Source organism: Chenopodium album, chromosome 11 (assembly GCF_948465745.1).
Source record: "Chenopodium album chromosome 11, dcCheAlbu1.1, whole genome shotgun sequence".
Lineage (NCBI taxonomy): Eukaryota > Viridiplantae > Streptophyta > Magnoliopsida > Caryophyllales > Amaranthaceae > Chenopodium > Chenopodium album.
In genome coordinates, this window is record NC_137844.1 from 26,102,908 (window position 1) to 26,163,855 (window position 60,948).

General features: G+C 37.6%; 1 long non-coding RNA gene and 2 other non-coding genes across 5 annotated transcripts; 2 read left to right on the forward strand and 1 right to left on the reverse strand.

Moving 5' to 3' along the window:
- Window positions 1–19,886: 19,886 nt before the first annotated feature.
- Window positions 19,887–19,991, forward strand: LOC145569669 (small nucleolar RNA R71). The gene has a single exon (XR_014096232.1). It is a non-coding gene; the product is annotated as a small nucleolar RNA R71 (small nucleolar RNA).
- Window positions 19,992–29,232: 9,241 nt separating this feature from the next.
- Window positions 29,233–32,168, reverse strand: LOC145568762 (uncharacterized). 3 transcript variants are annotated; one of them, XR_014095935.1, is made up of 4 exons: window positions 32,026–32,156; window positions 31,532–31,686; window positions 30,172–30,394; window positions 29,233–29,638 (listed from the first exon to the last, which is right to left on the reverse strand). It is a non-coding gene; the product is annotated as an uncharacterized LOC145568762 (long non-coding RNA). The 3 variants fall into 3 exon arrangements; XR_014095936.1 differs by lacking the exon at window positions 31,532–31,686 and having other exon boundaries at window positions 30,172–30,384; window positions 32,026–32,168; XR_014095934.1 differs by lacking the exon at window positions 31,532–31,686 and having other exon boundaries at window positions 32,026–32,157.
- A 17,161-nt stretch (window positions 32,169–49,329) lies between these two features.
- LOC145569714 (small nucleolar RNA R71) lies at window positions 49,330–49,435 on the forward strand. The gene has a single exon (XR_014096260.1). It is a non-coding gene; the product is annotated as a small nucleolar RNA R71 (small nucleolar RNA).
- Window positions 49,436–60,948: the final 11,513 nt, after the last annotated feature.

A 60,948-nucleotide genomic window follows, 5' to 3' on the forward strand; every position in this document is an offset into this window, starting at 1 on the left:
GTAGTGAAACTAAAATAATTAAAGGTTAGATCTTTAGTATTTAAGAGCCTCAAAACACAAAACACTTAAAGTAATTTATTTGCAATTATGTGAAAATTTGAGTCAACCATTGAGCACAAATTACTACAAAGTAATCATGCTCAACACTGGTCTAAAATTACAAAGGCATAAAGGAATAAACCAAACACATAATCTCAATTAATATGCCATGAAGATTCAAGGTTTTAAAGATTTAAAATTTTTCGTCAAAACGAAAAATCCCTCGAAAAAGGCATTTATGGGCAGAATTTGGCTTTTTCACATTCCTAAAAGGGTCATATTGTTTCTAGAACATCGATTTCGCCCAAAATTCACTAGTTTCAGGTGAAGATCTAGGTTCGGGAGCTAAAATTCTAATTAAAACGAGATAAAATTAATAAAATCGAGCTACTAATCTAATTAGCAACAACAACCAGAAATTAAATCCATTTTAAACACCTTGAAAATATTAGTTACAAATATAAATGAACCTGGCTCTTATACCACAACGTGGAACAAAAACCCGACCCCATGACCCGCTCACAATTAATATAACTAGAAAGCAAGACAATATTACCCTTGATGCACGCTTTACTCGCTCAATGAGCTCTTACTTGGAAAGCTTCGAGTCCCGCACGTGCGTAAACCTCCGACGGAAATCCACCCACAATATTAGAAAGCTAATTATTTAGTGAGGTCAAGTGATCGGAATGCCTAGGTGGAAGCCTCTTCCGATCAGTAATATTAATATATAATTAATATTACAGCTTAATCTTGACTGCACCCTTCGGGTCACACCCAAACAACTAACAAGCCGACGCGATGAATTAATTTAGAAAGAATTAATGAGTCACTCGAGTAATTAATATTTAGACGTCGGAAATTCGAGTTTGGAGCGTTGAATTCGAGCGTCGGAATTCGAGTCGAAATAATAAAGGACGACACGGTAAAATTACTAATAAATCAACAATTTACCGAAATACCCCTAGGATCGGATAGCCCCGAGTAAACCGATGCCTAGGGGCATTTGGTAAAAGCCGGGGTAGCTAGCCAATGAACCAAGCCGAGCCTAGGCTGGATGGTGCATGCTAGCACACAACAGCTAGCATGGTGCTAGCCACAGCAGCCAGCCAAGGGCAGCAGCCGCAACCAAGGACAGCAGCTAGCTGGGCCGAGGCTGCAGCCGCAAGTTGTGGCTTGGCCACTCCTGCTGGGCCGTGGCAGCAGCCCAAAACCGGCTGCCTTGGTGGTCTTCTTGGGTTGCCACGTGGCAACCGGGGATTGGTCATGTATAAGGATAGGTGGTCGGCCAAATGGAGCTCTTTGGGGATCAAGTTTTGTCCCCTCCCCTCCTTGTAGTCCTTACCTAACTCTTCTCCTAAATATGCCACTTGTTGATTTATTAGTGTAGGGAATATTTCAAGCATTACCCCAAACTTGAGCCCTACTGTGATCATACACTTAAGCATGGTGGCGTCCAAAGGGAAGGAAGCTAGAGCAAAAGAGTCGCCAATAAGTTTTAGGAACTTGTAAACCGTTCACAAGGTGAAGATTACACCCCTTAACGATCCAGGAGATCGTCAACTCCAAAAGGTCTTGAACCAAATAGGGTTCGGGGATGAAGGTAAAAATCCAACCTAAAAGAGATAGAACCTGCCCTAAATAGGCCTCTACTTCATTCTTCTCGTATTCATGTGCGCTTTCTGACTAACATGCAAACATTAGATTAACCCTAAACTTGTTTATCTATGTTGGTTGAATTTAATGCACAAATAAAACTATTATTGGCGATCACTTGAATTATAATCAAATTAGCCCTAAACAAGATTATTAATTATCTTATTAAGCATGATTACAAGTACAAATTCCCTTTAAACATGCATAAAAGGTGTGATCAAGCAATAACAATAAATAAGCATCAAGAAACATAATAATAATAATCATAATTAAAATAATCATGTTAAAAATAAAGCATAATAATAGCAAGATCCTAGGCATGATACTAACAAGTTTAATAACAAACCCTAGCATGTCACTAAGCAATAAGAATCAAAGCTTTAAACCTAACATGATACTAACATGATATTGATATGATATTAGAAAGCATAGGAAGCACCTCAAACATGATACTAGAAAAAAATAATAACATCCTAACATGACGCTAGGAATTAATAAATAACAAACATGCTTTCTACAAGAAGAGAGCAATACGACTACATACTTTGATGCCTCGTACCTCTTTCTAATAACAAAATACACGCGTTAATAACTTCAAGAAAAATATAAAATCAAACAATTAAATTAAACAATTGAAGTAGAGATTAGGGACCAAACCCTCAGAAATTATAACCCTCACGTCTAGGGCGAAGGCAACTTCGAACTTGGCTAGGTGTGTCTAGATCTCGTGTATGCGAAATTTTATTTGTGAAAAGCTAGAGAGATGAGAGCCTAGAGAAAAGATTGATTGTAGATGAGAATTGATGGTAATTGACTGTTGATGATTAAAAACGGAGGTTCAGGACCCTATTTATAAGAAAACAGTCTAAAAATAGGTAGAATTTGATAAGGAATAAAACTCCACGCTGTCGCCGCAAAACCGACTTGTCGCTTGGTGACAAGCTCTGTCGCCGCAAAACCGACTTGTCGCGTGGCGACAGGCCTGTTGTTTTGCAATAGCCTGGATTCCTACGCGCTTTCAAACACAGAGTCCACTTATCAATCAAAATTGACTTGTAAAGTCCGTATAAAAACTGAAATCGTATTTTTCATAAAATAATATTTTATTCCAAATAAAACTTATCAAAATATAATTATTAATTCTAATTTTATTAGGATTTAAGAGAACCTTCTAGAGAATTCTAGAAGACTATAATTAATTCTAATAACTTTAGGAATAATAATTAATATTGGGCCCTCCCCTAGATCATCGGGCCGCATGTAAAGATCAACCGGGCCCAGTTTAGTATTTTGGCCATAACTTCCTCATTATTCATCGGAATTGGGCTTATAATATATCGTTGGAAAGCTCTTTGCAAGCCCCATCCAACTAAACTATTATTGGACCCTTGTCATGAACCAAACTAAACTGGATTGGCTATTTTCATAAAATAGAGTTGTTTTTCGAAAACAGAAAGGAAGAATTTTTAATAAAAACTAACCGCAACACCTGACCTTTCACACTTTCACTTCGTTCGATTATCATTCGACGCAAAAGGTATTCATCACTGGGTTTGGTTTTGGGGAGGCACGAATGGGTGTCTATAGAAGCCCCCACTTTGACTGAGTTTGGAGAAACGCAAGTTTCGAAAACGAAAGTCAAAGTATCGATAGGGACGGAGAATGATTCAGAAAGTTTTACGATCCCAAATCATTCTTTTAACGCCGATACCTGCAAACTAGCGTTAGTTAAATAGATAAAAGAGTTAGTATCTTGCACCGTCGAGCACACAACTCTGGAGATTACCGATTTGTTGCATTTTTTTTTGACGACCTTCTACAAGCTAGGGAACGCCATCTTGCCGTTGTTGATGTTCACTCGTCTCTAAACAAAGAGCTTTTTTGATATGTCCATGCGTCATTGAGCAAAAGAGCTTTGAATAGGATGCCCACGCGTCTCTGAGCAAAAGAGCTTGAAAAGAAATGTCCACGCGTCTCTGAACAAAAGAGCTTGAAAGGAAATGTCCACGCGTCTCTGAACAAAAGAGCTTGAAAGAAATGTCCACGCGTCTCTGATCAAAAGAGCTTTGAATAGGATGCCCACGCGTCTCTGAGCAAAAGAGCTTTGATGATTTGTCCACGCGTCTCTGCACAAAATAGCTTGAAAAGAAATGTCCACGCGTCTCTGAACAAAAGAACTTGAAAGAAATGTCCACGCGTCTCTGAACAAAAGAGCTTTGATGATACTTGAATGTTTGTTTCGATAATATTTCGAAGAAAATTACCGAAGACCAACGCTTGTCGATCTTTTAAAGTTCGCTTGAACTTTGCTTCCGCTATGCCAGTACATCGGCACTTTTGCTGCTTGTGAACCATTATGTCGGTGCCTCTGTTGTTTTATGAACCAATATGTCGGTGTCTTGCGATGAACCAATGTTTAGGCGCTTTAAGCTAAGTGAGACGATCTTTCATCAGGTCGATCACTTATTGCGATTGTAATAAAGCCGACTACTTAATCATGTCAAATTGCTTATAGGGGCTAACTGGCGTACCAAGGAACCCGAAATTGCTGAAAGAGGTTGAAATAATTGCTCTGAGTGGTTGGGCGTTCTGTCGCCGCTGCAATGCCTCTGGCGCCGCGATTTGGCTCTGTCGCCAGGCACTAGGATCTAGCTCCAGGCACTGAAATCTGTTGCCAGACGCTAGATGTTGTCGTCTGGCGCTGGAGTAGGGTCTTCCCTATTCTGCTCTTGCTGCCGCTGGGATGCACCTATATTTATCTTTGACTATAGGACTTTGCTAATTTCTTTAATTATTTTAGGGTTGACCTAAGGTTTAATGTCGCTTGACTCATTGACTTGACACGACTCAAGGTATAAACTTGACTCGCTGTGATTGACTCGAGGTTGACTCGACTCGAAGTGAAATGACACGTGTGACTCATGACCCGTGTGTGCATTGTTTTGTGAAAAGCAAAAATTTTCCGTCATTTTGTGGAGGGTACCGACTTTCTCCCGAACAAGAAAGACGCGAAAAAGAATCGAAGTGATTTTTTGAAGGTGCGTGTTGAATGAGCTTAATCCGTTAATGTTGTCTCTCACAGTACAAGGATTGTAACATCTTAGACTATCCTCGTTGACTTGATAATGAAAGTATTTAGGTAGCTTAGGCGCGGAGGCTAAGTACTTCATACTTTGTGATGCAATGATGATTGATCTTGATTTTGACATGACAAGGCATGCTTCAGCGTTGTGTTAAGATTTCATGACAAAGGGTTCCTAAGGGAAGGACTATTTGGTTATGTATCTGTGATGTGTGTGATAGTGACACTAAAGTTAGGCCGCAAGGGCTAAGTGTGTGGAAAAATATATTGAAAAGAGTCAAATGGTGGTGACTCTAAGGCTAGGTAGGCTAATAATGTAAGGATCAACCCCCTAAGTCTAGCTCTAAAAGGAAAAGAATGAGCATTAGAAATTCCTTGATATGATCAATGGTGTGAGTGTGTGAATGTGAATATGAATGCATGTTTATTACGGCCGCACCTCAATGTGAGGTTGCCTACGTATCCGCTAGGAATCAGGCCAAACGTAGCTCTAACCGAACCTCGCACAAGTACGTGTATACCTCAAAGAGGTCTTTTTAAGGGTTGTAACGTGGTTAGGCTAAAGGTTGAAGAAGAAAGGGATAAAGGCTCAAGACCCTAGATAAGCCCCCAAGGTGTGCAACCTTTCTTTTGAATCTTTGTATTTGTATGCTTGAGGCTTTTCATTTTTGAGCTCTTTCTTTTTTTTTTATTTTTGCTCTCTTTTTTTGCTTTTGTAATTTTTTTTTTTTTTACTTTGAACCTTTTTTGATAAGTGTGGGCAATCTCGATCATGCTGTCTATCACTCACTTGGCATACATGTTTCTCAGGCACGGTACCGAGCACTTGATAAGAGACACAATCTGAGACGTGTTCATATAAAAGACGTTGGAACACTTGCCCTTTCGCCACTTGTATTGTTTTTGCTATTTTGCTATTTTAATTTTTAGATTCACTCAAGCTTTTGAATTTGCATAAGTTACACACCATCCATCCCAAGGTTAGGTAGATGTGGGTTGAAGAAAGAAAGGTCAATTGTTAGATGAGGCTCAAAGTGGTTTATCAAGAAAGGATTGCATATTTGAAGGGTAAAAGATTATATGATATGGCTACAAGAGGTGCCTCAAATCATTGATATACCTCATGCTCAGTTTGACATGGATTTTTTTTTTTTTAAATGCAATGCAATGCGATGATCATATGTAAGGAAATAAATGCTCATTTTATTAAAAGGGGAAGAAATAATGATCCTACAAAATAAATCTAAGGACAATAAAACGGTGCCTATGCTAGACTTATTGGGGAAAGGAATAAAAAAGAAATAGAAAAAGAGGTCACGAAATCTTGTCGTTGAAGCTCGCCTCTTATCTTGTGCCTTATCATCACTCGGTCTTCTTGCCGACTGGAGGTATAGGAAGCTTGTTATTGTCGATCAAATATTGGATTGCTTCCTTCAGCTTCTAACAGCTCTCGGTAGTATGACCCCTACCTTGATGGTACTTGCAGCGTACATTTGGGTTCCAACTAGGCAATCTCTTTTCAAGTGGGGGATCTTGAATGGCTCCAATAGGAGTAATGAGTTTCTTTGCATGGAGTCAATCGAAAGCATCATCGTAGCTAATTCCAATAGGGGTGAAATCCTTTCTTAGTTGCTTTCTAAATCCTCAATTATCCATGGCTAAGATTTCATTAAGGTCGAAAGTACCAACACTGTTGCTAGAGTAGGTGTTTTCGGAAGAACAAGGATAATCGTTCTTCTTTCCTTTACAGCCACTGTTGTTATCGTTACTAATCCGGGCCTTCTTGTCGCACGGAGGAACATGAAGGATACTTGAATCAATGAGGTCTTGAACACGATCTTTGAGAGCGAGACATACTTCGGTGGTGTGACCACGACCTCTATGGTATCGGCAATAAGACTTTAGGTCCCAATTGGGATACCGTTTTTCAGGCGGAGGGTCTTGACTGGGACCAATGGGGCGAATGAGACCTTAATCGTGGAGACAGTCAAAAGCTTCATTGTAAGTCATTCCTATTGGTGTGTATTCTTCAATGGTCCGTTTTGCCCGTGGCTTAGGAGCATTGAGTTCTTCATTAGATCCTTGGTGAGAATTTTTTTCAACAACCATCATCCGATTTGCTAATCCTTCTACCACATTCAAGAGCATGGCAATGACATCTTGCAGTTTTCGAACATCTTCTTTTAGACTTGACGAGTCTTTCCTGATGTTATCTAAGAAAATAATTTCATCCTCCTCAATCACGGCCACTTAATCAAGAGAGGTTATATAAGTTGTCTCAATCATGGGCTTACCTACAGGTGTGATAAGGAGTGAAGGATCGAAGGATGTTTGATCTTCTGCGATGGCTAGAATCTCGGAAGTTTTATTGTTATCGATCAGATCTTGAATAGCTTCTTTGAGTTTCCAACACTCCTTAGTGTCGTGACCCTTTCCTTGGTGATATTTGCAGTGCTTATTAGGATCCCACTTGGGTGGCCTGGCCTCTAGAACTGGATCTTTGATAGGCCCTATGGGCATGACTAGTCCTTTGTGGTGTAATTTTTCGAAAGCTGTTTCAGAACTCATACCAAGTGGAGTGAACACTCTTTTCGACCTTTGGATTCGTGGTTTGGAGGTGATCGTAGCATGTACTTAATTAATGGGAGAGGAAGAAGAAGGATGGTCGTTCTTCTTTCCTCTCGCACTATTATCTTTTAGAAGGTCATCTTCAATGTCAAAGCCTATATTATACACAGCCTTGAAAGTATTCAAGTTGTTTTGATATTTTAAGTGCTTTGCATATTTTTCTTGAAGATTCTGGATGAACATCCTCACATATTCTTTCTCGGTAGGAACCTTGACCATATTAGCAGAAGTTTCCCTCCATTTGTTGAAGAAAGGAGTGAACCCTTCGTTTTCTTTTTGTTTTAACATCTCAAGTTGTCTGTGGTCTGTTTCGTCTTGAATGTTGCACTTATATCTATCTATAAAAGTGTTTATAATTGACTCCCAACTAGAGGTTTTCTCTTGATCAAGAGAAAAGTACCATTGCTGACAAATATTTTCTAAAGATAGAGAAAACACAGAATGAAAAGCTTTCTTATCTGTTCCCTTAATATTCATTACAGCTTCAAAGGATCTTAAATGAAAATAAGGGTTATCCATTGCCTTGAATTTCGGGATGTCGTTAGCATTGAACTTCTGCGGAAGAAGATCCTTGTCCACCGAGACCCCTTGTGAGCTAATGCTCTAGAATCTATAGCCATTGGATAATCTGCTCAAACTTTCCTGGATGAGCTCCACTTGTTGTTGTCTCATAGGGTCATTGATTTGAAGAGTCAGATTCTTCAACATTTCAGCCATGTTAGCCACTTGTCCCTTGAGTTCGTTGACTTCTTCCTGACTTGCCATTATCTTCATAGCTTTCCTTTTTCGACCGATTGGCTTATCAAAAAGTTGAACTTGAATAAAGGTGTTGTCTTTGATTAATCGTCCTTCTCTCCTTGACCAAGTACTGTGGAAAGGGAAATTAAGGGATATTCGTTGTTAATTATTTGACTCAACTCTATTCAACATGCAATAGATGGAAGAAGGTAGGAAGAATGAAAATTGTGACATGGGGAAATCATGTAGAGAATGGAAAGATGATGTAGATGGAGAGATATGAAAAAAATTAGGAATAGAATGTACCCCCAACTCAAATGACGGAAAAAACCGACTCATGCATGAACCTAAGACATGGTCATGATGACTATATAAAGTGTGTGCTAACACTAGTGAGATGTGACATGTTAAGACTCGTGTCATGAGCATGTGGCTAGACTATGTGACTAGACTCAAGCAAAGACTAAGTTAAGACCTCACTTATGTGCACTAAACTGGACAGGCTGTAGTACTTTAGTCATAACTTTTGATCTGTGAATCTAAATTGGACGAAACTAATTCCAAATGAAAGATAAAACTCGGGGTTACATATCCATTAGTTGTACGACTCATAACTCTTCCTAGAACTCCAGCTATGACCAAAACAAGTTGACAATTGTGCAGTATACGGGAATAAAAAATCCGGGTTGACTCAAAGGAACTATGACTCAATTTTAGACATATTTATTTGCTCCAATTAATTAATCAATTAATTAAGCAAAGTCTTTTAGTCATTGGTTAGTTTATTTAATCACATTCATAATTACAAGTCAAACCAAACGGTTAGTTTAATCACATGTAAGTATGCACAAGCAAATAATGCACAAGTAGTCAAGTAGTCACAACATGATGCAATGAGTTTGCAACCTAACCATGGCTCTAGTTCTCTAAAGTTCAGGATATGGGTTAGTCAAAGAGGGTCCATGGTTATGAGTCCGGATGCACTGCACGGAAGCCTTACCTTTGGAAGGGTTGGCGCGAGTGGATGGGACCCCGCAAGTTAAAAACTTGCTTCCACGGTTTGGTGGATTCACAAACTCAGATGTACTCGTCGTTGCCAGCAGCGTTCGATTGGGTAGATGGAGCGTGAACCCCCAGAGGGTTATGTCCATATGTAAAACACATATGGGTTTCAGAAAAGAGAGAAAAACTCAATCAGGAAGTAGAATCGAGCCAATAGTGCTAGAAATGGTCAAAACAAGAAGGCAGAGTTCTAGCTCGGTATTGGAAAAACTTGGCTCCAAACTACGGGGACTGTCGCCGCAAAAGTACCCCTGTCGCCAGGCGACAGAAGCACTTTACAGGCGATAAGCCCTGTTTTCTAGACGCTAGTTCCTACATGCCTCAGCAGGTATCTACGTTCTTAGAATTTTCCAGATTTCGCAGTATTATTTCAATTCTACTTGCGAAAGATATTTCTCAAGTTTCCTACGTGTAAAAATCCTATATTTTTGACTCATTTCGGATGGTCTATCCAATGAGGACCTTTTTTATGCATATGACAATAATGCTAATCAAAATTACGCACATGAAATACTTAGAACTTTTCGAGTCTCATCTACTCATTCTAAATCATTGCCGAAATAAATTTCAGGAATTAAAATAGAAATCCTCCCCAGTGGTGTTGCCAAAAACTGTAGGGAATATTTCAATCATTACCCCAAACTTGAGCCCCACTGTGATCATACACTTAAGCATGGTGGCGTGCAAAGGGAAGGAAGCTAGAGCAAAAGAGTCGCCAATAAGTTTTAGGAACTTGTAAACCGTTCACAAGGTGAAGATTACACCCCTTAACGATCCAGGAGATCGTCAACTCCAAAAGGTCTTGAACCAAATAGGGTTCAAGGATGAAGGTACAAATCCAACCTAAAAGAGATTGAACCTGCCCTAAATAGACCTCTACTTCATTCTTCTCGTATTCATGTGCGCTTTCTAACTAAGATGCAAACATTAGATTAACCCTAAACCTGTTTATCTATGTTGGTTGAATTTAATGCACAAATAAAACTATTATTGGCGATCACTTGAATTATAATAAAATTATCCCTAAACAAGATTATTAATTATCTTATTAAGCGTGATTACAAGTACAAATTCCCTTTAAACATGCATAAAAGGTGTGATCAAGCAATAACAATAAATAAGCATCAAGCAACATAATAATAATCATCATAATTAAAATAATCATGTTAAAAATAAAGCATAATAAAAGCAAGATCCTAGGCATGATACTAACAAGATTAATAACAAACCCTAGCATGTCACTAAGCAATAAGAATCAAAGCTTTAAACCTAACGTGTTACTAACATGATATTGATATGATATTAGAAAGCATAGGAAGCACCCTAAACATGATACTAGAAAGCAATAATAACATCCTAACATGACGCTAGGAATTAATAAATAACAAACATGCTTTCTACAAGAATAGAGCAATAAGACTACATACTTTGATGCCTCGTACCTCTTTCTAATAACAAAATACACGCGTTAGTAACTTCAAGAAAACTATAAAATCAAACAATAAAATTAAATAATTGAAGTAGAGATTAGGGACCAAACCCTCAGAAATTATAACCTTTCACGTCTAGGGCGAAGGCAACTTCGAACTTGGCTAGGTGTGTCTAGATCTCGTGTATGCGGAACATTATTTGTGAAAATCTAGAGAGATGAGAGCCTAGAGAAAAGATTGATTGTAGATGAGAATTGATGGTAATTGATTGTTGATGATTAAAAACGGAGGTTAAGGATCCTATTTATAAGAAAACAGTCGAAAATAGGTAGAATTTGATAAGGAATAAAACTCCACGTTGTCGCCGCAAAACCGACTTGACGCTTGGCGACAAGTTTTGTCGCTTGGCAACAAACTCTGTCGCGTGGCGACAGCCTGGATTCCTACGCGCTTTCAAACACGGAGTCCACTTATCAATCAAAATTGACTTGTAAAGTCCGTATGAAAACTGAAATCGTATTTTTCATAAAATAATATTTTATTCCAAATAAAACTTATCAAAATATAATTATTAATTCTAATTTATTAGGATTTAAGAGAACCTTCTAGAGAATTCTAGAAGACTATAATTAATTCTAATAACTTTAGGAATAATAATTAACATTGGGCCCTCCCCTAGATCATCGGGCCGCATGTAAAGATCAACCGGGCCCAGTTTAGTATTTTTGCCATAACTTCCTCATTATTCATCGAAATTGGGATTATAATATATCGTTGGAAAGCTCTTTGCAAGCCCCATCCAACTACACTATTATTGGACCCTTGTTTTGAACCAAACTAAACTGGATTGGATATTTTCATAAAATAGAGTTGTTTTTCGAAAACACAAAGAAAGAATTTTTAATAAAAACTAACCGTAACACCTGACCTTTCACACTTTCACTTTGTTCGATTATCATTCGACGCAAAAGATATTCATCACTGGGTTTGTTTTTGGGGAGACACAAATGGGTGTCTACAATTATTTGCTTGATAATTAATTTTATTTTTAAAAATAAAAGGAATAATCAATTCTCCCACATTATTGGAAGAGCAAATCTCACTCATGCATTTATCTATAAAAAACAAGTTGGGGTATTGGGAAAATCACTTGCGTAAGGTGTTAAAAAAGGCATCATCATTAAGAAAACCTTTCAACACATATAATTACTCGGGTTTAGGTCGGGTATAGTTAACCTCTAAGCATTGGACCATTGTTGGGGTCGAGTTGCGAGTGGACTTCCGTTGGAGGTTTTCGTGCGAGCGAGACTTAGACCTTTTGAAGTAAGAGCTCTTGTTGAGAGCGAAGCACACGTCAAAGGTATTAATCTTTCCTTAATTCTTGTTGTTTAAGTTAATTATGCTTTGTGATTATTGTAGACACCCAAATGTGTAACCCCAAACCAAACCCGGTGATGAATACTTTTCACGTCGAATCATAATCGAATGAAGCGAAAGTGTGGAAAGTCTAGTGTTGCGGTTAGTTTTTATTTCTCTTCTTTCTCTCTGTTTTCGAAAACCTATTTTATGAAAATAGCCAATCCAGTTTAGTTTGGTCCAATAATAGCATAGTTGGGTTGGGCTCGAAGAGAGCTTTTCAATGATATATTATAAGCCCAATTCCGATGAATAATGAGGAAGTTATGGCCAAATTGCTAAACTAGGTCCGTTTTGACCTTTATATGCGGCCCAATGATCTAGAGGAGGGCTTATTATGATTTATCATTCCTAAAGCAATTAGGATTGATTATAGTCTTCTAGAATCTTCTAGAAGATTCTTTTGAATCCTAATGTGATTAGCATTGATAATGGAGTTTTATTTAGAATAAAAGAAGTGTTTTAATTGAAATTACAGTTTTACCCCTCGTATGCTTAATTTTATCAAAATATGAAAACGTGTGGAAAAAAAACTGCCTGCTGCGTCGCACCATAGGCTGTCACCTGGCGATAGGTCTGTCGCGCGGCGACAGAAGCTTGTGTGGCGACAGCGTCGTGTTGTATTATTCTTTAAACTTTGATTCTTTTTTATCATACTCCGGCTGATTTTCGTTATAAATAGCCTCCTTAAACCTCCGTTTTTAATTGCCAACTCTCATCAAGAATTTCTTGATACTCTCTCTCTCTCTAAACCAACCTTCCTTCTCACAAAATTCCGCATTCACAAGATCTAGACACACCTAGCCCAATTCGAAGTTGCCTTCGCCCTAGACGTGAAAGGTTTGATATTTCTAAGGGTTTGGTCCCAAATCCCTATTTCAATTATTTAGTTTAATTGTTTGATTTATTATTTTCCTTGAAGTTACTAACGCGTGTATTTTGTTATTAGAAAGAGATACGAGGCATCGAAGTAAGAACTTTAATTGCTTTGTTGATCTTTTGATATAGAAATCATGCTTAGATTGTTATTTTGATTCCTAGTATCATGTTAGGATGTTTTATTTCTTCCTAGTGTCATGTTTAGGGTAACAACTTTCTTATATCAATTATGATTTCTATGATGCTTCCTATTTTCTTTCATAATATCATGTTAGTATCATGTTAGGGTTAAAGCTTTGATCTTTAATGTTTAGTGACATGCTAGGATTTGTTATTAATCTTGTTAGTATCATGCCTAGGATCTTGCTATTATTATGCTTTAGCGTTATTATGATTATTATTATTATGATTATGATTATGGTGATTGGCATGATTATCGTTGTTATTATTGTTGCTTGATATTATATTTATTTGTTGTTATTGCTTGATCACGCCTTTTATGCATGATTAAAGGGAATTTGTACTTGTAATCACGCTTAATAATATAATTAATAATCTTGTTTAGGCCTATATGATTATAATTCAAGTGATCTCCAATAATAGGTTTTATTTGTGCATTAATATTCAACCAACATAGATTAAACAGGTTTAGGGTAAACCTAATGATTGCATGTTAGTCAGAAAGCGCACATGAATATGAGAAGAATAAAGTAGAGGCCTATTATTAGGGCAGGTTCAATCTCTTTTAGGTTGAATTTGTACCTTCATTCCCGAACACCAGTCATGGTTCCAGACCTATTGGAGTTGACAATCTCATGGATCGTTAAGGGGTGTAACCTTCACCCTGTGAACGGTTTACAAGTTCCTAGAATTTGATCTTGCCCGCTTCTTGTGACGGATTGGAGCCATCTCAATGTAGCCTTGAATTACTTGCAAATTGCCCAAAAAGAAGATTTAAGAAGAAATAGAACACCCAAAGATAAGTTCCAAACCTCAACACAAATCCTCAAAATTTCGAAAATTAACCCAGAATTTTCAAATTTGGGTCAAAAATCTGGAATTTTATTTGTAAAATTCGAATATGAGATGAGTTTAATGTAATTTGATGTTAGAATGAAAATAAAAGAGGTGAAATTGATATGCTTTTGCAAGAAAAATAATAGGGTTTGATGAGAGAATGGAGTAGGGAAAGTTGGTTAAAAATCGGGGAGAGAGAAAGGGGAAATAAGGTGATGCGCTTGGGGTTATAAGGGGGCTGGCGCGCGCCAGGCTGCTGCGGCTGGTGCGTGCGCGCAGGAGCCTGGTGCGTGCGCACCAGCGCAGGGGCTGCTCTTGCGTTGGCCGGCGACAAATGGTAAAAATCCCCTGCCTACCTGGTGCGTGCGCGCAGGCAGGGGGTGCGTGCGCACCAGGTAGGGCTAGTTTTGTTCAAAACTTTAGGGAAAACTCTGACCCCTGTGGTGGGGTGCGTACGCACCAAGGGGGTACAGGAATGGTTCAAAAACCGTCAATTTTTGCCAAAGTAATTGAAAATTTTCTGACCCCTTTGGTGCGCATGCACCAAGCAAGAATATTTCAGCCATGAATATACTCTCGTGTTTACATAAGGAGATATTTGAAAGCGCATTCGAAAAAGAGAAGAATATCAATAAAAATGCAAACATGAGAGCATAAAACCCCAACGATATTCCACCTAAACTTAACCAAACCTCGGGAAAGCTTGAAATAACACCAAAATTGTTGGAAATTTTCTCCGAACCAATATCATGGTACCTAAAATCAAGAAAACAAATAAAAAGAAAGAGAAATAAGAAAAATCTCAAGGATAAAAGAAATATAGAAAAATGTAAAATCAAAAGAAAAAGGTTAGAAAACCGGGTTGCCTCCCGGGTAGCGCTTGTTTAATGTCATAGCTCGACGTCCTCCACCAATTAAGGTGGTTGTCGGAAAAGCAATGAGTGAACAAGGCCAACAAAAGCACCGTCGAAATACTTCTTGAGGCGATGGCCATTGACCTTAAATGGAGAAGAAGAATCCATCATTGAGACCTCTACAACACCACTTGGAAAAACATTCTTGACCAAATAGAGACCGCTCCATCTTGACATGAGTTTTCCAAGAAGCAAATTCATTTTTTAATTGTAGAGAAGAACCTTATCGCCAACACAAAAATCTTTCTTCTCAATAAGCTTGTCATGTGTTTCCTTGGAACGAGCTTTATACACACTAGCACAATCATAAGCATCAAACCGAAGCTCCTCTAACTCATGAAGATCTAACCACCTTTTCTCCCCCGCACTTGCCAAGTCAAAGTTTATCTTCTTGATTTCCCACAAAGCACGGTGTTCAATTTTAACCGGGAGATGGCATGATTTGCCGTAGACTAGGCGGTATGGAGTGGTACCTATGGGGGTCTTAAAAGCCGTTCGATAGGCCCAAAGAGCATCATCCAACTTATCCGACCAATCCTTTCGATTTCTCGCAACCGTCTTTTCAAGAATAAGTTTGATTTGACGATTAGAGACTTCCACTTGACCGCTCGATTGAGGATGATATGGGAGGCCGAATCTTTGATGGACCCCATGCTTTCTCAACATCTTTTGAAAGGCATGGTGAATAAAATGAGAACCGTTGTCGCTTATCACCGCCTTGGGAACCCCAAATCTTGGAAAGATTATCTTCTTAAACAACTTCATAACCACCTTGTGGTCATTAGTTGGGGAGGCAATGGCCTCAACCCACTTAGACACGTAATCGACCGCCACAAGAATATATTGATTTCCGAAAGATGAGGGGAATGGTCCCATAAAATCAATACCCCACACATCAAACACTTCCAACTCAAGTATGGGTTGTTGAGGCATTTCATTTCTCTTGGAGATGTTTCCAACTCTTTGACATCGGTCACATGTCTTGACAAAGCCCCATGAATCCTTAAAGAGATGTGGCCACCATAATCCGCATTGAAGGACCTTAGTGGCGGTCTTAGAGACACCCATATGGCCCCCGCTTGGATCCAAATGGCACATTTTCAAGACACTAGGCACTTCTTCGTTTGGCACACAACGTCTAAGTAAACCATCGACCCCACGCTTGTATAAGATGGGATCATCCCACACATAATGCCTTGCCTCTCTCTTGAGCTTCTTTCTTTGATTCTTAAAAAAGGAAGGAGCAAACTCCCCACATGCGAGAAAGTTCACGAAATCGGCAAACCATGGGAGTTCCCTTGCTTCAATAGCATACAAGAAATCATCAAGCATTCTATCCTCAATTGGAGAACCATCATCTTGAATTTGAAAATCTTCCAAACGAGAAAGATGATCCGCCACAACATTTTCCGCTCCTCTTTTATCCCTAATCTCAATGTCAAAGGTTTGGAGCTCAAGAACCCACCGAATCAACCTTGGCTTGGACTCTTTCTTGGCAAAAAGATACTTGAGAGCCGCATGATCCGTGAAGACAATGGTTTTGGAACCCAATAGATAACAACGGAACTTCTCAAAAGCATGAACTATAACCAAAAATTCCTTCTCCGTTGTAGTGTAATTCCGTTGAGCTCCATTTAGAGTTTTGGACATATAATAGATCACATGAAGTTTCTTGTCCACTCTTTGACCCAAGACACCTCTTATTGTTGAATTACTTGCAACACACATCAAATTAAATGGTAAATCCCATCTTGGAGCTTGAACAATAGGAGTAGAGATTAGAGCTTTCTTCAACTTATTGAATGCCTCCAAACACTTATCATCAAACACAAAGTTGGCATCTTTTTGAAGAAGATCATTAAGAGGCTTTGTAATGAGCGAGAAATCCTTGATGAATCTTCTATAAAACCCGGCATACCCTAAGAAATATCTCACTCCCTTTACGTTCAAGACCTTGTGGCCAAGGACTATGCCTTCCTCCACCATGAAGTGACATTTTTCCCAATTCAAGACCAAGTTCACCTTCTCACATCTTGCAAGACATTTTTCAAGGTTTTCAAGGCATGCCTCAAATGAAACACCTCCTAGAAGTCGTCCATAAAAACCTTCATCTCCTCTTCCAACATATCTCCAAATATACTCATCATGCATCTTTGAAATGTCGCGGGAGCATTGCAAAGGCCGAATGGCATTCTCCTATAAGCAAATGTACCATATGGACAAGTAAAGGTTGTTTTCTCTTGGTCATCCGGGTGGATAGGGATTTGGAAAAATCCCGAATAACCATCAAGATAACAATAAAACTTGTGCCTTGTTAGTCTTTCAAGCATTTGATTAATAAAAGGAAGGGGAAAATGGTCTTTCTTTGTTGATGTGTTTAGACGTCTATAGTCTATACACATCCTCCATCCCGTGACCGTCCTCGTTGGAATGAGCTCACCTTTCTCATTCTCAACGACGGTCATACCTCCCTTCTTTGGGACAACGTGAACGGGAGAAACCCACCTAGAACTAGAAATAGGGAATATGATTCCCGCATCCAAAAGTTTGGTGATCTCCTTTTTCACTACCTCTCCCATTTGGGGGTGTAGCTTTCGTTGCCTCTCAATAGAAGGTAAAGCATCCTCCTCAAGAGTTATGTGATGTGTACATAAAGCAGGGCTTATACCTTTGAGGTCATCAATGGTATAACCCAAAGCACTTTGGTGCTTTTTTAAAACACCACACAACTTTTGAGCTTGATGCTCACTCAAAGAAGAACTAACAATCAAGGGAAAAGTGGAGTTGGATCCCAAAAATTCATACCTAAGGTGTGTTGGAATAGGTTTGAGCTCAACCATTGGGGTACCTTTACCTTCCTTCGATGTTGCCACTTGTAACGCTTCTTAGCTAGAAATGCTCAAACACATTTGCTCTTCAACATCCTCAAAGCTTCCATTGAGCAAATCTTCATACAAACCCATCTTCTTGTTTGGAGTACCTATCTTCTCCTTATTCAACAAAACATTCTCAAGAGCATCGTTAGAAGTGAGCAATTGCTCATGCATAGAAGACACAACATGATCGAGAGAATCAATTAACATACAATTTTCTAAAGAAGAACTTGGATACTTCATGCTATCATTCAAATCAAATTCTATCACTTCATCCCCTACTTTGAGTGAAATTTTAGCACTTTTCACATCTATCAAAGCACCCGAAGTAGCAAAGAATGGCCTCCCTAGAATGATGGGGATATTAGCATCTTCATCCATCTCAAGCACAACAAAATCCACCGGAATAACAAATTTTCCGACCCTTAAAGGAACATCTTTTACCTTACCCTTAGGGAACTTAATTGACCTATCGGCCAATTGCAAAGTGATGTTAGTAGGTAAGAGTTCTCCTATCTCAAGTCTTTGGTACACCGAGTATGGCATAAGGCTAACACTAGCTCCTAGGTCACACAAGGCATTCTCAATTTGCATTTTATAAATGGCACAAGGGATAGAAAAGTTTCCGGGGTCTTTTAGCTTAGGTGGCATCTTGTTCATTATGATAGCACTACAATTCTCGGTCAAGTTCCCCGTCTCTACACCATCACATGTTCTCCTACCACTCAAAATGTCTTTGAGGAATTTTGCGTAGTTGGGCATTTGGGTGACAACTTCGGTAAATGGTAGAGAAAGGTGAAGTTGCTTAAGCATGTCAATGAATCTTCCAAATTGTTTATCTAACTTGTGTCTCATGAATTTTTGTGGATAAGGAAGCTTGGGTTTCACAATCTCTTTCTCCACTCTCACCTCACTATGCTTCTCAATCTCAACCTCACTCAAAGATGCACCATCTCTCTCATCTTCAACCAAGACCCCTTTTGTGCCCTCTTTGGTCTCACTCTTCCTAGGCAAACTCTCCTCAAGAATCTTACCACTCCTTGTAACAATAGCATTATCCGGCCTCTTAGGATCTAGGCCTTGGGAAGGTAAAGAAGAAGGACTAGCATGGTCTTTCAAAGCATTAGCAAGTTGAGAAATTTGATTTTCAAGCATCTTATTATGAGTCATCATTTCATTAAATTTCTTATCACTTACGGTCATGTAAGTGTTCAACAACTTTGTTTGATTTTCAATGATTTCTTCCAAATTTGTTCTATGTGAAGAAGAAGAGGATTGAACATAGGAATTATCATTTTGGGCCTTTAGAGCAAATCCGGGTGGAGGGCCTCTTTGAGCATTGTTTTGAAAATTGCCTCTACCTTGATTGTTCCAATTACCCCTACTTTGATTTTGACCATAACCTTGATTATGATTACAACTACCTTGATTATGATTCCCATAACCTTGGTTTGGATTACAATAATTTTGGGTTTGATTTTGGCTACTATAACCTTGATTGTTATAGTTACCTCAAGAACCTTGGTTCCCTTGGTTCCTATAACCACCACCTTGGTTATAGTTGTCAAAATTGCCATGATTGTTGTAATTCCTATTCCATTGACCTCTTTGATTCTCAAACCTAGAATCATGATTATTTGACACATAGTTCACATGCTCATTCACATTTCCATCTTGATCATCACAAACATCCACACATGCATGAGGGCAACTAGAAACATCATGATCATACGACCCACAATCATCACAAAACAAGCATCCACTAGGAATGTTACTAGAAGAAGGAAGGGGTTGAGAATTAGAAGACGTACCTCTCCCCTTAGTTTGGGAGGGAAGACTTGAAACTTGGTAGGTAGCACTTTCCATCTTTGCCTTGATAGCGGACATCTCCTTCCCCAAGTTTGTCATTTGAGAGGATAGATTGTTGATTGCATTTAGATGATCAACCGAGTACACCGAAGAGCTACTCTTGCCAGTTGACTCTCTTTCTCCATCTTGCCAATCTCTATAATACCTCATTACGTCCTCAATTATGTCCACCACTTCCTCTTCCGTTTTGTTCATAATAGGACCTCCGGCTCCTCCATCTAAACATGATTTTCCTTGAGGGCTAAGGCCTCCATAGAAGATTTGAATGATTTGATAGGTTGGAATTCCGTGATGAGGACATTCTCTTTGATACTCCTTGTATCTCTCCTATGCTTCATAGAGGCTGTCGTTTGGCTTTTGCTTGAAACCTTGAACAAAGCTCTAGCCTCCGCCGTTTTCTTTTGAGGATAGAAACGGGATAGAAATTCCTTGGTGACCTCGTCCCATGTCCTTAGAGAATTCGGCTTAACCTCTTTGTCTAGCCATTCCAAGGCACGACCTATGAGAGAAAAGGGAAAGAGCTTGAGGCGGATGAATTCTTGGGAAATTCCGTTCACCTTGATAGTATTGCAATACTTCTCGAACTCCTTGAGATGGTTTAGTGGGCTTTCATGCTTGGCCCCACTAAATTGTCGCCTCTCTATCAAAGTGATCATTGCCGGTCTTATTTCAAAATCATTTGCCGGTGTTGTAAGTGGAGCAATCCCACTCTCAAATCTATATGCACCGGGAATCCCCAATTCTTTCAATGCCACTCTCGGATTTTCTCCCATTCGTGCTTGTTCTTCTTGTTGTGGCTCTTCTTCACTTGAAATGCTAGGGCTCAAAGATTGTCTAGCACTCCTCAACCTTGCAATAGTTCTCTCAATTTCCGGATCAAATGGCACTAGTGAATGATCACGTGCTCTATGCATAAAATCTCAAAAGAAATAGTTAGTAGCACGGCTACAAATGTAGCCTAAAAGAAAATCTTTTTGTATTTTCAATTAATGGTGAAATAGACTATAACAAAGCACCAATATCATTCCCCGACAACGGCGCCATTTTTGACACGAGGAAAATGTAGGTCGTTCTCTACCCTTTCCTAAAGCCAAAGAATATTTATAAACACTCGACCAACCTAATACGAGTATATGGTAAGTCAAGGGTCAAACCCAAGGGAATGAATAGGTGTAAGCTATAGCCCAGGTCAAGCTACTTCAAAGTTTGTGGGAAGATGCGGTTGGTAACTAAGGTATCAAGAAATCTAGATAAAATCGAGAAATTCAATATACTAAACACTAGGGATATAGGTTCCACATGCAAGCTCAATGATTATGCTAATTGAAGGATCACTCAATCAATTCAAACATTGCAAAGGACAAAAAATCGTTGCAATCAAAGGAATTCAAGGGCTATCTCCTATAAGCCAAGCTAGGGTTCACTGTGAATGGCTAGCTAGGAAAATCACAATCAAATTCAATCAATTAAGGCAATTCTCAAATCAAGGGTTCATGTCATTGAAATTTGCAATGCAATCTAGATTAATCTTATAGGTTGATCACTCCTAATCTAATTAATCACATGCACAACTATGTCAACAAATTTAATTGCACCATTCAAATCAATTTAGCATCATCAACTAGCAAAAATCATCAATCAAGCATGCTTCCCCTTCTCCCTAGCAACTAATCTACTCACTAAACATGGTGAAATTAAGATACAAAACAAATTCAATCAAATTCATATTCATTTAAAGCTAAATCAAAGAAAATCAATCAATCAACAAATTCTAAAACAAGGAATGTAATCTCAATCAAATCCAAGAAACTAGAAGGAATTGCATTAAAAGTAAATCAAGGGAAAGAAATCTTACAAACATTCATTGAATTGAAGAAGGAATTTCAAGATCCAATTGAAATCGAAGATCAAATTCAAGTACAAACAAGTAAATCTTAAGCTTCTCTCTCTACTTTCTCTCTCTACTATTTCTGGAAAAATTCTCTCTCTAGTACAAAGTTAAGTCGTCCTCCAAAAAGAAACTCAAAATCTATAAATAAGAAAAATCGAGCGAAGAGGGTAGCACAGGCCGTGCGCACGCACAACCCAGTCGCGCGCGCGCACAGCTGGGTCTGCGCGCACGCACCCCTATGCCGCGCGCGCACCCCTGTGCGATGCATAGGCTTTGGCTCCTTCGCTTGCTTGATCAAACTCCGCGCTCCCGAGCATCCCCATCATCATTGCACTCGAGATGATGCCCGCGAACATGGCAGTCCCAAAATGAGCAAATTGACTTGATTATTCACCGACAAAACACAAATAAAACAAAGAGAGGAAGCGTAGCAAGGTAAAACTAAAACTAAATTATGAATTATCAACTAAAAATATGAAAAACTCGTAAAAACCAATTGAGAACTAAAGTGAATTATAAAAATGGAAAATCAAAAAAAACTAAAAGAATTATATGAAAATGATTAAAGAAAATAAAGAAAATGAACCTAAATCTTATTCTTTTGAGCGCCATAAACGACGCTCATCAAGCTTCCTTCCCTTTGGACGCCACCATGCTTAAGTGTATGATCATAGTGGGGCTCAAGTGTGGGATGCTTGAAATATTCCCTACAATTATATTAATTGTGAGTGTGGTCTTGGCTTGGGTTTTCTTCCGCGGTGAGTTGGACTCATCGAAACCCAACAGGGTATTGATAAAGAATTCCCACAAACATTTCACTCTCCCATCAATATGGGAGAGTTGGTAAAAATCATTTTTCCGATCCATTTTATTTTTAATTCAAAAATTAAAAGAAAAAGCCAAATCAATAATTAATCAACAAGTGTCAAACAAGGAGGGAGAGAGTAAATGAGGATCACAAGGGGGGGGGGGGTGGACCAAATCCTTGATCTCCAAGCTTCCCCAAACCTCCTTCATCCTTTCTCTCGGCTCCAATAACAGCGCTTGAACATTAAAGGGATTGATAAGATTATTTTTCTCTCTTTGTTCTCGCTATCTCTTGAAACCATTTGTCAACATTGGTTTTTCTCCCTTGATAAAGAGAAGACCTCTACTTGGGATGGAATAAAAAATGCTTTCATTGATAGATATAAGTGTAATATTCAAGTCGAAACCGACTATAGATAACTTGAGATCTTAAGACAAAAAGAGAATGAAGGCTTTACTTCTTTCTTTAACAAGTGGAAGGAAACTTCCGCCAACATGATAGAAGTTCCTACTGAAAAAGAATCTGTAAGGATGTTTATCAAGAATCTCCAAGAGAAGTATTCGAAGCATTTAAAATATCAACATAATTTGAATACTTTCAAGGCCTTCTATGACATCGGTGTCGAAATGGAAGATGGCCTCGCAAAGCAAAAAGCTACTAACAATAGTAACAACAGTGGCTGGAAAGGAAAGAAGAACGACAATCCTTCTTATTCCGAAAACGCCCACTCCGGTAACAATGTTAGCCATGGATAATCAAGGATCTAAAAAGAAACCCAAAATAGAACTCACCCATTGGAATGACCTATGATGTTACTTTTGATCATCTCTATGATCGAGGATTAATCAAACCTATTAGCCTTACCGAGTTTCCAACACCAGAAAAGCGATCTTCGAGATGGGATCCCAATTCTTATTGCAAGTACCATCAAGGAAATGGTCACACCACCGATGAATGCTACAGGTTTCAAAATCTCATTCAAGATCTCGTAGAAGCAAACAAGATCCCATTCCCTCTAGCTAGCAAGAAGACTGGGTGATGATAAAGAAAAAGATATAAGGTGGACTTCAACGACAAGATTTCATGACCTCTTTTTCTATTTTTCTTTTATTCTTCCTTTCCCCAATAAGTCTAGCGTAGGCACCTTTCACTTTCCTTAGATTTATTTTGTAGGATTTTTTCCTTTTTCCTTTTTCCTTTTAATAAAATAAGCATTTATTTCCTTGCATATGATCATTGCATCGAAAAAAAATCCATGTTGAACTAAGCACAAGGTATACCAATGATTTGAGGCACCCCTTGTAGCTCATATCATCTTCACCCTTTCAAATATACAATCTTTTTTTTTGATAAACCACTTTGAGCCTCGTCTAACGATAGACCTTTCTTTCTTCAACCCACATCTACCTAATCTTGGGATGGGACAGTGTGCAAGTTATGCAATTTTAAAAAAGGCTTGAGTGATTTCAAAAGATTAAAATAAATAAAATAGCAAAAACAATAAAAATGTACAAAAGGGTAAGTGTTCCAATGTCTTTGATATGAAAATATCTTTGATATGAACACGTCTCAGATTGCATATCTTATCGAGTGCTCGATACCGTGCCTGAGAAACATGAATGCCAAGTGAGTGATAGACCGCATGATCGGGATTGCCCACATTTATCAAAAACGGTTCAAATAAAAAATGCAAAAGCAAAAAAAAAAGAGAGAGCAAAAATATAAAAGAGAATTCAAAAATGAGAAAAATCAAGCATAAAAATACAAGGATCCAAATGCAAGGTTGCACACCTTGGGGGCTAATCTAGGGTCTTGAGCCTTTATCCCTTTCTTCTATTACCTTTAGCCTAACCACGTTACAACCCTCAAAAGACCTCTTTGAGAAATACACATACTTGTGCGAGGTTCGGCTAGAGCTACGTTCAGCCTGATTCCTAATGGATACGTAGGCAACCTCACAAAGGGGTGCGGCCGTAATACACATGCATTCATATTCACATTCACACACTCACACCATGATCATATCAAAGGATCTCCAATTCTCATCCCTATTAATTTAGAGCTAGACTTGGGTGGTTTCATCCTTACATTATTAGCCTACCCAGCCTAAGAGTCACCACCATTTGACTCTTTTCAACATATTTTTCCACCGTTAGCCCTTACGGCCTAACCTTAATATTACTTTCACACACATCACAGATACATGACCAAATAGTCCCTCCCTTTGGAACCCTTTGTCATGAAATCTTAACAAAACATTGAATTATACTTTGTCATAACAAAATCACTCATCACTCATCATTCCATCACAAAATATGAAGTGCTTAGCCTCCGTGCCTAAGTTACCCAAATACTTTCATCATTGAGTCAACAATTGAGATAGCCTAGGATGAGTTAATCCTTGCACCTTGAGAGATAGTATCAAACAACGTTTGACTAAGCTCATTCAACATGCACCATCAAAAACTTCTTCCTTTTTGCATCTTTCTTTTTCGGGAGAAAGTCGGTACCCTCCACAAAAATGAAGGAAATTTTTGTTTTTCTGCATTTCGAGTCATGTAGATATCGAGCTTCATGAGTCAACACTATGCACACACGAGTCACACGAAGTGAGTCATCATTAAGTCAAGTTTATACCTTGAGTCATGTCAAGTCAATGAGTCAAGCAACACTAAGTCTTAGGTCAACCCTAAAGAAAGATAAGCAAAGTCCTATAGTCCAAAATATAAATGCAGGTAAATTTCAGTGAGCAAAAACATTCCCGGATTTTTTCGAAAAACCGCGAATGAAAACCTGACTCCAGCGTCAGACGACAAGGATGTCGCCTGACGACAGAACGAGGACGCGGCGACAGCGGTTTCCAACGTGCGCCGGAGAAGCAATGAGATACATTGCCCAATATTGGATTATGCGGACCTCATACAGCAATTTCGGGTTCCTTGGTACGCCAGTTAGCCCCTATAAGAAAATTAACATGATTAGTAGTCGGCTCGATTACAATCGCAGTAAGTGATAGGCTTGACGATGATCGTCTCACTTAGCTTAAGCGCCTAAGAATTGGCTCATTTCAAGCACCAAGGCATCGGTTCACAAAAAAAGCACATCACCAAAACGACAATATTTCCAAGAGTGAATTGTCGAGCATCATTCTTCAACGACAAATTTTCCAAGATTGGATTGTCATCTCAAATTGGCAATGTTTCCAAGCATGGATTGTCGTACTCCTTCTCTATTTGGCAAGTTTTTCCAAGTTCGGATTGTCATACATTCATCAAATACTTGGCAATATTTCAGAGATTGGATTGTCATGAATCAAGTTCCCTATGGCAAAATTTCCCAAAGAATTGTCCTAGGTCTCTACTCATCATAAATTTCGGCAAAGGTTCCTCATCATAATAGTGTATTTGGATTGGGCTTGAAGAGAGCTTTCTAATGATATATTATAAGCCCAATTCCGATGAATAATGAGGAAGTTTTGGCCAAATTGCTAAACTGGGTCCGGTTTGACCTTTATATGCGGCCCAATAATCTAGAGGGGGGCCTATTATGATCTATCATTCCTAATGCAATTAGGATTGATTATAGTCCTCTAGAATCTAGTAGAAGGTTCTTTTGAATCCTAATGTGATTAGCATTGATAATGGAGTTTTATTTAGAATAAAAGAAGTGTTTTAAATGAAATTACAGTTTTACCCCTCGTATGCTTAATTTTATCAAAATATGAAAACCTGTGGAAAAAAAACTGCCTGCAGCGCCGCACCACAGGCTGTTACCTAGCGAAAGAAGCTTGTGTGGCGACAGCGTCGTGTTTTATTCTTCTTTAAACTCTGATTCTTTTTTATCATACTCTGGCTGATTTTCGTTATAAATAGCCTCCTTAAACCTCCGTTTTTAATTACCAACTCTCATCAAGAATTTCTTGATACTCTCTCTCTCTTTTTAAACCAATCTTCCTTCTCACAAAATTCCGCATTCACAAGATCTAGACACACCTAGCCCAATTCGAAGTTGCCTTCGCCCTAGACGTGAAAGGTATGATATTTCTGAGGGTTTGGTCCCAAATCCCTATTTCAATTATTTAGTTTAATTGTTTGATTTATTATTTTCCTTGAAGTTACTAACGCGTGTATTTTGTTATTAGAAAGAGATATGAGGCATCGAAGTAAGCACTTTAATTGCTTTGTTGATCTTTTGATATAGAAATCATGCTTAGATTGTTATTTTGATTCCTAATATCATGTTAGGATGTTTTATTGCTTCCTAGTGTCATGTTTAGGGTAACAACTAAAGTTTCTTATATCAATTATGATTTCTATGATGCTTCCTATTTTCTTTCCTAATATCATGTTAGCATCATGTTAGGGTTAAAGCTTTAATCTTTAATGTTTAGTGACATGCTAGGATTTGTTATTAATCTTGATAGTATCATGCCTAGGATCTTGCTATTATTATGCTTTAGCGTTATTATGATTATTATTATGATTATGATTATGGTGATTGGTATGATTATCGTTGTTATTATTGTTGCTTGATATTATATTTATTTGTTGTTATTGCTTAATCACGCCTTTTATGCATGATTAAAGGGAATTTGTACTTGTAATCGCGCTTAATAAGATAATTAATAATCTTGTTTAGGCCTATATGATTATAATTCAAGTGATCTCCAATAATAGGTTTTATTTGTGCATTAATATTCAACCAACATAGATTAAACAGGTTTAGGGTAAACCTAATGATTGCATGTTAGTCAGAAAGCGCACATGAATACGAGAAGAATAAAGTAGAGGCCTATTATTAGGCCAGGTTCAATCTCTTTTAGGTTGGATTTGTACCTTCATTCCCGAACACCAGTCATGGTTCCAGACCTATTGGAGTTGACGATCTCATGGATCGTTAAGGGGTGTAACCTTCACCCTATGAACGGTTTACAAGTTCCTAAAACTTGTTGGCAACTCTTTTGCTCTAGCTTCCTTCCCTTTGGACGCCACCATGCTTAAGTGTATGATCACAGTGGGGCTCAAGTGTGGGATGCTTGAAATATTCCCTACAATTATATTAATTGTGAGTGTGGTCTTGGCTTGGGTTTTCTTCCGCGGTGAGTTGGACTCATCGAAACCCAACAGGGTATTGATAAAGAATTCCCACAAACATTTCACTCTCCCATCAATATGGGAGAGTTGGTAAAAATCATTTTTCCGATCCATTTTATTTTTAATTCAAAAATTAAAAGAAAAAGCCAAAGCAATAATTAATCAACAAGTGTCAAACAAGGAGGGAGAGAGTAGGTGAGGATCACAAGGGGGGGGGGGGGGGGGTGGACCAAATCCTTAATCTCCAAGCTTCCCCAAACCTCCTTCATCCTTTCGCTCGGCTCCAATAACAGCCCGTCAGCTGGCTGCAACCAGCCTTGGGTGCCAAGGCTGCCATGCTGGCTAGCAGAACGAAGGCCTAACACGCTGTACGTGTGTGCGAGCTGCTAGCCGCAAGGCCTGCTAGCCTGCCCCAGCAAGCCACACTTTAATGCGAGCTTCTGGGTGCTGCTGTGCGGGCACTTGTGCGCCATAGCTTCCTGGCCAGTGCACCAGCTCGCACATGGGCGCAGCAAGCCATGCACATGGTGCGGGCAGTTGGTGCGCTTATGTGCGGCTTGTGCTGCTAGCACTGCTTGCGTGCCGGCATGCATTGCCCCTAGCACTCAGTTTGCTCGGGGATTCCGATGGTAGGGGTATTTTTGTAATTTGTTGATTAATTTATTTTTATCGTCTCGTCTTTTATTAATTCGACTCAACCTGCGACGTTCGGTCTTAATGCTCCTAGCAAGATTTCCGACGTATATGTTCATAATAGTCGAGCGACTCATTAATTCCTTTTAGATTAATTCGATGTGACGGATCATTAATTGCTTGGGTGTGACCCGAAGGGTTCAGTCAAGATCAAGTTGTAATATTTATTATACATTAATATTATTGATCGGATGCGGCCTCCAACTAGGCATTCCGATCACTTGACCTCACTGAATAATCAGTTTTCTAATAATTCTGAACCCTCTATCGGAATAATACACTTGTTCAAAGGACATCATTCCTATTACAAAATAACCTTCATTGCTTAATTTGGTCTGATTCGCTTAATGGATCTAAGAACTATTTGAATTGACCTTGTGTTCTAGCCCACTATTATTTTCTAAGCCATTTTAGCCAAGTTGTTAAGCTCTACACCCTAGTGTCTTCTACCTACACTCCCAAGCAAAATGGTGCCGTTTAGCCTATTTCCCTTTAACTTTCACTTCTCATACACCCACTTAATTGCTACAATAATAATCCATACCCCACATACAACATTAAGAAAAAAAGCTAACCACCTTTCAACACTAGTACATAATTAACCTTTAGTAACACATAAAAAGTGTTATATAAAGTGATAAAAGTGTTATTATAGACAATAGGTAACACTTTAGTGAGTGATACAACCGCTCATGTTACCTAAGGTCTTGTGTAACACTTTGGCTAACATATAATAACACTTTTAAAAGTGTTACTAAAAACCCTTTTACGTAACACTTTTTTATATTATTAGTATTATTTTTAAATTGTTACTTTTTATTTCTTATGTAACACTTACTTATCTTGAGTAACATTTTCAATCATATGGTAGCACTTTATCCGACTTTGTGTATCACTTTTTTGAACTAATGTAACACCTTGTTGATTATTAAGTAACATTTTTCAATCATTAGTTTCACTGTATTCGATATTAGGTATTACTTTTTTCAAACTAATGTAACACCTTATTAATTATTTATTAATTACTTAATTAATTAATTAATAATAATTATTATTATTATTTAAATATTCAACTTTTTAATTTTTTTAAATATAAAATAATTTTAACAGGTACAACAAGCACGAATGTGTAACACAAACGATAGATAATAATTTTAATTGACTTAATTTCATAGTTTCTTACAAAAAACATCCACAAACACCAATTTGTTTGTTTGATCAAATAATTAAAACAAAAAGAAAGTCAACTTTAGTCTATAGATCGATAAGATAGAAGCTAGTAGTAAAAGCGCCAAGATACAACTTTAGTCTATAGATCGATAAGATAGCAGCTAGCAGTAAAAGCGCCAAGATATCAGCTAGTACTAACAACGTGAAAATAGTCAGCAACTATTGCAATAACAGCACGCATATAGCAGCAGTAGAGAGTAACAGCAGACAATAATGCCTGGAGATGATAGTCTGTGTAGTCAACACATAACAATAGCAGCAGGCGGCGGTGATAGAAGCAGGTGAGGCATCAGTAATAGCAGTAGGCAAGAGTAACAAGCCTATAGGAATAGAAACCTACAATCGTCAATATTCTAGCATTATTGAAATATAAGAAAAACATGAAGGCTAATCTATCTCTAATGAAATAAAAGTGGTTCACAGCACCTTGTATCTCATCTAAAACAATCCAAGTCCACTACTCCTACATTATTGAAAGATAGGTGAAAAAAAAAAGCAAACATAGGAGTAATGACCCATAAAATGGCATTCCTTTCAAATAAAACAAAAAAAAAAAATATCCATGAATGGCATATTGTAAATTCTTTCTTGCCTTTTATTATTTCAGTTTCTTAAAGGAACGACCAAGGTTATTGTGGTTTATTGTCATATTGAGGTCTTGAAAAACTTTAAATAGTTGTGGATAAAATTAGCAATTCTTGTTATTAGATATAGTATTCATAAGAAAAACCAATTACACAACCTAAGTTACTAGGTAAGTGAGGAGTGATTTCATGAATCAACAACAAATTCAGGTAAGAAACAAGAAAAATGGCAACAGCAACATCTGTTATAGTAGTAGTAAATGGGTTACCTCGCCTTTCTTGTTGGGTGGGGAGAAGAATAGTTAGTTATTACTGTCTGGAGTTGCGGTTGTTGATAGCAAAGTCATCACTACAACTACTAGGAAGTTGGTTGTGGCTACTGCAACTGCTCCTAAGAAGTCTTGGATTCCTGGTGTTAAAGGTGGTACAACTTCAGTGAAGCCGCCACAACTCGCCTGCTGCCCAAGCACCTAGGAACCACACTGCTCAAAACTACACAAATGTGAATACAGCCACTGTAATATCAAACCTTGAATGAATTCAACTTGCAAAATAAAGGTTAGAGTAAGTTTTTTACCACTCATTATTTCACTAAGCTTGTCATTACCACAAATAAACCATCAGTAGAAAAGTAGACTTATGGTAGCTAATAAAGACAAAGCTCATTATTTCACTATTCATGACCTTGTTAGAATTCACATCGCTATATGAAAATAATGACACTGAGTCAGCAAGCAAAAGTACACATTCTGCTATATGACAAAGATAACTTACATGTATAATCACCAAAATAGGGCACTTTACTTTCCATTATTTTCTTATAACCCTACATCGAAGCATCATATGATTAAGTCTAAGAAGCACGGGGGTTCAACATCTAATTAATTACGAGACCATCCTACATGAATTACAACCTAAAAAGCCACAAAAGTATGCCGAAGCAGGAATTTGTGAAGGCACTAAGCTACTTTGACTAACTACAACTTCAGTTTTTCTATTCATTCGATTGCACAGCACACCAAGTCAAACATATATACATGCACACATATAAAATGAAAAGCATGTTGTGTACCATAGAAGCATGTTGCAAAGTTTTCAAGCAACAAAATCAGGGGGGTACAATTTTGTGAGAGTTGCCATCACATAGAAGGGACTAGTTACTACAAAGTGTATTAGTTCAGTGAAAGCCTGAGATATGATCTGTTTAGCATAAATAGAGTAGCTTATGGTTCAACTTTATTGAAACGAGTTGATAAATTTTAACACAATAGCTTAACTTGAGAATTAAAAAAAAAAGGAAGATACACTACAAAACTTCCTTCAAAGTAGCGGAGAGAGGATGACCAGGATGTTAAGCAACTCAAGGCAACCTAGGTTCAAGCAATTACTTGACTTGCTATCTTCTTGATACTGCTAATTGATAAACAAACCAAAAAAACACATAACTAGAAAGAATAAATTAAGATAATATGATTAAAATTCAAGTTTCATTAAAATAAATCATTTAAATATCAGAAATTAAAAGGGAAAACTGAAATAAATCGGAGGAGTTGGAGGTGAGCTATTGAAGAACTCCTTGTTTGATTAATCATAACTGATAATGCGACTAAAAAGCTGGTTCATTTCTACCTCAAATGCGAAGTCTCTGCTCCACCCATCTTTATGTCCTCCATTAATGAACCTTATTAAAAAAAAACCTAGAAAATCCCCCCTTAGATGCTGGTTAATTTCTGCTCGAAATGCAAGCATGTCTACTTTGATCACCAAGCCTATTGTTATGGCCGCTACAGAGGAAACAATAAAAACCCAAAAAAAATTTGGATTTTGGAGTTAATTTCAAACAAATGCCTATTTACAACAACTGTTTTCATCAAAACAATCATGTACCCAAGAATAGAACCAAAAATTCATAAAATTGCATTAAAATGAAGAAAAATCGAAGAAAAGGGTCAAATTCAAGTTATAGCGAAAATCAGAATGAATAACAAAACTCTAATCAATAAATAATCAAAATTACTTAATCTTTAACTTTAAAATGTTCCCTTTTTTCATTGAATAAGCACCAAAAGTAAACCCTAGAATATATATTGATAATGTTAAATTAAAAATCAAAGAAAACTTACAGCTTTCGATTGTTAAAAGTGTCGTATTTCATGTAGTTGACGCCGCTCTTATGTTATTACGCCGGTCCTCCACCTGCTCCATCCTCTTCCTCCGTAGCTTTCTTTGCCTCACCTTAGAGGAGAGAGAAGAAGACATAAAGTAAAAAGGGGAAATGAAACCAAAATAGAGAAAAAAGAAAAAGAAAGGGCAGAAATGTCATTTGATATTTTGAGGGGTAAGTTACAAGGGATGATACTAAGGATGATGATATAGAAAATTAGAAATAATTTCAAAAAAAAAAAAAAGGTTAGTGTTACCATAAAATGTTACCTATTTTAAAGTGTTACTTTATAAATTACTTATGATAAAAGTGTTACATTGAATGTCACTTTCTAAAAAAAATGTTACCAAAGTGTTACTTATAAATCTAGTAATTTTGCATTTTAAAAAATGTTGTCAAAGCATGTTACATAAACTCAATTATGTACTAGTGCAAATTCTATCTCTCTTCACCCTTTTTATTTTATTTCCCCATTTTCTCTCCCATCAAATTCCTTAGTATTTGCAAATAAATTCTAGTAAAAAATTAAAATTCTTTACAATAGTCAATCAAAATGTATATTATATAAGAAGAATTTGCCCACTCGATGGAAAAATCACCAAAGCAAAATCGATAATTGAAATTGTAAGTGTTTTTTTGTTTATTTTTGAAATTAAAAACAAGTATAATCCTAGTTTTTTTTTTTACTTGTTTTTCTTGCAATTGTTTTTTCATTAAAATAAAAGAAACATCAAGTTTTGAAAATGTATCAACGTAAATATGATAATATAAATTTACTAATTTCTTTTTTATAAAAAACTAGTAAATTTATGGTGTGTTATTATTTATAATATTATTGGACCTAAAAAATTAAAAACGTAGTTTAATTGTCGCTATTTTCTGTATAGTTTATATTTCATATGAATATAGATTTGTAAATTTAGTTTGTAGTGGAAAGTTCTATTTTATGAATGTTCAATTTCAATTCGGTAAATGTTCATTTATATATTAGTACGATGTTATTCCCATGTTAATAGATTATTAATATAAATGTTCATTTATATATTTGTACATTATCTTTCACATATTAATGTTCGTTCTATTTTAAATTTTGATATTTTTGATAAATATTCATTTTTATATTGGTAAATGTTCAATCACATAATAGTATATGGTCTTAAACATATTAATATATAGTTATTCGAATTTTAATGTGATAAACATATTTTTGTATCTTTTTTAAAAAAATTTTACAAATTTAATAAGGAATTTAAGTAAGAGAGTGTGATTTCTTGTAGTAGTCATGGAAGTGATTCTTGCAATTACAATTAAGTTATATGAATTTGTGGTGTGCTATTATATTATTAAAATGTTCTAGATTTTGAAATATAAATGGTAAATTATTAATAGATTTTCATTCTCATATAGAAAAATGTTCATTTAATTTCAATATTGATATATGTTCTAGTTGTTAATCCGATGTACATTCTCACTTAGTTATTTTATCATTACAATATTAATATATATCCATTCACATATTAATAAAGGATTATTCAAATTTTAATAAATGTTCATTCAGATTTCAAATAATATTCATTGACATATTTTATTACACTCATTGGATTTTTCACTTACATATTAATAAAAAATATTTATTTCAGTTTTGAATTTCAATATTTGTCTGTTTTCATATGGATATATGATCAATCACATACATATTAATAGCTTCAACAGTTTATTCACGTATATACTTTATGTCCGCCGATTAATATCTTTCATGGTTATTTGCAATATGATATATGTTCATTTATATATTAATATATGAGCATTTCTATATTGAATTACTTTAATCATCATGTCGATTATTGTCATACTCATCCGTGCTCATTTTACACATTAAAATTAGTTCATTTCAACACTAATTCTTGCTTAAATCCAATAGCTTATTTATATTATCTATTAGGAAAGAAATAAATCATAAATATAATGAGTTAGACCAAAGAATAGCAAGAAAAAACCGAAGATGACAAAAACAGGGAAATCAAGAACATGGAGTCGCCAAACAACATGAAGCAATAACATGCTTGAGCTTGAATTTTTCGAATTTGGATCAAGAAGCTAATCATGTTTGATATTATGTGTGGAGTTATATTGTTTATTTTGATATTCAATATTTCAATTATTGATGATATACAAATTCAATTTTATTTTATTAAGACGGAAATTAAATAAATTTTTTTTTTCCTTCAGCACTACAGACTATAAAAAAATCCTTCAAAAATAAATATCTAGTGATCTAGCTAGTGCCTATTATATATACAGTGGTCATACGAAAAATGAAATTTTGCATTAACAAAAAGCTAAATGTTCATAATTACTTAAATATGTGATTAAGCATTGCCATTTAAAAAAAGAGTTAATTTTAAATCTTAAATTAAATGGAAAAGAAATCGCAATTAAGCTCTCATCATCTTTAAATAATATTTACATGTGACATTTTGTTTATTAATAAAAAGCAATTTTTTCATCTTTATATTGATACATGTGAAAGGAAGGGTGTCCTTCGAACAAGTGTATTATTCCGATAGAGGGTTTGGAATAATTAGAAAGCTAATTATTCAGTGAGGTTAAGTGATCGGAATGCTTAGGTGGAGGCCGGTTCCATCAGTAATATTAATACATAATTAATATTACAACTTAATCTTGATTAAACTCTTCGCATCACAACCAATAGAGTAATCGAACTGAAACGAAGAGTTAATCCGAAGGATTAAACGACTCATTAGAGTATTATGAACAAACACGTCGGATTTCGAGCTTAGAGCGTTGAAACCGAGCGTCGTAAGTCAAGTCGATTTTAAGAATCGAAGAGATGGAAAAATCATTGAAACAACGACTCAAAATATAGCCCTAGCCTCGCACTAAATTAGCCAAGCAAAGGCTAGGCTATACAGGGCTGCTAGCCATAGCTGCTAGCAAGGCCGCAAGCCTAGCAGCCCCCGTGTGTGTGGCTTGCTGTTGAGGCCTGGTAAGGAAAAGCCCAGCTGGCAGGCCAAGCCGTGAGCTCAAGAGATGCCCAAATCGCACCCTTGTCACCCAAGGCAAAGGTTTTCCATGTGGAGCATGCTTAGAGGGGAGAGCTTTTGCTTGGGGATCAAAGAGACCATGTGGTCCTCACAAAATCACTCCCATGTGTGTGCCAAGTGTTGTTTACTTATTTATCTAGATAATTTAATTTAATTTGGAATTAAATTAATAGTTTGATCCTCACTTATCATTTCTCCCACATGGAAAGATAATTGAAGTTTTTGGGAGGCTTTGCCTATAAATACCAACTTAGAAGTTGGGATTATTCACTTGAGTTGAACTCAATAAGACATCTCCTAATAAGTGAGAAAACCTTTAAATTCGTAATTGTAATCCCCCATATTTTTAATATATTTATTTATTCTTTATACAAATATTTTTATTTCGATTTTATGGTATGAATTATTTTAATGTAAAAGTAATAAGATTTTGACAGAGGAAATAAACACGTCGTCAAATGTCTATCCCTAAATCAAATACAATTTATAAAACCTAAACAAACCTAATACAAATATAAGGTAAGCAAAGGGTCGAACCGCAGGGAGAAGTTAAACACCGTAATCACTACTAATCAATTAAGCTATCTCGGAACAAAGAGTGGAATTATCTAAGAGATTAAACTAAGAGCAAATTGAATTAATGATAATATAAAGAAAACACCAAGGGGAATGGGTAGATGTAGGCTTCACTTGAACACGCAATAACATAGAAACAAAACAATAATGCACTAAACATGCATGAATATCGATATAAAAAGTCCAATCTAGCCACCTTCCGGAGTTAATTGGCTTCTCCTAACATAACCTCTATGCTTCCACATTAGAACCATATATTGAGAGGTAAAATCAAGTAACCATCGATACAAATGAACTTAGCTAAATCAACTTCCGTTTCATGTAGCAAAGATTCACCTTTAATCAACTAACAACGTGCACTTTGCAAGAAGATCAAAGAACAATCAAGCATGTAAAGACTTTAATCACAATGAACTTGAATCCCAACACTATAAGCATGAACAAACGCCAACTACATCATCCCCACACCCTTGGCTAAGTAACTCCTCACTATCCATGGCAATCATCAAGTCAATCATGACATTAACAAGCAAAAACATGATTAATAAGTAATTAACAAAACAAAAGCAATTTAACACAAAATCAAATAACAAAGTAAAGAGAAAAGAGTAAGGAAATGCTCATTCATGGAAGCTGAAGTTCTACAAAGAGGTTGATTAAGCTTCTTCTTTAAATTCCAAGCTCAACAATGGAGTGATCCACACTTTTTCTCTCTGAAATGCCAAAACTAATGGTGTTTCTCTCTCTAGATTAAGCTAAAAATCAGAAAATTAAACTAAACTAATCTCAAAATTACATTCAAAGGAGAGTACGAACTATATATATATGTGCTTCTAAAAAGAAAGAAACTTGAGCAACAAGGCGGAGAAAAAGCTGAAACCTAGCGGTGCGCGCTCGCACACGAACATTGCGCGCCCGCGCAAGTGTAATCCGCGCCCTCTCAGGATGTTGCGCGCCCGCAACTTTGTGGGTATAGAGAAGAGAAGCCTTCGAACACGCACCCGCACATACAAGTCTGCGCGTCCGCACAACAGGTTGCGCGCCCGCGCGGTGGTCGCATAGCAGGCGCGCAAACCTCTCTTGTTTGGTTCTGTTTCTTGAGCTTGGCTGCGCGGGTTCTGACAGGGCTGCGCGCCCGCGCAGTGGCCATGCAGAATAGCCTGCTTAGCTCCTTGGACTCCTCCTTATGCGCGCCTTCTCACAATTCCGCACGCCCGCGCAATAACCATGCGCGGCCTCTCCAGGTCTCTCGCAGCATTAACTACTTGGCCCAAAGTTTCCTTCTTTCAAAACCATGGTTCCTATAGAATACAAACAAAATTAAACTAATCTAGAAAATACACAAAGGAGGTAAAAAAAATAGAAAAGAAGACGGACAAAAGAAAGGAGAACTAAAGGTAAGAAAAAGGGGGACAAACAAGCTACAAGTATGGGGAAAACTCATTTGAATAAACTCTTAATCGTGACACAAGTGCCACTCATCAACTTCCTTCAACTTGCCTCTTGCTTATCCTCAAGCAAAGAAGGCTAGAAGAAGGTAAACTAACAAAGAAATTCGACTTTGCTTTTAGCGTAAGCAACAAGCCATTTAAACCTCATGGTCGCCGATGAGGACGAGTTGTGATCTCGTGAGGGTTTCCAAAAAGCTTTCCCACAACTCTTATAAAATTGTGTCCAAGACAAACCAAAGGGAGAAGACGGGAATATGGATCATCAAGCACATGCAAATCATAATCAAATCAAGCTTTTATAGACAACAAGCATTAGCGGATGCCACACTTTCTAAGTAGTGAAAGTAAACACGCAAGGGGATGCCAATGGTTGATTGAAGGACAAATTATGCTAAGCGTAGAGAACTCTAACATGCACCACTCCCCCCGCATTCCATACATTCTTACCGCGTTCCCTCATCTAGATTCAAATCTACCCTTGGAGGTAGCGTCTCATGACTCCACGAGGGAGCCGGAACAAAGGTAAAACAATACAAAATAGGGAAACCCGGCATCTTACCAAGTTATGCCTTCTCCATATGCTTGAAGCCTAGCTCCCTCCACCGACTAGTGACTCAACTTTCCTAAGTCAAAAGAGCATTAAGAGGGTTGTAACGTTGGCTAGTGGGTAAAGGTGTGGTAAAATTTGGAAATTGGTGCTTAGCCTAATCGTGAAACAAAGGGTGATCAAGCCTTTTTTCCAATATCAAACTTCTACCAATTTCAACTATATTGCCACAAACTTGAATTACATAGCCAAACACTTTCAAATTTCCATCATCAATTCAACAACTCTTTATTCTTTCTCTTTTTTTTTTTCTTTTTCATCATGCAAAATCTTTCCCTTTTTTTTCTTTCTTTTTTTACTTTTCTCCTTTTTTTTTTTTTTACATCCATGCCTTTTCATAACTATGGACGGCTTTTTCTATAAATTGCACTTTCTTTTATTTAAAAAAATATTCACAACATCACTATTTCGCTTTCCATAAGAACCCTTGCCTCCTAATTTTCAAATCAAAACATCGATAAGCTTCCGGCTTGAGTTTCACGATACTAAGGGTGAAAGCAAAACAAAAGGCCATAAGCTTGTAATTATTATAGTCAAGGAGGGGAAGGCTCAACATGGCAAGCAAAAGGGGCAAATGCAACCAAAAATAAAAGCTAATCTTAGAAAACAAAATAGTCACCGAATGAAGAATGCTCTTTATCATCCCTAAGTTAGCTTGGTCGCGATCTCGGGAAGCTAAACACCAATTTCTAGATCTAAGCATGCCTTGGTAAGGATCCTACGCCGCTCATACAAAAATTGTTAGAGGCTTGAACAATGAAACTCACATCGGGTTACAAAAACTACCTCTAGGGCTTCAAATCCCCTAATGAGAGAAACACCTTCTTACCACAAACAAGTGAAATTGGGTTCGATGGGCCTTACGAGTTCTAAACCGGCTACCTTAGCATGAACCTATCCTAGAGTCAACCGACGACAATCCCGAAGCGTGTTAACTTTAAGCACTTAACAAGAAAGACATTCAATCACGCAAGTTAACTTTTATTATGCTTAAATTAAAGATGAAACACTAAAGATTTTGTGGTTTGTCTTGAACAAAAAGAGCAAATCCTTTTTTTTTTCAAAAAGGAAGGAGAATAAAAGTGATAAGAGGCAAGTAAACATTTAATTCCCAATCGACAAACAAAGATCGTTCGGCATCAAACCAACGATCACCAGATTCCGTAGAATCAAATGCATACAACCTCGAACAATCAACTCCATTCTAATCTAACTAAATATGCGCACAAGAGAAAATAAAAGAGAGGAAAGGTCTCACCAAACGCCGCTTGAATTAGAAGACGAGTAAATTATGAAATCTCACCGAGGGCTTGTGCCACTCCTTAGATTTCCTATTGTCCTCATCCTCAAGCTACATGGAAAGTGAGACAAAACAAGAGAAACTACAACTAAACAAGAAGGAGTTAGTAAACAAAGAAAAAAAAGTTAAAGTTATAAACAAAAAGGAGAGTGAGGAGACAAAAAGAAGCTATCTAAAAAATTGGGATTAAAGGAATTTGGATTATCGGGAGTTTGGATTTTCCTTCTTAAGAGTGTCGTCACCTACGCAAACACTCAAATTTTTGTCAAATTTTCATTGAAAACTCATTAGCAAGATCTCATCAAAATCACCATAAAAAATCATCATCAAAATCAAGAAAAACAATCAACATCAATACATGCTAGAACCAACCGAACCATGCAAACTCTACCACCCACAATGGAATCTCCCCACACTAGCATGATACTAAACCTTCCCCCACACTACACAAAACATCCCTTTGCCTCTTACATCCCCCCCCCCCACTCTAAAATAAAGCACCGTCCGCGGTGCGCTAAATAAGAACAATAGGAAGGGGGGCAAAGGGGAGAAATAAAAAAAAGGAGGGAGGCTAGTGGCTACTAGGGCCGGCTTCATCATCATCCCCATCTCCCATGGGATCATAAGAGAACCCTTCCGAGGGAATGCCATGGGGGTCCCAACCACCGGTGAAACCCGGGGGCAAACCATAGTGACCTCGAAAGAGGTCTTGTTGTGATTGAGGCAACGGGTCGTAGGGGGCAGGAAGTTGAAGTAGGGAGGGGTGAGAAGGGTCGACATACGAGTAATTGGGGTCTCCCGGAAAATCACTCCCTCTCGGGGCACGATAATCGTACCCAGTCTCCGTCGAGTAGTCTACCCAGGGGACGCCTTGGGAGGAGGGCTCTTGCCAAAAGGGCTAAGTAGGTTATGATCCCTGCCACTGAGGGATCGGGCCTTGATGAGGTGGCCAATGAGGGTAATTGACCGAGGGGTGACCTTACCTCTATCCACGGGCGCACCGTAAAGAGCTTGAGTTTACACGAACATACCTTGCTGGTTATCAAGCAAGCTTTGCATGCCAAGTTGCATGCTCATCATTTGTTGCTCAAGGCTACTCATGCCTTGATGATGTTGATGTTGTTGATGATGCTGTTGCTGTTGTTGTTGTTGCTGTTGCTGTTGTTGTTGTTGTTCTTCTTCAACTATCAGATTTCTTGCGCCGCCCAAGGCGTTGGGTAGCACACCATTGTCTAGTGGAACCTTCCATACATTCCTAGCATTCTGCCCCAAAGATGTTCGAGTGGGGTTAGGCAAGATGCAACGGTGTTAGCGCTCGACACACCAATCATGAAAATTGCTGCCATCGACAGCTGGTTGGATGAACCCCGACCTTCTCATTTGCTGGATATCAACGAATAGATCCTTATCGGTCCCAACTTGAGTACAAGCAGGAAAAAAGCGCTCATACCTAAGCTTACTAGCAATCCTAGTTACCATCCCACTAAGGGTGATTTCACCCGTCTTGTTGCCCGATTTGATCGCTTCACAACACAAGGCAAACCAATACCCCATGTTGAGCCGCCCTCTCAACTCCTGTTTAGTTGCGACCCATAAAGTGAAGAGCTCTTCATGCGAGAGCTTGCTCAAGTCTTTCTTACTAAACACCGCATACCCCAAGAGGCGGTAAAGAATACGGAGAGCAGGGTGGATGATTTGTCTTGCTACCGAATACCGAGTATTGAACTCTTCAAAATCAATAATTGTTTGCCACCAACAGAATGCATCATATTCGGGGAAAAGGCTCATGGATGGGGCAAGAAGATCCGCATCGGGGTGGAAGTCCAACAAGGCATTGAGGTCACGTAGCTTCATAGTATGGCGGTCGTTGAATAGTTGGAATGAAATTTGGAAATCATTGTTCCCACATGGTTCCTTTTCGAAGGAGGCGAGGAATTCAAAGGCGGGCTCTTTGTATGGTCGATGATGGTGATTAATGAACTCACTCATTCCTAGGTTGTTGAGGAGTGACCTGAGGTCTTCATCTATCCCCAAATCCCTCATAGAACGCTGATAGTAGTGCCTTGTGGGGTTAAGTTTTCGTTTTATAAGGTCTTTGTGGATGGGAAAATGGAGTTTGTTTGTAAATTTCATAGGGGGAAGAGTAACGAGTGCTTGGGATTGAGCTTGAGCTCAAGACTCATCAACTACCAACCGAGGCTCCTTTCTACTCTTTCTCTTACTCATTGTAACCTCAAACAACACAGATATCCAAGGAACACACCAACAACCAAACCAAATCGGAACTTAACTCCCAAATCAACCAAATTTGAACCATAACAACAACAAATCGAGCTTCAACAATCTGCAAAGAGGTTAGTAGCAACAACCAACCACACAATAATAGCTCAAAGAACAACTAGAATAAACAACAATGCACACAATCACAAAATGTTATGATAAAGGTTAGAGCATGCCAACAACAATGTCAAATTAACCAAGCAACTTCCATGGAAATAGTTTCAACATCAACAATGCCAACAACAATATTCCAAAATCACACAATATCACACCAAAATCCAACAATCATTAGCAATGATACCCAAAATCACACAAAACCCACTTAAGCTAAACCATGCTTAACAACTCAAAACTTTGCATAAATTAATGAAATTAAGCAACAAAGTAGCAAAATTTAGAGTTATACCACCAAGGAGAAGCTTAAACACCACCAAGAATACCCAAGACCACCACCTTCAACCAAGCTTGCATAACCACGAAAATGGGGGAAAATTGGGTAATTTGGAGAAAGAAAATGGTGACTTTTGTGATTATAGTGCAGAAAAATGATGGATTTGATGAAAAATCAAGGTAATTTGTGAGTTATGGGTAAATTTGAGGGGTTAGTGTTTGAGTTTGTGAGGAGAGAGAAGAGAGCTCAAAATTTTGGGTTGAGAAATGAGGAGGTGAATCGGGGAAGAAATAATTTAACCCTGATTTACCCAGCGCTGCGCGCCCGCGCACGCGTTTTGTGCGCCCGTGCACATGTATGCGCCCCCACGCACAGGTCGCGCAAACTTTCTGCCTCGATTCTGAAATTTCAAACTTCCATGCGTGGGTCCTTACAGGGCTGCGCGCCCGCGCACATTTTTTCTGCGCGCCCGCACGCAGGTCACACGGAGGGCGCGCAGAGCCTTCTGCCTTGAATTTTCTTCTTCGAACATTACCTGTGCACGGGTTTTGACAGGGATGCGCGCCTGTGCACAGGGTCCTCAATAGGCCTATGCATCTAGCCTTCTTCTCTAATCTTTGACATTGAAAAGTCTCAATCAAATAATCCAAACACCTATCAACCAAAAGGACGAAGATGAGACCCAAAAAGAAATAAGAAGAACGAAATCGGTATAAAGAGGGTTAGAAACACGGGTTGCCTCCCGGAAGCGCTTTTGGTTTACGTCGTTAGCTCGACGCTTCTTGAACTAAATCAAGGAGGATCATGCGGATGATGCACATCAAGAAGCGTAGTAGAAATTGGCTCATCAAGGGAAAATCCTTCATAGTAGGGCTTGAGACGGTGTCCATTGACATTGAATGAGGAATGCCCGTCCTGAGAGATCTCATAAGCACCATATGGGAACACTTTTGTGATAACGTATGGCCCACTCCATCGCAACCTAAGCTTGCCCGGGAAGAGCTTGAAACGAGATTTGTAGAGGAGGACTCTTTGGCCTTCGACAAATTCCTTCTTGACAATTTGAGCATCATGCCACGCTTTTGTTCTTGCCTTGTACATTCTTGCACTATCATAGGCATTCATTCTCAACTCTTCTAACTTATGTAACTAAAGAAGTCATTGCTCACCCGCACTATGGAGATCGAAATTGATTTGCTTGATAGACCAATGAGTCCGGTGCTCCATTTCTACCGGCAAATGACAATTTTTTCCATAGACAAGCTTATAGGGAGTGGTCCCTATTGGAGTCTTGAAAGCGGTCCTATACGCCCATAAAGAGTCAATGAGCTTAGAGGACCAATCTTTTCTTGTCCTAGCCACCGTCTTCTCCAAAATCACTTTGAGTTCCCTATTGGTGATCTCCGCTTGACCACTTTTTTTAGGGTGGTAAGCAAGCCCTCTCTTTTGAGATACACCATACTTATCGAGAAGTCGGGTAAAGGTGTGGTGCTTAAAATGCGACCTCCCATCACTGATTATAGCTCTTGGGACACCAAATCTTGGAAAAATCACCTTCTTGAATAGGTTGACTACCACCTTTGAATCATTCGTAGGAGAAGCCACGGCTTCCGCCCATTGCGAGACATAGTCAACAGCTACCAAGATGTATTTTTTTTCCTGAGAAGAAATGAAAGGGCCCATGAAGTCTATAGCCCATACATCAAAGATCTCGAGCTCAAGGATGGGGTTTTGAGGCATCTCGTCCCTTCTAGAGATGTTCTCCGCCCTTTGACACCGATCACAAGTCTTGACAAACTTCTAAGCATCCCTAAATAGAGAGGGCCAAAAGAGCATAGATTGCAAGATCTTGGAGGGGGTTTTTTGAGCACTCATATGCCCACCACAAGGAGAAGAGTGGCACATACGAAGAACACTTTGAACCTCGTTGTTAGGGACGCATCTTCTCAATAAACCATCGACCCCTCTCTTCAACAAAATCGGGTCATCCCATATATATCTCTTGGCCTCATGCTTAAGTCGTCGACGTTGTTGTGAAGTGAAATCCGAAGGTATGGCACTACAAGCCAAATAATTCACTATGTCCGCATACCGCGGTTCTGTTTTCACCTCAAGAGCATATAAAATATCATCCCTTAGCGCATCCTCTATTGGCAATCCATCGTCTTGAAACCTTGCACCACCCAACCTCGAAAGGTGATCCGTCACCACATTTTCGGCCCCCTTCTTGTCTCTCATCTCATAGTCAAAATCTTGGAGAACTAAAACCCATCTCAACAATCTTGGCTTAACTTCCTTCTTGCTTATCAAATATTTGAGAGCCCAGTGGTCAGTGTACACTATAGTCCTAGAACAAATGAGGTAGGTTCTAAACTTCTCAAATGAGTGGATAACCGCCAAGAATTCCTTCTCGGTAGTTGTATAATTTCGTTGAGCATCATTGAGAGTTTTGGACAAGTAGTGAATGACATGAAGTTTTCCTCCCTTTTGTTGCCCAAGAACCAATCCAATAGCCTCATTGCTTGCATCACACATGAGTTCAAATGGTAAAGACCAATCTAGTCCTTGGACGATGGGGGCGGTGTACAGTGCCTCTTTCAACCTACAAAACGACTCTTGGCAAGCATCATCAAACATAAACTCTTTATCTTGTTCCAAGAGGGATGTGAGAGGTTTAACAATCAATGAAAAATCTTTAATGAAACGCCGATAAAACCCGGCATGGCCAAGAAAAGATCTCACTTCCCTCACATGGGGGGGAAGAAGTTTCTCAATGACCTCTACCTTGGCTTTATCCACCTCAATGCCGGCATGGGAGATCTTGTGCCCAAGAAAAATTCCACATTCTACCAAAAAATGGCATTTCTCCCAATTCAACACAAGGTTTGCTCTCTCACATCTTTCTAGGCAACGAGATAAATTGGATAGACAATCTTCATAGGTGGCTCCTCCAACGAAGAAGTTATCCATGAAGACTTCCATCTCATCTTCAATCATGTCACTAAAGATTGACATCATGCAACATTAAAATGTTGTGGGGGCATTACATAGTCCAAAAGGCATTCTACGATACGCATAAGTACCGTAGGGACATGTGAAAGTCGTCTTCTCTTGATCGTTAGGGTCAATCGGGATTTGGAAAAATCCCAAGTATCCGTCAAGGAAACAATAGAAAGAATGCTTTGTAAGCCTCTCCAACATTTGATCAATGAACGGTAATGGAAAATGATCTTTGCATATACTTGTGTTGAGTTGGCGATAGTCAATACACATACGCCAATCGGTAACAAGCCTAGTAGGAACTAGTTGATCATTATCATTTTTCCCTACTGTCATGCCACCCTTCTTAGGCACAAATTATACGGGAGATACCCAATCACTATGAGCAATTGGGTTGATGATTCCCGCATCAAGAAGCTTAGCAACTTCCTTCCGCACAACCTCTTGCATGGAAGGATTAAGCCTCCTTTGCCTTTGCCTAACGGGTTTAACATCTCCCTCTATATCAATTTTATGCATGCGTAAGGATGGACTTATACCCTTGATGTCATCAATGGTATAACCCAAAGCCTTCTTGTGTTTTCTCAAAACATTAATCAAGAGGGAGGTTTGATCCTCCGTTAGATTTGAGTTGATTATTACAGGAAAGGATTCATTGGAATCAAGATATGCATATCTCAAGCCCAAAGGTAGAGGTTTCAAGTCTACCTTTGGTGCCCCCTTACCATTGAAACTCTCTTCTCTTCCTTCAACTTGAAAGAGATCATGAGTAAAAGGAGCCTCTTCCTCCATGCTTTCACCCTTGCACTCCCTTTTGCTTTCCTCAAGCAAATCCTTCTAAAATTGCATGTCCTTCTTGTGAGCACCTATCTTGGATTCATTTAATAATACACTTTCAAGAGGATCATTAGTAGCATGCAAAGGGAAGTGAGAAAATTCATTGAGCACATTATTAAGAACATTAACTCTAAAACATTCACCACTTGAAGAAGGTTGTTGCATGACACTATTCAAATCAAATTCAATTGAATCTTTATCAATTTTTAGGGTCATCTTACCCTCCTTCACATTGGTGATTGCTCTAGAAGTGGCTAGAAATGGTCTACCCAAAATTATAGGAATCCTCTCATCCTCATCCATCTTTAGCACATAAAAGTCCACGGGAAATGTGAACTTTCCAACCCTAAGGGGAATGTCCTCAATTTTACCCATGGGAAAGTTGGTAGAACGGTCCGCTAGTTGGAGACTAACATTTGTGGGTGAGAGAGTTCCTACACTAAGCTTTTGGTAGACGGAATAGGGCATAAGACTCAAGCTTGGTCCTAAATCACACAATGCTTTGTCAAACCACTACTACAAAACTTGGAAAAAGTACCGCTAATAAAAGACCCGTTATCTTTACAACGGGTCTGATTAAGGTATGAGATCTAACAACAAAGGTAACGGGTCTCTTATATGTGCTTTAAAAATACGAAGAAAGATACGATACCCGTTGTCCAACTAAACGGGTCTCTAATATGCACTAGGGCCCACTACTTTTGTTAGGGTAAAAAACAAAGAAAGGTAAAGACCCGTTGTCAAACTAAACGGGTCTCTTACCTTTCTTTAATAATTTACCTAAACTTGATTCCCAAAAAAAAAAAACAACCTAAACTTCTAGATTTTTCTCTTCGTTGTACTATACCCACCTAAAAACAACTACACATCAATTATCACACCTTATACCATACTCACATTCCCCTCCTCTCATTCTTTTTTCTCTTTCCTCTAAGTTCCTCTCCTGCCTTCACATTCCTCTCCTCCCATACTCTTCCTTTTAGATCTCTAATTTTTCATAGATTAAACCCAAAAATGGTGCAGCAAACCCCCTTCAACGTCGTCCCTCTGTAAATTAAGCCAACAACAACCTTACAAATAACACCTACCTTTGTTTGGTGTTTAATTGTTTAAGACTTAAGGAATACTTATGTGCTCTAGGGATTGCTTTTGTGAAATAAATCATCCATTCAGGTTAGTATTTTATTTCATTTTTTTTTCTTTCGATAATCTCAATTTTTTCTTAAATAAACTTTGGTTTACTTTTTAGATCTATAGTACTGTAGGTTTTGTTCTTGTTTTTTGTACTCCACGTTATGTTTGGGTGAGTTATCAGTTATAATTTGTTTTAATTTTTCGTGTTTATTTTAATCTATTGTTAATTTGATGAGTTTATTCTTATATATGGTTGAATTTTGGGGGTTAGGGTTCTTAGTTTTTTGTGGAGTGTATTAAACCGATTTAAAGTTGATTTTTGTAATAAATTTCTGTAAGATTTGCAATTGTGTTCTAATGATGTTTAATTCTTAATTAGAGATATTCAATGGAAAATAGATCTTGATGGAAATGAGAAACAACAAAAAGTTATGGCAAAGGTGGAGATCGATGGTGTCTGCATATGAAGTTGAAGACGATCGTTCAAGGGGGGTTTTATGTTTATTTTTGTATACTCTGTATTATTTAGGTCTAACATTTTATTAGTTAATTCTGTTTCAGATTATAGATAAGATGTAATTCTTGTAAATTCATTTAATTTTTGACAATTATAAATTTAGTGTTATAAATGTTAATAATAATGATGAATGATTTTAATTATTTTAGAAAAAATCGTGTTTTATTATGAATTTAAAAATTTGTTATAGCGTTTCAATATTAAAAAAATGTTATAATGGGGTTGGTCAAAATATATGTAATTCTATTTTTTTTAATATAAAAATAGTCAAAGAGACCGCCTATCTTACATATGGGGTCTGAAATTATTTAGTAAAGGGATTCCATATCTCTAAGGACGAGTCTCTTTCCCTATAAAATTATTCCTTGAATCACTAGTATAACAGACCCCATTTCTCTAGTAACGGGTCTTTTCTTTTTTCATAACAGACCCCTTCATTAGAGGCGGTCTGTTTATCAAACAGACCCCCGAGATAGAGACCCGTCCAAAGGCGGTCTCTAAGGTATATTTCAACGGGGCTGTTTGGGCTATTTTTGTAGTATTGAACTCGACACCATTAATGGAACAAGGAATGGAGAAGCTACCCAGATCTTTCAACTTGGTAGGAAGCTTGTTGGAAAGGATGGCACTACAATTTGCAGTTAAGTTCACCGTTTCACACTCTCTTCTCCCAATCAAGAGGTCTTTCAAGAACTTGGAATAGTGGGGCATTTGTTTCATAGCATCAACAAAAGGAAGAGAAACATGAAAATTCTTTATCACATCCAAAAACTTCCCAAATTGGGTATCAAGTTTAGCTTTCACAAATCATTGTGGAAAGGGTAGCTTTTCCTCTCTAGGTTGGCGATTTAGGGGCAAGGGGGTAACTTCCTTCTCCTTTGGCACCTCAACTTCCTTCTCTTTCTCACCACTCAAAAACTTGTTGGCTTTCTCACTCTCATCCTCTAGTTCTACTTCTTCTTAAGGTTCTTCCTCAACTAAAGGGTCACTTCCCACTACCTTTCCACTCCTAGTTGTCACGGCATACAAAGGTTTTGGGTTGACTCCTTAACTCGAGATGGTAGAAGAAAAGGAAGGGGATGAATTAGAGGAATTAGATGCAAGTTGAGCAATTTGAGTTTCAAGCATTTTCATGTGAGCATTAGTTCGCTTTTTATCCTTTTCATGCATTTTCATTAAAGCATCTAATTTAGCCATCACGGGATCATTAGGGGGAACTTCAAGTTGAAGAGGTTGTTGAGGTGGGGGAAGTTCAAGTTGATGGAAACCCAGAGGCCTATTGGTTTGGGCATAATTAGAAGCATTTTGACCCCTATTGCCTCCGGTGCCTTGATTAGGAATATTTCTTTGTTGATTGTTTCCCATGTTACCTTGATCACCAAAATTTTGATTTTGATGGTCATAGTATCGGGAGTTAGCTTGTTGGTTTTAATTACCATACCCTCTTTGGTTAAGGTAGCCTCTTCCATTAAAGTTGGAAGGGTCTCCCCCACCATGGTATTGGTTATCATAACCACCACCTCCTTGGTTCCAACCATAGTTTTCACTTTGATTCCAATTCCCCATTAGATTGGGATTTGGCCTCATATTCCCCATTTTAGGAGCAAAATTCATAGCATTAACATCTTCCACATTCTCATCATGTTCTTGGGGAGGGGGTTGTATTTCACAAGAATATACACATTGAGAGTTATCATGATCAAAGGTTCCACAATTAGCACAAAACAAACATCCTTGAGGCATGGTACTGTAAGAAGAAGAAGAAGGGGCGTTCATACCATTGCCTCCCTTGGTTGGAGGGGAGGTGTTCCTTTGAGGATTGGATCTCTCTTTCATTAGCTCATCCATTTTCTTGGTCATCTTGGAGATTTGGGTGGAGAGGTTGTTGATTGCGTTAGCTTACTCTAAAGCATAAACACCCTTGCTAGATGTAGCATCCCTATCTCCTTCATACCAATCTTCATAATGCTTTGTGGCCTCCTCTATGATTTGTTCCACCTCATCTTCTCCTTTGTTCATGATTGGGCCACCGACTCCGGCATCTAAGCTTGTTCTTCCTTGAGGTGGAGACCACCATAAAAGTGTGAATGAGTTGATGCTTAGGTATTCCATGATGTGGACATTGGCATTGGAGTTCTTTGTATCGTTCCCAAGCCGCACTTAGGGACTCACCACTCTTTTGGCGGAAGCCTTGAATCAAAGATCGAGCTTCGGCGGTTTTTCTATGATTATAGAACCTTCTCAAGAATGTCGTGGTAACTTGGTCCCAAGTTGAGAGAGAGTTTGGAGGCACCTCCTTCTCTAGCCATTCTAAACCTTTCCCAATTAAAGAGAACGGGAACATCTTGAGCCGAATGTATTCTTGAGTCACCCCATTGGCTTTAATTGTGTCACAATACTTCTTGAATTCTTTTAGTTGTTCATGAGGGCTCTCATACTTCCCACCCGAAAATTGTTTCCGCTCTATCAAGGCAATCAAGTTAGGCTTGATTTAGAAATTATTGGCTTGAGTAGTGGGAGCATGGATTCCACTTTGCGCTCTAAAGGCTTCAGGAGCCGTAAGACGACTCAAAGGCACATTCTCTCCCATTTTTGGGGGTTTCAAACTCTCAAAGTCAAAGGTAGAAAAAGGATTGATTTTCGAACTTGGTGAAGAACTAGGACTACCTACGTCTTCACTTGAGGGTGAAGAAGGCGGAGTTTCTTCTTCTTTGTTCACTCCCTCTCTTGTAGGGGTATGGGAGTTTCTACTTCTTGCTCTTGCTTCTCTTCTTAGCAATGAAAAAGACCTCTCGAGCTCGGGATCAATGGGGACCAAAGATCTTGAACAAGTTCGACCTCTGATCATACAACAAAACTAAGAAGAAAGTGAGCACTGACAAGCAACAAAAGTAACCAAAACTAGCAAATAGAAGGTGAGATAGTCTCAATAAAGCAATAAAATAACAATAGAAACCGTCTCCCCAACAACGGCGCCAATTTGACAGAGGAAATAAACACGTCGTCAAATGCCTATCCCTAAATCAAATACAATTTATAAAACCTAAACAATCCTAATACAAATATAAGGTAAGCAAAGGGTCGAACCGCAGGGAGAAGTTAAACACCGTAATCACTACTAATCAATTAAGCTATCTCGGAACAAAGAGTAGAATTATCTAAGAGATTAAACTAAGAGCAAATTGAATTAAACACAATATAAAGAAAACATCAAGGGGAATGGGTAGATGTAGGCTTCACTTGAACACGCAATAGCATAGAAACAAATCGATAATGAACTAAACATGCATGAATATCGATATAAAAAGTCCAATCTAGCCACCTTCCGAAGTTAATTGGATTCTCCTAACATAGCCTCTATGCTTCCACATTAGAACTATATATTGAGAGGTAAAATCAAGTAACCATCGATACAAATGAACTTAGCTAAATCAACTTCTGTTTCATGTAGCAAAGATTCACCTTTAATCAACTAACAACGTGCACTTTGCAAGAAGATCAAAGAACAATCAAGTATGTAAAGACTTTAATCACAATCAACTTGAATCCCAGCAGTATAAGCATGAACAAACTCCAACTACATCATCCCCACACCCTTGGCTAAGTAACTACTCACTATCCATGGCAATCATCAAGTCAATCATGATATTAACAAGCAAAAGCATGATTAATGAGTAATTAACAAAACAAAAGCAATTTAACACAAAATCAAATAGAAAAGTAAAGAGAAAAGAGTAAGGAAATGCTCATTCATTGAAATTGAAGTTCTACAAAGAGGTTGATAAAGCTTCTTCTTCAAATTCCAAGCTCAACAATAGAGTGATCCACACTTTATCTCTCTAAAATGCCAAAACTAATGGCGTTTCTCTCTCTAGATTAAGCTAAAAATCAAAAAAATAAACTAAGCTAATCTCAAAATTACATTCAAAGGAGAGTACGGACTATATATATATGTGCTTCTATAAAGAAAGAAACTTGAGCAACAAAGCGGAGAAAAAGCTGAAACCCAGCGGTGCGCGCTCGCACACGAACATTGCGCGCCTTCTCAGGATGTTGCGCGCCCGCAAATTTGTGGGTATGGAGAAGAGAAGCCCTCGAACACGCGCCCTAACATACAAGTCTGCGCGTCCGCACAGCAGGCTGCGCGCCCGCGCGGTGGTCGCACAGCAGGCGCGCAAAACTCTCTGGTTTGGTTCTGTTTCTTGAGCTTGGCTGCGAGTGTTCTGATAGGGCTGCGCGCCCGCGTAGTGGCCACGTAAAATAGCCTGCTTAGCTCCTTGAACTCCTCCTTATGCGCGCCTTTTCACAATTCCGCGCACCCATATAATAACCACTCGCGGCCTCTCTAGCTCGCGCGCAGCATTAACTTCTTGGCCCAAGGCTTCCTTCTTTCAACACCATGGTTCCTACATAATACAAACAAAAAAAAAGCCAAACTAGAAACTACACAAAGGAGGTAAAAAAATAGAAAAGAAGACGGACAAAAAAAAGGAGAACTAAAGGTAAGAAAAAGGGGGACAAACAAGCTACAAGTATGGGGAAAACTCATTAGAATGGACTCTTAATCGTGACACAAATACCACTCATCAGATTTTCAATATTATTAAACTAAAACTATTAAGTTTTTGGTTGAAATCAAAATCCCTTTTAAGTTTAGTAGCCCAATACTTAAATTTAACTGAAGCCCAAACCACACAATTCTTATTCCTAATAAAATTAGGAAACTAAGGTCCAAATAAAAAACCCCAAAAACTCATACACTTCCTCCTCTTTTCTCACGTAAAACTCTTCTCCCCTCACTCCCTCTTCCTCCTCTTTCACGATTTCACACAGAAAAAAAAATCACCTTGCTGCTGCACGACTGCCGACGCCACCGTACCACCACTGGGCAACCTGCTGACGTCGCTGCCCAGCACCACCGTGACTGTAGTTCGCCCCTTTCTCTCTCTCCTTTCTTTACTTCTCTTTTATTTACTAAATTGATTAAAGTTTCAATCTTTGTTTAATTTTTTATTCTAAACTATTATTATTATGATTTGATTGTATACATGAGTTATGAAAGATTATGAATTTATGTTGAACAATATGTTTAAATTATAATACAAAATTTTAGATTTATGTATGTATAAAATTTAGGTTTAAATGTTGATTTTTTCATGCTTTTAGGGTTTTAAATGTGTTAACTAAGCTATCTAAGTATATTATGACTAAATTATGTTAAAGCATGATTATTTATAAAATTTCAGATTATTAAAGTTTCAATTTTTATGATCAAATTGTGTTAGTTTCATATTTTTATGCTTCTAATGTCATAAATTAATGATTGTGGGTATTTTATGAGTATAAAGCTTTGAACATTAAAATCTAATCTCAAGAATGAATTTTCAGATTTTTTTTTAATTATTATTTTGAAGCCTCTAACTACATTGAATTGGTGTATTTTTGGGTTTTAAACATACTAACTTACTATATAATGATTATTTCAAGTATACATGTTTATGGGGTTGTTTTATAATCTCAAACTAAATTCTCAGATTATGTTTTTCACTTTAAATTTGCTAGAATTTTATATTATACGCTATATTTTCATGATTTTAGCATATAAACTTATAGTGAACTATTAAATTATTAACTTTGACTATTGGGAATAATTTAAAGGAATTATTTTGATGGTTTAAGAGGTTTTAAAATAGTTTGGTATTGCTGTAAATTTAATTGCTTGGGTGTTGATTTAGTTCTTGTTGTTTGGTTTAGGAGAGGACTTCGTAGAAGGCAACTTCTAGTTTCTAAAGTGGCCAACCGACTCTTTTATTCAAGGTACGTACGAGTTACGAAACCTTGCCTTTAGATGCATGTTTAAGGATGTATCGAGAACTTAGTATCATGTATAGAGAAGACTGGGCTTCATTGTTTGGTTATACATTGTGATTTCCGTATGTTGTGTATTATGCTACTTTGCAAGTATTGTTTATGCATTAACTTTGTAAGATGCGCTTAGAGGCAAAGGTACGTGAATATGTGGAATGGTTTATTTATTACTCGTTCATGAGTATTGAGATAGAATGAGTAAAGGAAGAATTTAAGTCTTATAAGACGAGGTTAAGATTTTAGGGTGCTTTATGCATTCAAGGTGTTCATACACCGAGGTAGTTAAAGAAATCAATAATAAATATTGCTTGTCACTAACAAATCAAGAATTGAATTTGGAAACTTGGGCTACTTGATTGAATTGATATTGGATTGATTGTATTGTTTTGCATACGAGTCATCACCAAGTCTAAACTTGTAAATCATGTAAAGTGCAAGATGGATGAGCAATAAAACTCTAGATTTGTGCACATCTGGAGTAATGACAATCAGCGGTCGAGGTACACGGGGTATTAGCCGTGCACTTTTCTAGAGGTCGTCTGATCTACGAGTCTCTTGTTTAAAATACTTTTCAAAAACTAGGAGTTAGATATCATACTAACTAGGGTCACGGAGTCGCACTCGTGGCCATTGGATGTTTTATTGATGTTTCCGAAAGGAGGCATGGGGTTTTTCTTTTATTGATGCCCCAAATGGAGCATGGGATGGACAACCTTGTCTATTGCTTAATCCGATGAATAAAATGAAATAATTTAACTTCTATTAGCTAGTGAAGTCTTAGTGAAACTGACTGTTGAGTCGTGTGTTGAGTCTATAATTTAATGGTGTGTGATAATTGAATATTAGTAGCATGCTAGGGATTTCTTATTATATTTCGCAGCTTGTATGTGCTCAGCGTTGTTGATTGCGTGCTTTGTGTGTCTTCCTTTGGTCATGGCCTTCGCCTTTCAATGACCGTGTGACGATCCAATTTTTACACTTGTAATATTGGGGAGCAGATTAACCACAAGTTCTTATATATTCAGCATTCGCATCAAGGTGGTGGGATTTTGAGTGGAGTGTTGGTTACTTTTCGCAATTTATTTTGCTACTTACTGACGTGTGGTAATCTAGGTCGTTGAAAACTAAAGCACCACCAATCAAACAATTAAGAAATTCAAACTTATTCCTAGTATAGGACAAGTCCGAGTCGAACCACGAGGAATGAGAGGGAGAATGCAATAGCCTATGGTCAAGCTACTTCGAAGAATGAGAGGCGAAGTGAATTGAATTGTAACTAAGGTTTCAATCAACTAATCAAGTCAAGAAAAATCAATATGCTAAACACTAGCGATTAAGGTTCCACATGCAAGCTCAATGATCGTGCTAGTCGATGAAGAACTCAATTGATTCAAACGTTGCAAAGGACAAACAATAGTTGTAATTAATAGAATTCAAGAGCTATTTCCTATAAGTTAAGCTAGGGTTCACTATGAATGACTAACAAGGAAAATCACAATCAAATTCAACCAATTAAAGCAATTCTCAAATCAAGGGTTCATGTCATTGAAATTTGCTATGTAATCTAGATTAATCATCTAGGTTGATCACTCCTAATCAAATTAATCACATGCACAACTATGTCAACCAATTTAATTGCAACAATTCAATCAATCCAAGAATCATCAATTAGCAAAAATCATCAATCAAGCATGCTTCCCCTTCTCCTTAGCTACTAATCTACTCACAAATCATAATGGAATTGAAAAACAAAGCAAATTGAATTACAAACATCATCATTTCAAGTTTAATCAAAGAGAAAATCAAATTCAACAAATTCTCAAACCAAAGATCAACAATTAAATCAAACGTTCAAGAATTAAAGGTAAAATCAAGCAAAAGTAAATTCAAAGAAAGAAATTCTCACTAATTTTCATTGATTGAAGAAGAAATCCAAGCTCAAAGATGTAATTTGAAGTATAAAACAAGTAATCTAAAGTTTCTTTCTCTACTAAATCTGGAAATAAGTCTCAAGTACAAGTGAAATCGTCATCCCCAAAAAAAGGAAAAGTCAAGGGGTATTTATAATAAATTGAGCGAAGAGGTTCGGAGCAGGGCCGTGCGCACGCCCCACCAGCCGTGCGTACACACAGTAGGGTCTGCGCGCACGCACAGAGGGGTCTACGCACGCGCACCCCTGCTGTGGTGTTGCGGCGTACACGACTCCTCTTGCTCGCTCGTAGATCCTTGTGCGAAGCTATGCTCTCTACGCTCTCGTGCATCCCTATCGTCGGCGCTCTCGTGATGATGCCCGCGAGAAAGGCAGCCCATGATCTTCAAATATTTGCACTTTCATGACCTAGAATCAATGAGGGTGCAACCGTGAGAGCCCAGCAAATAAAACTTTGAAACTTCACTAACAAAAATTCAAGTAAAAGTAAGAGAGAAAGCAAAATGAATAGAAATTAAACTAAAATAGCTAAATAAGAACAAAAATCATGAAAAACTCATAGAAGTGAATGAAAAACCAAAATGAGTTATAAAGACGGAAAATAAAAGAAAACTAGAAAGATTATATGAAAATAAAGCAAGAAAATATAGAAAAAAGAATTAAAAGCTATTCTGTTGAGCGCCATAAATGACGCTCATCAAATTTCCCCAAGCTAAATTTTTGCTCGTCCTCGAGCAAAACAAAATCAAACCCAAGGAAAGATGATGACATTATTTAAGCAAAGAAAGAAACAATAAGAACTAGAGATTATGAGAGTGTACACTAACTCACTTACGTAGGAATCAACAGTCAATTTTAGCAACCAAAGACAAGCCATTTAAACCCCTAGATCGCTCTAGAGGAGGAGTAATGCTCTCGTAAGGGTATCCTAAGAGAATAACCCATAACTCTCAAGTAAAATGTGGCAAAGCACAAAAAAAAGGCGAAAAGAGAAAGTTAAAACCAAAAGGAAGAAAAATGCTCTTACAATGGACTTTTGCAAATAGACAAAACACAAGTAGATACCAAGCTTCCTAAACAAACAATGGTAGGCACGTTCTGAGATATCTAAGGTTGATTGAAACATAGAACATGCTAAGCATAGAGAACTATCAAGACACAATTCACTTTCATCTCAAAACATTTTTTAGCACATTCTCCCAATTATCTTCAAATCTACCTTTAGCGAGCATCTCAATGGTTCCTTGAAGGAACTGGAAAAAGAAAAAGATTTGAGGCTACTCGACGTCTCGACTATTGCACACCGCTCTATAAGCTTGACCTTCATCTCCCTCCACCGACTTGTGACTCAACCACAAAGGTGAAAAGGTCTTGGAAAGGGTTGTAATGTAAGGGCGAAAAGAGTGAAGGTAGGCTAAAGTTTGAAATTTGGTGATATACTTAAATTGTGAAGCAAAGATTGGCCAAATCTCAACAACATAATCAAACAATTACCAAACAAAAACACCAACACCCCCAAGCTTATTCAAAGCCAAAATCACAAACATATACACAAAAAGCGTAAGAACGCTTCCCCCCCAAGCTTGAACAAAGCATTGTCCTCAATGCTAAAAATAGGGAGAAAGACACTTACATCAATATATTTTTTTGAATTTTTCATTTTTCACTTTTTTCAATTTTTGCCAAAGCTTTTGAATTTGCTTTGCTTTTTCTCATTTTTTCATTTTTTTAATTTTTCACTTTATTTCATTGTCCTCACCTCTTTTAATTATGGACGGCTTTTTTCAAATTTTGCATTTGCTTTTTATTCATAAAATATGTACAACACAAACTTGCTTTCATTATAAGAACTAAACAATCCATTTCATACACCAAAACTCCAACAATAGAGACCAAATGCTTCACAAAAACCAATGATGGGAATAAGAATGAAACAAAAGGCTCAAAATCTAAAGATATGGCATGAAAAGAGGGTTTATGGCTCAAATGGTTAGCAAGTAGGCAAATGAAAACCTTAAATAAAGAAAAAGAAAAACTATCCTAGAAAAGGAAAAATTACCACCCCGAAAAGATGCCTTTGTCCTTCCTAAATGGCTCGGTCGCGATCTCGGGAGATGAAAGTCAAATTCTAGATAAAGCATACAATAGTCAAGGATCCATGCGCCGCTCAAGCAAGATATGTAGAAGGTTAGAAAAGAATGAAACCTTACATGGTTGTAGCAAAAACTCACTATTAGTTTCAAATTCACCAAAAGGGACCAATTGCAAATTTTCAGAAACAATAGAATCCGGCTTCGAGGTCCCAAAAGTTATAAAGATACTACCTTAGCATACTCTATCCTAGAATTAACCAAAGATACTCTCAAACCGTGCAAACCATTGTCTTTTAGGAAGGATAATATCTAAAAATGCAAGTTCAAGTGGTACTAAGTCCAAAGAAAAAGCAAAAACAAGAAGAAATTAGAGTAATGCCTCTAAAACTTAGTTTTTTTTTTTTTTTTTTTTTGAATTTTGATTTTATGATTTCAAAATGCAAAAAGAAATGAAAATAAAAGAGAAAAAGATAACAAAAAGAATAAGCAAAATAAAAAGAAAATGGAAAAAGAAAAGGGAAAGAAAAGAAAGAAAATAAAGAAGATGAAGAAGTAATAGAAAATCACAAGGAAGCAAGCCAAACACATAATATCCCAATCGACAAACAAATGGTCATTCAGCTACAGCACCAATGACCCCAAACACACTAAGGTGTTAAAAGCAAGCAACCTCGAACCATTCAACTTCTCCTAATCTAAACCTAAACTATGCATACAAAAGGGAAAGAAAAAGAGGCAAAAATAGAAAGATCTCACCCAATGATCGTGATAAGAAAGAACATGTACGACAACAAGTAATTCGTTACCAAATTCAAGCATCGAATGATCTCATCGGGGACCTAAAAAGTGAGAGATAAAAAAAAAGAAAGAGAAATATCTATACAAAAGAATGTTAGTAACTTCATGAGAAAAGAAAAGAAAGAAATAAAAGGGATGCCATTTTTTACACAAAACAAACAAAAAACAAATAAAAGAAAGGTATATACAAAGATCTAGACTCAAGCAATCAAAAACACTCAAACATAGACATTGTTCCCGGGTAACGGCGCCATTTTGACGTATAGAAAAGTAGGTCGTTATCTAATCTTCCCTAGAGCCAAACAAATTTATAAACACTTAACAAACCTAAATATGAGTATAGAGGTAACTCAAGGGTCGAACCCAAAGGAACGGTAATGTTCAAGCACTCTCAATTATGCGCCTAAGCTAGGTCGAAGTCGAAGGTGAAGAAGGAACACTAACAACTAACAAACAAACAACCAAACAACCAAACAAATAAAACACTAGGAACGGGATCAACAAGTAATCATGACAATTGCAACCACTTGGGAAGATCATGCCAATCAAAGTTTGTGAAGACTATTGATAAGAGCTGTCATTTGGAACCAAAGAGCTATCTCCTAATTGTTAAGCTAGGGTTCACTATGAATAACAAACTAAGAGAATCACAAGCCAAACCAATCGATAATTGCAATTCCTAAATCAATTGGTCGTGTCATTAGCAATTACAATGCAATCTAGCATAATTCTCAAGGCCTAATCGAATTACACACATGCAAACCTTCAATAATCACTTTAATCTCAACAACCAATCAACACAATTCCCAAATTAATCACAATCAATCAATCATACAAGTTTTACCCAATTCCTAGCCAAACAACTACTCAAGAATCATCATCTATCAACAAACAACTAAATAAATCAAGAATCAACAAAATATCCAGAACAATTACACTAATAAAGAATCAAACCAAACAAAATTAAACCAAACAAACATGAAATTAAACAAAGCAATAAAGAGGAGAAAGAGTGAGAAATCCCCATTGATTGATAATGGAGATCTTCAATACAATTGTCATCTTGAATCTTCAATCTCTCAAATAACCATTTAAATTCCTCACTTTCTCTCTCTAAAACTACTCCTAAACTAACCCTAGATCTAGAGAGAGAAGCTCTCAACCTAAGCTAAAATATGAGAGAAATTCTAAGCTAGTCTAAAGTTGTTCAAAAATAGAAAGGTCGCAAGTATATATAGAAAAGAAAAACAAAAGGGACGAAGAGCCACGGTGCACACGCGCAACAAGCCCGTGCGCGCGCAAAGCGGGGTCTGCGCGCACGTACCCCTGTTGCATCCTTGCGGCGCACGCGGCTCCTCTTGCTTGCTCGTAGTCCCTTGTGTGAAGTCTTTCTCCTAGCGCTCTCGTGCATCCCTATCAACGGCGCTCTCGTGATGATGCCCGCGAGGAGGGCAACCCTTGATCTTCACATATTTGCGTGTTCATGACCTAGAATCAATGAGAGCACGACAAATAAAACTTTGAAACTTCACCTACAAAAATTCAAGTAAAAATAAGGGAGAAAGCAAAATGAATTAAAACTAAACTAAAATAGCAAAATAAGAACAAAAATCATGAAAAACTCATAAAAGTAAACAAAAAACCAAAATGAGTTATATAGACTGAAAACTAAATAAAACTAAGAAAATTATATGAAAATAATGAAAGAAAATATAGAAAATGAACCTAAATCTTATTCTTTTGAGTGCCATAAATGACGCTCATCACTCAACCAAAAAGGTCAAAAGGTCTTGAAAAGGGTTGTAATGTAAGGGCGAAACGGGTGAAGTTAGGCTAAAATTTGAAATTTGGTGGTATACCTAAATTGTGAAGCAAAGGGTGATCAATCATCAACACCATAAGCAAGCATTCACCAAACAAAAACACCAACACCCCCAAGCTTATTCAAAGCCAACATCACAAGCATATATACAAAAAGCGTAAGAACGCTTCCCCCCAAGCTAAAATGAAGCATTATCCTCAGTGCTCTAAATAGGGAGAAATACACTTACATCAAAATATTTTTAGACTTTTCATTTTTCACATTTTTTCACCTTTGCCAAACCAATTGAATTTTGCTTTACTTTTCTCATTTTTTTTTTCATTTTTTCTATTTTTCACTTTATTGCAATGTCCTCGCCTCTTCTAACTATGGACGACTTTTTTAACTAGGCTCTTTATTCACAAAATATACATAAAAAAAACTTGCTTATATTATAAGAACCAATATTCAAACTCATCCACCACAATCTCTAATAATAATGATCAATTGCTTCACAAAAACCAAGAATGGGAACAAGAATGAAATGAAATGCTCAAAATCTAAAGATATGGCTTAAAAAGAAAGTTTATGGCTGAAATGGTTAGCAAGGAGGCAAATGTAAACCCAAAATAAAGGAATAAAATCTATCCTATAAAAAGAAAAATTACCACCCGAAAAGATGCCTTTGTCCTTCCTAAATGGTTCGGTCGCGATCTTGGGAGATAAGAGTCAAGTTCTAGATAAAGCATGCAATAATCAAGGATCCATGTGCCGCTCATGCAAAATATGTAGAAGTCTAGAAAAGAATGAAACATCACATGGTTATAGCAATAACTCACTATTAGTTTAAAATTCACCAAAGGAAGCAACACTTTTTACCACAAACAATTAAAATCCGTATTCAAGGTCCCAGTAGTTCTAAAGACACCACCTTAGCATACTCTATCCTAGAATCAACCAAACATACTCTCAAACCGTGCACACCATTACCATTTATGAAGAAAAACATTCAAATATGCAAGTCCAAAAGTATTATGTCCAAAGCAAGAACAAAACAAAACACATTGTAAATTTTCCTAGATAGAAACAAAAATCTTTTTGGAGTTTTTTAAAATTAAGAGCATGGAAATGCATATTTAATCGTGCATGACATATATGAATCAAAATCCCACCAAACATGATAGATTACCCTCCCCCAAGCTTGAATGAGACGATACACTCAAATCATAAATCA